Here is a 72,089-nt window from a genome sequence, read left to right on the forward strand (position 1 = left end):
TTAATGGCTCATGACTTGTACTATCGGTCCCTGGATTGTTGTATAAAAGTTCAGTTATTTCATTATTTATTTCTCATTATTCTCATTTAAATTGTGCTGATTGTTAGTTGACTTATTTAACAAGTTGGGTTAGGTTTGATCATGATTAGTAGATTTTAGGTCGTGGGCTTTTTGGAAATTGAAGGAAAGACAAAGGCTGGCAATGCCACGTCAATTTCTACATCTGCTTTTGCCCATGCTTCTTTATGCTTTCTTATACATCTATGATATTCAATACTCATATTACTAGTTTACTACTAAAAGAGTAGCATGATTTAAAATCAGATTTTATAGTATATACCAATATTCCACAACTATATTTCCTTTAGTTATTTTATCTTAAAATAATGATAACAAAAATAAGAATAATATCAATAGTAAAGAGGTTATGGAACTTTTTTTGGGTCCAAAAAGGTCATGGAACTATGCTAAAGCTAGTGGCTAATAAATAATAATACAGGTGTGAATGGCCAGCATCACCTTATTCACCTTGCTTCTATTGTCACACGTGATATGTCTAATCTTCCTTGAAAAAGAATTATTCTTTTGAGATTATTAAAACCATAATGACTCATCATGAGATTTTAATAGTTTTTGGATTGAGTTACTTAGCTTCCTACGTATTATGCATATAAAATATGATACAAATCTTTTATGTATTATCGTAGTCAAGATATTGTAGGTAAAATATAAGATATGATTAGATCTTGTGAAAATGTAACAGAGCAGAAATCAAGTGAGGGTAATCGTAGCAGCCAGCGACATGAGAGTTGGCTTCCATGCAGATAGCTCAATACAAAGAAATTATAATTCAAGTGTAGTATTACGAGTTTACACTTTTAGCCACTTTGATTTTTCTGTTTCTTGTTGATCATGAACGAAAATAATCTGAGTTAAGTAAGTTGGAAATTGATGTTTATTGTAAGATCATGTTAACTTATCTTCGTTAAGTGATAATATGAGATGATGATGTGTATATTAACCACAATTAAATGAAAAAAAATTATATATGAATATAAGTCATGTATTTATTGATTTATTGTAAATATCACAAACGATAAAATATTCTCAGTTGGGAGAGAAGGATCATCCTCCAAGGTTCTCTTGCCTTGTGTTAAGAACAAGAAAAGAAAAAAGAAAAAAAGATGATTGTTGTACGTTTCTCCATTTGCCTAAGAAAGTAAAATTCAACGAGAAATAGAACAAAAACTAGCTTATGAGCTAGGCATCACAAGAAACACCAGCTGAAAACTCTTCTTCTTCCCTCAATAATCTTTGTTGCCTGGCAATGAAATCCTCCACTGTTCGCCTGAAATCTTCACTACTCATCTCATCATCCACATTTCTCCGGCATACCACCGTCGCCGATCGCCTCAGTTCTCGTCTAGTCTCCTCATGCTGGGGGACACACAGCAAGTTTTCTGAACGGCTCTTTCGAATTTTCCTTCCAACTTCTCTCTCTCCAAGAATGCACTGTTTCACACTCTGTTCCCTGTAATTATTTATACTCTGTTTCCCCTGTTTCAGACTCTGTTCTCTGCAATTGCTTATGCTCTGTTCACTGTAATTGGTTATGTGTTTTGCACATTCTTTCATATACTCATCATGGAAATCGGTTATGGTGCTGGTTGATGAATTATCTTTAGCATATGACTCTCTAGATTTCAAGAACAAAACGATGACGATCACATTTCCAAGCACAAAGACGAACCCGGGACTAATGAGGGCGAGTGGGAGTTCCCTGAAATACTCAGCAAAAAGCTTGGAAACAAATGTCAACTGAGTAGAAAATCTTGAGATTATGACAAAAAATATGCAAATCTCCATGGCACGGAATAGGGTTGTGATCCTTTGAAGCCTTTTGTACCTAAGAATTGCGTTTGCCTTCTCTGCTTTGATGTTCTTGAAATTGAAAGACTCCATTTTTTTCAACTTTCTGATGGGAATTGGTTGGTTCAAGGCTAAGTGAACGATGAGAGGGATTGTGGCTAACAACTGAATTCGAGCAATAAGCAAATTCAACCTTAGCCAAGCCCGTTAAAAATTACATAAAAGAAAGCATCTCACACAAAGGGAAGAAGTGATTTTGGAGCAAAACCATAGTTCTGAAAAGGGCAGAATTATTTATAACAATGTTCATCTCGAAGAGGAAAGCAAATTAGAAGGAAGTGAAGATGAAGAAAATAGAGTAATAAAAAAGGAACAAGAGAGCTTTTGATTAGTGAGTCTTCTTTGTTGTTTTATGAACTTGGAATGGCAGGACCAGAAATGTAGTGGTATATATATAGGCTATAAAAATAGACGTTTCTTTTTTCTTTTTTAGATTTTAGTTTTATTTTTCTTTTAATTTTTGAAGTAGATTCTTCTTCTTTTTTTACTTTATCACTTTGCTTCGGAAATATTGTAACAATTCCTACATAAAATAATTACATGCCAACAACAACAACCCAGGGCTCGACATAATATGGGGCATAAGGCAAAAATAAAAAATGAGGCCTTAATTTTTTTTACTCTTATAATTGATCGAAATCTAAAAAAATTTTAATCAGTTTTAATTATTGTCAATGTCTAACCAATTTGTTTAATCTCTCTTGTGTTATCATGTTGAATTTTATTGATTTAGTTTTGAATTTTTTTTAACTGAGGTAGCTCATATAAAAATTATTTACGGTAATAGAATTAACACTTTTACCTGATTGAATTTGCTAATTAGAGTATTCTTCTACTTATACAGTTTCTCTTAGCACTTTTAATTCTAAATATAAGTTGAAACATTTAGTAGTTACTATGTTTCAAGAGTCATTTAATGCTAAGGAAGAATATTAATAGCTACTTATCAAAATAGCTTGAAAACTTTCTACAACGACACTCAATGAGTTAAGAAAAATTATTCTAAACTAATATTGTAATAAGATCGATTTAAATTGGGACAAACTAAAGACAATAAACAACTAATAACTACAATTTAAGATGTGTAAAACTTTTAGCTATAACTATTTTAATTAATTTAAAATTTCTACGAATAAGTGCATAATTATTAAATATTATATATATTATTTATAGATTTTGGGCCCTAATTATTTTGGGGGCCTAAGGCCATTGCCTTAGTGGCCTTAGGCTCTAGCCGGCCCTGCAACAACCCAGTAAAATTTAACAAGTGGGGTCTGGAGGGTAAAATATACACAGACCTTAGCCCTACCCCGAAGGAGTAGAAATGCTATTTCCGAGAGACCTTAAGCTCAAGAAAACGAAAATAGACCACAACATTCGTGACAACAACAAAAATCAAAGAAATAATATTAGCATCGTAAGAACAAAAAAATATATGAAAAAGTAATAACAACAACCAGTAATAATGCCACATTACTATGAAAAAATGGAAAAATCGTGTGGACACAACTTTCACCACTAGCAGTCCAAGACAAAACCCTAACAAACTAGTCCCACCCCCGTCACAAAGAAGAAAAGCGCTCGACTCCCTCCTAACCTTCAACCCTAATGCTCGACCTCCACACCGTCCTATCAGGAGCCATACCTCGAAAATCCAAAGTCGCTTCATGTCCCGCCTGATCACCTCACCCAAATACTTCTTAAGCCGCCCTCTACCTCTTTATTATACCCGCCAAAGCCAAGCGCTCACGCCTCCTAACCGAGGCATCTTGCCTCCACACGTGTCTGAACCATCTAAGCCTTGCTTCTCGTATTTTGTCGTTAATGGGAGCCACGCCCACCTTCTCCCGAATATCTTCATTCATAATATTATCCAGCCTAGTGTGCCCACACATCCATTTCAGCATCCACATCTCTGCTACTTTTATTTTCTGGATATGGAAATTCATGACTGGCCAACACTCATCCTTATATAATGTGAGCACGTGATTTTTGTTTTACGCAACAACCGCTCCAAAAGAAACAAATAATAGCAATTGGTCTTGCTGTACATTTGTTGGATTTTTACGTGGCATTTTTGTTGCTAGTTATTTGTGATTTTCCCACGATTGCTTTATTCAAACAAAAAAAACAAAAAAAAATATATATGTCTGTATGTCGTGTGAACCGTAATTCGTTTATTAAAAGAAAATATAATAAAATGTGTGCATCCTTCATTGTATTTTGCCATTAAGTGTTTAGTATAATTAAATGTCAATGCAAGTGATAATTGTTATTTTTGAGTATTAATTAATATTGGTATGATTTTTATTTTTTTTAGGAATTTTATTTTTTTTAAGTTGTAAAAAGGAAATATTGGATTTGGGCCATAATTTCGAATGAAGTCAGGCCCAAAACCAATACAAACGACCCAGTCCCACCAGGCCCTCTGCAAGACGCCTAAACGACGTCGTACAGGCACCATCTCTGTGAGCCGTTGATGGATTCAAAGGAACGGCCCAGATCTGGCCAATCCTTTACTTAAAACGACGCCGTATAAGGCCTTTTAATCATAGCCGTTAATCCATTCCTCATCCTACGGCCAAGATCACTTCCCCATTACCCATGATGAAACCGACCCATTTCCACCCGGACCAACCCAAACCCCGTTTAGATGAAACGACACCGTTTCTCCTAAGCCTTCAGATCCAAGTCGTTGATCTCGATTGATCCAACGGCTGAGATCAACCCACCCATTCCATATATAAGCCTCCTACCATACCCTGCCCCCCTATCCAAGACCCCGCCTTCGTCCTCATCCCCTTCCCCTCCAAACCCTAGCCGCCCCTGTATACCTTCACCATGAAAGCCGGCGGCATGGACGCCGGTGACCCCACCCTTAACACCATAGATGCTCCTCACCGTCCTAAACCCAAATCCACCAACCACACACTTTGAATCCCCTCCCACCTTCTCGAATCTTCATTTGAAGATTCGAGTCGGAACCTGATTTACACCAATCGACCTCAACTTCACACTAGACAGTCCCCAGACCCCCTCGTGACCAAACCATGCTTGGTTTGGTCCGAATCTGACCAGGGAAGCATGAATCCCAGATCTGATTTTTGGAACCCTAGGGTTCCTCGTCACTGGTCTGTATCCGTTCGAGCCAAGGTATTTAGGGTCTAATGGATTTTAGTCGAAGTGTTCTCAGTGAGAACACTTCGATTAAAGTCCTTTCAACCCCAAGAAGGGCCTGTTCGAATCCAAGCCAAGACTTTTGATTTTTCGGGATTTATGGTGAGTTTTTGTTTTCCTCTTTCCTTTATTTTTAGTCCATGTGCTGATTAAAGGTCTGTTCATGTTTTGTTTAATTTGTGTCCCTGAATTTTATCAACTGTGTCCTGTCCACTTTGCCTGAACCTACGTGTTTGATTAAGTCCCTCTTCTATTTACTGATAATGTGTATATGTGTGTGCTGTGCAATTAGTCGAACCTCAAATTTGACTGATCAACTGATTCCCCAGTACAATTCTGCTTGGTCAGTATGATTCGAGTTATGTGTTCGATACTGTTAAATGTCTGATTTTGGCTTCGATTATATGTGTTTTAACTAGTATAGTCGAATCGATATACGTCGTCAATTGGTTTCATGTTAGAATGGTAGCAATTTGACTCAGGCTTTTGTAATTTACTGAAGCATTGTTGAATCAGATTAGTGTTGTTGCCACTCGGTATTAATTTGTTTAGCCAAATCAGAAAGACATTTAAAGGATTGATTTATTAGCTAGGTTTCAGATTTTAATTTAGTTGAGAGCATTGTTTACTCATCTCTCAGCCTTGGGTAGCATGTGCATTACAAAGTAATGGATAGCATGTGCTGTCAGAACACACCCCTGTTGCCCATACTCTGCTTTAGTTTCAGAAATAATAAACCTTACTCAAAAGTAAGTCTGCCAGGGAATATCATGGGGTTTGTTTTTAAATAGCTAAGTGGAATCTGAAAAGAGGAGGGCACATGGGAGGTTGTCTGATTAGTTTAACAGGCTGTTAAAGGTTTGATTTTAAGGCTTATAAAGAAAAGATTAACAGACAGACAGGGGGAGTTTTTTTTTTATTTTGGGAGAGAGGGACAGATTTTTGAAAGGAAGAGAGAAATAGAAGGGAGATACAGATACACATTGAGAGAGACACACACAAAGGGAAGCTGAAACCAAACAGAATCAGTTTCTGAGTGAGAAAGAGAGTTTATTTTGGAAATCAGGAGGGGGAATTTAGAAAAGAAATTCTTGTTCGACTGGAAACACTACTTTTCCTCATCCTTTCGTGTTTGAAATCCAGCATCCAGTTTGGTTTGTTTCTATCAGATTTTAGGATCTTCCTTTGAGTTTTGAAAAGATCAACATTGAGTACTGTACCATTGGTTTACTGCTTTGGTCTGTTTGGTCTGGGATTGTCATTGCTGCTGTATTGCTTTTGTTGTTACTACCAATCTTGTGTTGCTGCTGCTGACTCTTCTGCTTCCACTTCTTCTTTGCATTTCAGTATCCAGGTACACATTTCAAGTCCCATATTGGTGTAACTGTAACAGTCTGAAAGCATGAAATGAAAAAGTTGGAGAAGTTTAAATGTCTGTTGTAATACTCATGGCATGATTGATTTCTTTCTATATAATTGATTAGTTTGTAATTTCAATAGCAGGAAAAGATCAGTTGATGCTTAACTGAGTTCTAGTCTCTTGCGTCTTAGTTTATAGTCGTTTGTTGTTACGAGGTATGTAATTGTACAGTACACAGAATGTATGGATAATTGACATAGCGACTGACCAGATTCCTATTAGCTATAATGATATGCATACGATAGAGTACTTCCATTTTTTTTGTTTTGTTCTATTTTTTAGTTTCCTTTATCAGGACCCGCTAGGCAGTATATGGAAGCGCGTTCGAATCCCTATTAGTAATAACGCCTAGTAGTTAATTCCCTTAATCTAGCCTAAATAAGTCTAGTTAAATTCAATTAAAGAAATGTTTGGATGCAAGTATAGCATTTCGTCAGCTCGCATGTAGTCTCTTTGTCAAATTAAAGCATTTTTCCATGAAGTATAATGTTTTCTCCACTTTGTAAACAATTAATCAGAAATTGATAAGAATCTGGATTAGGTCAAAGCATATAATTAAATTAGCATGTACCTTTTTTCTAGTTTTAAAGACAAACGCATTAGAAATGTAGCCACTTTAGGATATCCTTTCTAAAATAGAGACGAGCCTCGCCAAATAAAAAATGCAAAATTGCGGGGCCCTCAATAAATAACCATAATAAATATTTAGAATTCAGGATAGGCCGTTTAGTGAATTTCATGGCCTTCTCCAAAGATAATAACGCGTTAGACTCTTTAGGCGCTGCTTAATCAAAATTACATTCTTAAACTCGGGTGCACATTGATGTGACCCGAATCCAAATCTCAACAGAGTCGAAATGTATTGATAACTACGGGTGCATTGATTGTGACGAGGTTCGAGATGCATTTTCACGATGTTGTAATTCTATAAATGATAATAATAAAAGCGGTTTAAACTTAATAAAAGCACATAAGTCACAACATGTATTCAAATCAGATATTTAGCCATTATAACAATTTAAGCGACCGTGCTAGAACCACGGGATTCGAGGGTGCCTAACACCTTCCCTCGGGTCAACAGAATTCCTTACTTAGAATTTCTGGTTCGCAGACTTCATTTGGAAAAGTCGAAAATTTCCTCGATTTGGGATTCAAGATAAACCGGTGACTTGGGACACCAAAAGCCAAACCTTTCCCAAGTGGCGACTCTGAATTAAATAAATAATCCCATTTCGAATATTGTCACTTAAATTGGAAAAACTCCCTCGCGCATCTTACCCTTCGGGGGTGGGCGCGCAAAAAGGAGGTGTGACAGCTCTGGCGACTCTGCTGGGGAATGACCCAGAACTACTGGTTCAGGGTTCAAGAATTCGAGCTTAGAACAATTGTTATATTTGGCTTTATTATTGTTATATTTGGCATGTTTTGGGCATAACGCGCTAAAAATTGTCTTTTACCGCTTTGATATTATCTGAACTGTATATAAACTGTGCCGAAACCTTTCTCTTCTTACCTCCGGGGAGAAGCTCGCTGGTCGAGACTCCCTATTCTGTTAGTGTCAATACTGGAAATAAGAAAGAGGTCGGACAAGTTACAAAGCCGGACGATCTCGCGGGTCCCCGGTACGTAGCCCCCTTCTCGGCTCGAGTTGTCCGCTCGGGTGCACAGTCTAGAACAAATACCCAGGGTATAAACCTAGTATAACGAAACTTCATGTCGGATCCCTAGTAGGAACGTTTATTTGCATCATGTTGCATTTGACTTAGGGGGCTCAACACAGGGGTTGGGTCCGTCTAGGACAGGCAACCTGAAATGAAAAGACCACCCTGTTGCATCCTATTTGTTTTGCGCATTTATTTGCTTCGGTTCCGCATGCTGACCGGTTTCTAAAAAAAGAGGAAAAATAGCAGCGTAGGGAGATAATTACTTATTTTGAAAAATAAAACCAATGTCCAAGTAGTGTCACAACCTCGCCGGAATTTTTCTAAAAAAACAGAATAAAACCGACATTTGTCTTTTAGTTTGATTTATTAAAAAAAAAACATATAAAAATTTTTCTTTTCTTTTAAAAATCAAAAAGGGTATTTATTTAAAAGTAAAAAAAAATAAAAAAAAAATTGAAATTCATAATTCAAAAAAAAATGTGTTGTTTCTTTCGTAGCACCTCTTTTATAAATTCAGACTAATAGTCCAAATACTTCCTTAAAAAAAAAAAGGGCCCGAACTACGCAGGTTTGATTCTCACCGGATGTGAGATACGTAGGCAACCCTCGTCGGGTTCAACCCCATTTTTGCTAAAGTAGCCAAAATCAATAAATAAATAAATAAATTAAAAAAAATGCGTGTCAATTTTTTTTTTTTTAAAAAAAGGAGTCATAAATGAGTCGGGTGATGCTGTTTTGTCATAAATAGTCGAATGTTCCCGAAAGGGACGCCAGAAGGCTGACTTTGCATAAACAGCCACTTTTGGGTCTTGTTTAGTATTTTTGTCCAGTTGACCCACACGGCCTTAAAATCTTCGTCCCCGAAGTGCCTAAAGGCCGTGTTCAAAGCTTGGTCCCCTTTGAAAAAATATTATTGAGTCAAGTCATTTTGTTAAAATCACCTTAATAAATGTGCAGGATGAGCACGATGCAAAATGAACATTTTTCAATAATGACCAAAATCCCTGTCAAGTTACGGCTATGGTGGAATGATCTAGGCGCTGAAGGACAAAATGAGGTTAAGAAATATCTGAAAGGTCTCGTGGGTTTGTTGGAAATCCAGCCTCGGGGAGATATCATAAGAGCTTTGGTCACCTACTGGGACCCGGCGCACAATGTTTTCCATTTCTCTGATTTTGAACTCACCCCGACTTTGGAAGAAATGGTTGGGTACATCGGAAATGCCGAACTTCCGTTGAGGCAAAAATACTTGGTCGCCCCAAGAGCTGTCACGGTACATCGGTTCCTAGATTCACTGAAGATACCCAGAACAGTCCACAACCCGGATCTGGCTGCCGGTTTTTGCACTCCATGCTTCATATATGATAGATACAGTCATGAAGAGGGATTCAATAATCCAATCAACAAACTGTGCAGCAAAGGTATTCGTCAGAAGTGGGACAAACACAGACGGGTAGCCTTCATGATGATGTTCCTGGGCCTACTGGTATTTCCAAGGAAAGACGGAAACATTGATTTGAAGATATCCGGGATCGTCAGCACTTTACTCACGCAAAGTGACAGCACTCTTGCGCCTATGGTGGTATCTGACATTTTTCGAGCTCTCACAGCTTGTAAAGCTGGGGGAAATTGCTTCGAAGGTTGTAACTTGCTCCTACAAATGTGGATGACCGAGCACCTCTGCCATCGTTTCGAGATTTTGAGCCATGGTTCCCCGGAAAAGACTTGCATAGAAGAATTTTACACGAGAACCAAAGAGGTCAGTTTGCCCAAAGGAGTCCTGGCATGGACCTCGTTCTTTCAAGCTCTTACTGCCAGCCAAATACAATGGACGCTGGGATGGTTGCCTGTTGAGGAAGTCGTATATATGCCGGCAGCTAAAACTCATTTCTTACTGATAGGGCTTAAGAGCATTCAACCTTACGCACCCTGTCGAGTTTTGAGACAACTCGGAATATGCCAGACAGTACCTTATGAGGAAGATCTTAGCACTCAAGCAGTTGAGATAAGTCCTAACGGACAGTTTCCAGAAGCGAAAATTCGCCAAATCTGGAGTGAGTGTCAATATTTGAAATCAGATACTTACGTGCGGGATCGAGCCAAAGGGGAGACGGCGCCAGGTTACCTTGCATGGTATAGAAGGGAACTTGAGCATGAAAGACCGGCTAAAAGACCCCACATCTTGAATTTCGCCGAATCATCGCGAAAGCAGTGGGATTGGTTAGCGAAAGAAAGAGGCTATTGCGCCGAAATCAGCAGGTTGAAGCAACAAGTAGAAAGCTTGAAGTATGAGCACAACGTGCAAGTTGCTACCAATCTGGGAGAACGGAACAGGTTGATTCAGGAAAACGAAATGCTCAGAGCCTAGATCAAACAGATAAGGATGGATGCGGATAAACAGTCAAGGCGTCGATCAGATGAATAGTTGATAAAAAGGCTAAAAAGCAAAGTCAGGGAATGGCAAGAGGATTTAGAGAAATCTAAAAACATCATAGCAGAGCTCAGGGCACAGTGGGATACAAGAGCAGATAAGCATCGCCGACACTTGAATCAATTGGAAGGCGATCACGAGAAAACTGTCGCTAAAATGAAAAGAGAGATGGCTACACTTGAGATCAAAGCAGCTAATCAGGCCAAGGATTTCCAAATTGAGAGCAGATACTGGTACGATTTGTCGGCCCAGATGAAGTTAGAAGTACGGCAACTGAAGCATCAACATATACAGGATGCTCAGGTATTCAAGATATGTAGCGATCAGATAAAATGCCTACTCATAGAGAAGAAGCAAACCAGAGATAGGATCAAGGCCATTGCCCATGCCATCACCAGACGATGTCTACGATGTGAGAACATGACCAGTGTTACCGTCCTCTCGGCAGTGATGAGTTATGTCAAGCAGACCATGCATGAGCTGGAGCAACTTGAGAGAGATCTCGCACCTAGGACCGTGGCGAGGCCGAACGATGCCCCGCGGACACAAATTTTCAAAACCATAATGTACTCATAAGTCAAGTCTGTATCTTAGCATCTTCTGCCTGTTTTCCCATCAGGGTGATTTTTAGTCTATTTTGAGTCTAGGTTTATTTTCAAAGTTTGTTCTTTCTTTTGCAAAATGTAGTTTGTAATAGACCGTTTTCAACAATAAAAGGTTGTTTCTTTTACGCTCATTTGTGTTTTTGAACTACGTAATGATCTGATTCACGTGGCGTTGTGATACGTAGGCAATCCTCATCGGATCCGGTCGCATTTTTACCGCAAAAATAAAAAAAAACATAAAAGAAAAACAAAAAGAAAAAAAAATGATAAGAAAAGGGAAGCCTAAAAAAGAATGCCGGAATGATGCATGCTTTCGTCGCAAACATGTAGAATTCACTTAACTGTATAGGTGCATCATGCTCAACGTGAGGTTGCCTATCTGTTATTTTGTTTCAAATTAACCGTGCGTTTGTCGTTGAGTACCCTCAGGTTTTTGGAAAAGACGGTTGGTTTGGTGAAAGTATGGCCTCGCACTCATACTTCACGAGGTCAAGGAGAAGTGTTCAACTACCTGTTGTTAGAACCAGAAGCAGTACTCACACTTACTTCACCAGGTCAAAAGGAAGTGTGGAAATGTCTTCAGAAATTCCGTTGCAAACAATCCCTGTCTCCGAAGAGAGCTCGATCTCAGCCGTCCTCACACCTGAATCCGCAACTACGGAAGAAAATAGAATCTTACGACTCCGCATGTTGGAAATGCTGGACGACTGGAATAATGGGAAAGAGCCGCCAAGTGTCATCCCCGGATTCCCTAAGTTATTCTCCAGATCAAGCGGGACTTCTAATGTCCCCATAAATTATCCTGCTACTCCATTCGGGTACCCAGCCACCTCAGCCTTCTCTGCTGGATCGCCTTCTGAGCCTCATCCCCGAATGTCAGCCACCGATGCAAGCATGAACATCTTTACTGCACCGCCCTGCCCGATTACGGCACAGCCTGCTACGTACAAGCCAAGCTTTGACTCATCCTCTTTTACATTCCAAGCACCCTCGTTCTCAATGGAACCAACTAGGTTCACTACCAACACTAATCCTCCACCGCCTCAGTGCGAGCTTGCACCCGGGCAGGATCAGAACTCTAGAATTGCAGAACAAAATGAGATTGCCAAAAGAATGAGAAGCCTTGAACAAAGTTTGAAGAATATGCAAGGATTGAGCGAACAGAAGAGCGTCTCTTACGCCGACCTATGCATGTTCCCTCACGTGCACCTGCCAGTAGGTTTCAAGACCCCAAAGTTTGAGAAATACGATGGGCACGGTGACCCCATTGCACATCTTAAGAAATATTGCAACCAATTGCGGGGAGCCGGCGGAAAAGAAGAACTGCTAATGGCATATTTTGGGGAAAGTCTAGTAGGGATAGCTTCGGAATGGTATATGGACCAGGAAATGTCCCGATGGCATATATGGGATGATCTCGCCAGAGATTTTGTGAAACAATTCCAGTATAACATCGACATTGCACCAGACCGAAATTCTCTGTCGAATTTAAAGAAGAAACCTTCAGAAAGCTTCAGAGAATATGCTATTAAGTGGCGTGAGCAGGCGTCAAGGGTGAAGCCTCCCATGGATGAAGTGGAAATGGTCACTACCTTTCTCCAGGCTCAAGAGTCTGACTATTTCCAAAACATGATGTCAGCCATGGGAAAGCCATTCGCGGAAGCGATTAAGATTGGAGAGATGGTGGAAAATGGTCTGAAAACAGGTAGGATTCTGAGTCAAGCAGCCATAAGGGCGACCTCCCAAGCCGTCCAAAGCGGGTCCGGAGGAATGACAAGAGGGAAGAAGAAGGAAGAAACGACCATGGCAGCCTCGGAAGCAAGGGAGTATCGTCATCCCAGGCCCCGTTTTCCGGAAAGAACCCCACAACACTACTACCCCCACTCAAATCTGGCATATGCTCATCAACCCTATATGGTCATGAATGCCCAGCCTTATGCCCATCCGCCGCAACAAGCCAACTGAGGCCCAGCTCCACCTCCCAGAAATCAGCCTCCTTACCGCAACCACTATAACCCACAACCCCCGCAAAATAACTTCCGCCCTTAGGAGCCACCTCGAAGGCGGACTTTCACGCCCATCGGTGAACCATACTCTACTTTGTTCCCGAAGCTAGTCCAGTTGGGTTTCTTGCAACCAATCCCTCAAACAAGGCAAAACCCAACATCACCCTCTTACAAAGCTGGAGTCAGATGCGCCTATCATTCAGGGGCCGAAGGACACGATACAAATGACTGTTGGTCGTTGAAAAGAGTGGTCGAGAATTTGATAGAGCAAGGGAAAATAGTGCTACGGGACGAGGAGATCCCAAATGTGACTAACAATCCACTACCTGCACATAATAACGGGCCGTTAATCGGAATGATTTGCGAAGACAAAGAATTCGACCCTGCTTTGAAAGCTATAATCGCCATTATCGACACGGGTAAAAGGCCTGAGACAGACCAGAAACCAGAAAAGGGAGAAGAGGCCAGGGCTATAAAGAGCGAGCCTAAGAAGAAGGTGGAGAAGAAAGTGGTACCGGTAAAGGATGGAATTCTTTACATACCACGAGGTCGAGCTGAGAAGTCGCAGAACTTCGGGATCAAAAAGGCAAAACCTATGTACGTTCCAAAAGGGGCCTATGTGGTCCGGGGGACGATTCAACCACCTCAGCTGAGTGAGCCAGTGGTTATCGGACGCGTGCCACAAAAGCCAATGACCAACCCGTCCACAGTGCCGTGGAATTATCAAAAGACTTTGGTAATGTACAAAGGTAAAGAGGTCATGGGAGAACTTCCAGAAAATACTTTCATTGGAAGGTATTCAAATACCCAAGAGCTGAACAACGCCACACAAAAGAGCTTCCCACCAAAGAAGCCTGTGAGCGTTGAAGAAGCGGAAGTGTTCTTCCAATAAATGAAAATGCCGGATTACGAAGTGATAGATCAACTGCGCAAGTGCCTCGAGCAAGTGTCCATGCTGTCATTGTTGATGAGGTCGGCCGAACATCAAAAGATCTTACTGAAGACCTTGAATGAAGCATACGTGCCAGTTGAAACCTCGGTTGAACAACTAGAGCGGATGACAGAAAGATTCTTCGCCGTCAACCAAATCTCTTTCAGCAAGAATGATTTACCCCCGGAAGGAGCGACACACAACAAGGCCTTGCATCTAACAGTTAAATGCGAGGACTACTATGTCAAGCGGGTAATGTTGGATGGGGGATCAGGTGTTGACATTTGCCCGCTCTCCACGCTACAAAGAATGGAAATTGGGACCGGAAGAATCCGACCCAACAATGTCTGCGTAAGGGCTTTCGACGGCATCAAGAGAGATACCATGGGGGAAATAGACCTGTTGTTGGTCATAGGACCAGTCGAGTTTGAAGTAACCTTTCAGGTGCTCGACATGGATACATCCTACAATTTCCTCCTCGGCAGACCTTGGATCCATGCGGCAGGAGCTGTGCCTTCCACTCTTCACCAGATGGTGAAGTTCGAGTACGAAGACCGAGAGATCGTGGTCCATGGGGAAGACGAGCATGCTATCTATCGGGACCCATCCATCCCATATCTTGAACCGAGAGAAGGGAGCGAACATACGGTCTATCAAGCTTTCGAGATTGTACTGGCAGAGCAGCACGAAGAGGGAATACCCTGCCCCCAGCCTTTCTTGTCTAACGCCTCGGTTATGGTGGCCAAAGAGATGATCCGGCACGGATTTAGGCCAGGGAAAGGGCTTGGACGAACCCTTCAGGGAATAACAGAACCCATTACCTTGCCAGTCACCAAGAAACCTTTTGGACTAGGCTTCAAACCTACTCCAGCAGACGAAGAGTGGGCAAAGAAAAGGAGAAATGAGGATTAGAAGTTACCTCAACCATTGCCGGATTTATATGAAACTTTCATCAGGCCAAGGTACACGGAAGAAGAAGACGATGAGGTCTTCACGGCTGAGGAAATCGATGAGATATGCGGGGCAATGAGAGAGATGCTCTACGAGGTCCACACGGTTCAACCAGGTGAAGGCACAAGCACTGCTGAGATGCTGTACGTGGGGCCGAATGCCAAACTTCAAAACTGGGAGGCCACGCCATTCCCGACTAGACGGAAGTCCGGGTAGAACTGTCCTGCCACCTTCCCTGTGTCACAAGTTGTCTCCAGGACATAACTTGAACGTTTTCTTCCTTTCAATTGTTGTTTTGAATTCCTAAGTTGTAAACCTTGTTGTCTTCCAACTTTCCAAAGAAAATAGAAAAAAAAAATCATCATTGCTTTCCCATTCTTTCTTTTGTTCTGATTTTTGTTATTTTTCCTTTTATCTTTCCTTTCAGTTATAATAATGCGGCTTTAAATATGACATGCTTGCGGACTTCACGCTTAGATCACAACGAGCTATTTAACTGTGAATTAATGAACCCAGAACCAAAATATGATGAAGAAGAGGCTTTTAGGGAAATAAACCGAGAGTTGGAACATTTTGAGAATAAGCCTAAGCCAAATCTGAATGACACCGAACCAGTTAATTTAGGAACTCCTGAAGAAATCCGGGAGACCAAAATAAGCATTCACACGGACAAGAAAATGCGAGATGCGATAATTCAACTTCTTTTTGAATTTAAAGATGTGTTTGCTTGGTCATATGATGACATGCCGGGACTAGGTGTTAATCTAGTGGTTCATAAATTGCCGATTCATCCTGATTGTCCTCCAGTCCAACAAAAGCAACGAAAGTTCAAAACTGAGGTCAGTGACAAGATTAAAGAGGAGATCACCAAACAACTGAAAACGGGAGTGATTCGGGTAGTCCAGTATACGACGTGGTTGGCAAATGTGGTTCCAGTACCGAAAAAGGATGGGAAAACTCGGGTATGTGTAGATTACCGAGATCTGAATAGAGCAAGTCCCAGAGATAATTTCCCACTGCCCAACATCCACATCCTCGTTGATAATTGCGCCAAACACGAGATACAATCCTTCGTAGATTGTTACGCTGGGTATCATCAGGTATTGATGGATGAAGAGGATGCCGAGAAAACTGCCTTCACCACACCTTAAGGCACCTACTGTTATCGGGTCATGCCATTTGGTCTGAAGAATGCCGGGGATACTTACATGAGGGCCATGACTGCCATTTTTCATGACATGATGCATCAGGAAATAGAGGTGTACGTGGATGACGTGATAGTCAAGTCCAGGACGCAGGATAATCATATCCAAGACTTGAGGAAGTTCTTCGAGAGACTAAGGAAGTATGACTTGAAGTTGAACCCAGCCAAGTGTGCTTTCGGAGTTCCGTCGGGCAAACTTTTGGGCTTCATCGTAAGCAGGAGAGGTATCGAACTAGATCCAACTAAGATAAAATCTATCAGAGATCTACCTCCCCCAAGAACGAAGAAAGACGTGATGAGTTTGTTGGGCAGGTTGAACTACATCAGTCGGTTTATTGCCCAGCTGACAAGCACGTGTGAGCCCATATTCAAGCTATTAAGGAAAGATGCGGCGATCAAATGGACAACTGAGTGTCAAGAAGCCTTTGATAAAGTCAAAGAATACCTTTCGAATCCCCCAGTTTTGGTCCCTCCAGAGCCAGGGAGACCACTTTTCTTGTATCTGACAGTCTTGGAGAACTCTTTTGGTTGCATCCTCGGGCAACACGACATAACCGGAAAGAAGGAGCAAGCAATCTACTACTTGAGCAAGAAATTCACCGGCTACGAGGCCAAATACACTCTGCTGGAAAGGACATGTTGCGCTCTGACGTGGGTTGCTCAAAAGCTGAGACATTATCTCCAAGCCCACACTACTTTCCTCATAAGCAGGCTGGATCCTTTGAAGTATATATTTCAGAAACCGATGCCTACTGGGAGACTGGCCAAGTGGCAAATCCTGCTTACTGAATTCGACATAGTCTATGTCACTCGCACGGCAATGAAAGCCCAGGCGCTAGCAGATCATTTGGCCGAAAATCCGGTCGATGAGGAATACCAGCCATTGAGTACCTACTTTCCAGATGAAGAAGTAAACACCGTAGAGGTGGTCTCCGAGGACGCTCATGTTTGGAAGATGTTCTTTGATGGGGCCGTGAATGCCAAAGGTGTAGGGATTGGGGCAATTTTGATCTCGCCTTCTGGTCAGCATTATCCCGCCACAGCTAGACTGCGCTTCTTTTGCACAAATAATACAGCTGAGTATGAAGCCTGCATCATGGGCATGCATATGGCAATAGATCAGGACGTCGAAGACTTACTGATTATGAGAGATTCTGACCTAATTATTCGGCAAGCCCAAGGCGAGTGGGAAACTCGGGATGTCAAACTTATCCCTTACCGACAGCATGTGGAGGACCTCGGCAAGCGTTTTACATCAATAGAGTTCAGGTATATCCCGAGGTGTCACAATGAACTGGCGGACGCACTTGCTACTCTGGCTTCAATGCTACCCTACCCGAGCAATGCCCACGTCGATCCTTTGGAAATCCAAATCAAGGAAAGACACGGTTACTGCAATATAATCGAGTCGGGATCAAATACGCAGCCTTGGTACCATGACATCAAGAGGTTCTTGAAAACGCAAGAGTACCCCGAGCATGCTACTGGAGATCAAAAGAGAACCATTAGGTGACATGCAAGTGGTTTCTTTCTGAGCGGTGAATTGTTGTACAAGAGGACCCCGGACCTCAATCTCCTAACATGTGTCGACGCCGAGGAGGCAAGAAAGATCATGCACGAAGTACACGCAGGTGTGTGCGGACCTCACATGAACGGGTATGTCTTAGCGAAGAAAATCCTTCGAGCAGGTTATTACTGGATGACCATGGAAAAGGACTGCTTTAGCTTCGTTCGGAAGTGTCATCAGTGTCAGGTGCACGGTGATTTGATTCATGCACCTCCCACCGAGCTGCATCCCATGTCTGCACCTTGGCCATTTGTCGCCTGGGGCATGGATATCATTGGACCAATCAAACCAAAGGCTTCGAATGGACACAGGTTTATACTGGTTGCCATCGATTACTTCACAAAATGGGTAGAGGCTGTCACTCTCAAGTCGTTCACTAAAAAAGCTGTAGTGGATTTTGTACACTCAAATCTTATCTACTGTTTCGGTATTCCTGCGACTATCATTACAGATAACGCAGCAAACTTGAACAGTCACTTGATGGGAGATGTATGCGAGCAATTCAAGATAACACATAGGAATTCTACTCCTTATCGGCCAAAGGCCAATGGTGCTGTGGAAGCGGCAAACAAAAACATCAAGAAGATTTTGAGGAAAACGATCCAAAGTTCCCGACAATGGCATGAACAGTTACCATTTGCATTGTTGGGGTATCGCACTACGGTACGCACGTCAGTAGGAGCAACTCCTTATCTTTTGGTTTATGGGACAGAGGCAGTAATACCGGCGGAGGTAGAAATTCCTTCTCTTCGAACCATTGTCGAAGCAGAAATCGAAGACAGCGAGTGGGTCAAGACTCGATTAGAACAATTGACTTTGATCGATGAAAAGCGAATGGCCGCGGTTTGTCACGGACAGTTGTACCAACGAAGAATGGCCCGCGCTTACAACAAGAAAGTCCGACCCAGGAATTTCGAAGTAGGTCAGCTGGTACTGAGGCGTATTCTGCCACATCACGAGGAAGCGAAAGGGAAATTTGCTCCAAATTGGAAAGGCCCATACATCATAAGGAAGATATTGCCGAGAGGAGCATTGTATCTAGGTGATATCGAAGGAAATGACCCCGAAACAGCATTAAATGCAGATGCAGTCAAGAGATACTACGTCTGAATTATACTCCAGTGGTCCTGACACATTTGAAAATGACGAAGGTTTTATTCCCCACTACCCCCAAACACTACCAATTCTCTCTACAAGCCATTTGAGAATAATAAAAAAAATAAAAAAAAAATAAAAAAAATTGATTGAGGCCTGAACTACGTTTGACTTGATTCCGAAAGGATACGTAGGCAGCCTCTCCCTGAGGTTCAGTCACACCAACAATAAAATCCCATTCACCCTGAAATTGAAATTGGGGCACGTCAAGCGGCCTAGAAGTTAGTATCATCTGCCTCTCTTTGCCAAGCACAAGCTTTCAGATCAAATTACCAAAGATAGTGGGAAGCCAATAAGCGTCACGAATGGAGACCGGCACACTCTAAATTGAGAGATAAAAATGAGAGAGTCTCGTTGGTGAAAACCTTCGGGCACCACGAGGCGACGGGAGTAGAGAAACCAAAATGAGAGAGCTTGTTTAGTAAAAACTCATAAAGAGTGCTATCAAGCGATGATAGGAAGAGAAATGAGAGAGGTCAGTCAGCGAAAACCCGCAAAGGGCGCTATTGGCCGAAAGAATGACCCCACCCAAGGAGATCTCGGCAAAGTTCCACCGGTTTGGAATCACAGATCCGTTTTGGTTCAAGGAAACGCAAGTTCATTGAAGGTCAGGCGTCCAGTCCAAAGAGCATGTCATGTCCATTTAAATCCAGCATTGCCTTCCTCAGATAAGTCTTTCTCGTCCCAAAGGGGATACTCCTTTTTTGAAATTCGTTTTCTCTTTTCTTTGTTTTTCTTCAAATCTCTTTCATGTTTTAGCCTGAGTTCTAGATATACCGGGAAGGATAGGTGGCAGGCTTGTTTGCACGGAATTCCGTTTCATGAAGGAAAACACCTCGTTTCGTTGGTACGTCTGTCTAAACCTGAAGAATCATGATGTTCGGCGGCGTTCGAAGTAAAGAGAAAAGAGAGGAATTTCCCCAGCAAGACCGCTTCGGACAAATCCCCACAAAGTCTCCCTTTGTACAATCCCCCACAGAGTCTCCCCAATTTGAAAAAAAAATGGAACCTCCCCAGCACATCCCCAGCGAGTCCCTTTGTAAAAAAAAATTCCCCAACAAGCTTACCCCAACAAATCCTAGAAAGACCGCTTTGAAACAAATCCCCAGCATGCCCCGTTGTGTAAAAATCCACACAAAGAATCCACTTTGTAAATATTCCCCCACAGAGCTTCCTTTTGTACAAATCCCCACAGATTACCTCCAATAAAATCCCCGTCGAGAATCTCCAATCAAAACTGGACACAAAAAAAGAAGAGAAAAGAAAAAAAGAGGCCTTACGAGGCGAATCATCGCAGAATCTGGAAATACAAGCCTGAGCAGTCTAAAGGGTTTCGCCATTCGAATCAAATCAATGGCAGGACTTCGCGACAGAAATAAGGACGCACTGAAGCAACGGGAACGATCAAGGTCACCAAACCGACCGTCATTTCCGAACTAACAATTGTTCTTTATCTGGAAAGTTGAAACAGGTATAATCTAAGACAACCGTGCAAGAAGCAGGTGTCGCCCAAAGAAGAAGGTACATGGGTACAAGAAATATTATGGCAATAAGGAATTCACTCAAAAGGTAAGTTTTCTCGAGACTCCCTTTTATCTTCTACTAAAACAAGAAAATTCAAAAAGAAAGAGGTCAGTTGTTCTCGAATTTTGTCCCCAGCCAGTCAGCATTAGGGTTTTAAACCCTAAACTGAATTTTCTTTAATCAGCATTAGGGTTTTAAACCCTAAACTGAATTTTTCCTTTAGTCAGCATTAGGGTTTTAAACCCTAAACTGAATTTTTCCTTTAGCCAGCATTTAGGGTTTTAAACCCTAAACTGAGCTTTTCCTTTAGTCAGCATTAGGGTTTTAAACCCTAAACTGAATTTTTCCTTTAGCTAGCATTAGGGTTTTAAACCCTAAACTGAGTTTTTCCTTTAATCAGCATTAGGGTTTTAAACCCTAAACTGAACTTTTTCTATCCAGCCAGCATTAGGGTTTTAAACCCTAAACTGAACTTTTCCATTCAGTCAGCATTAGGGTTTTATACCCTAAACTGAACTTTTTTCCATTCAGCCAGCATTAGGGTTTTAAACCCTAAACTGAGCTTTTCCATGCAATCAGCATTAGGGTTTTAAACCCTAAACTGAATTTTTCCTTTAGTCAGCATTAGGGTTTTAAACCCTAAACTGAACTTTTTCCCATTCAGCCAGCATTAGGGTTTTAAACCCTAAACTGAACTTTTCCATTCAGTCAGCATTAGGGTTTTAAACCCTAAACTGACCTTTTTTCCTTTAATCAGCATTAGGGTTTTAAACCCTAACTGAACTTTTTCCATTCAGCCAGCATTAGGGTTTTAAACCCTAAACTGAGCTTTTCCATGCAATCAGCATTAGGGTTTTAAACCCTAAACTGAATTTTTCCTTTAGTCAACATTAGGGTTTTAAACCCTAAACTGAACCTTTTTCCATTCAGCCAGCATTAGGGTTTTAAAACCTAAACTGAGCTTTTCCATGCAATCAACATTAGGGTTTTAAACCCTAAACTGAATTTTTCCTTTAGTCAGCATTTGGGTTTTAAACCCTAAACTGAACTTTTTTCCATTCAGTCAGCATTAGGGTTTTAAACCCTAAACTGACTTTTTTTTCTTTAATCAGCATTAGGGTTTTAAACCCTAACTGAACTTTTTTCCATTCAGCCAGCATTAGGGTTTTAAACCCTAAACTGAGCTTTTCCATGCAATCAGCATTAGGGTTTTAAACCCTAAACTGAATTTTTCCTTTAGTCAGCATTAGGGTTTTAAACCCTAAACTGAATTTTTCCTTTAGTCAGCATTAGGGTTTTAAACCCTAAACTGAACTTTTTTCCATTCAGCCAGCATTAGGGTTTTAAAACCTAAACTGAGCTTTTCCATGCAATCAGCATTAGGGTTTTAAACCCTAAACTGAATTTTTCCTTTAGTCAGCATTAGGGTTTTAAACCCTAAACTGAACTTTTTTCCATTCAGTCAGCATTAGGGTTTTAAACCCTAAACTGACCTTTTTTCCTTTAATCAGCATTAGGGTTTTAAACCCTAACTGAACTTTTTTCCATTCAGCCAGCATTAGGGTTTTAAACCCTAAACTGAGCTTTTCCATGCAATTAGCATTAGGGTTTTAAACCCTAAACTGAATTTTTCCTTTAGTCAGCATTAGAGTTTTAAACCCTAAACTGAACTTTTTCCATTTAGCCAGCATTAGGATTTTAAACCCTAAACTGAGCTTTTCCATGCAGTCAGCATTAGGGTGTTAAACCCTAAACTGAATTTTTCCTTTAGTCAGCATTAGGATTTAAACCCTAAACTGAATTTTTTTCCATTCAGCCAGCATTAGGGTTTTAAAACCTAAACTGAGCTTTTCCATGCAATCAGCATTAGGGTTTTAAACCCTAAACTGAATTTTTCCTTTAGTCAGCATTAGGGTTTTAAACCCTAAACTGAACTTTTTTCCATTCAGCCAGCATTAGGGTTTTAAACCCTAAACTAAGCTTTTCCATGCAATCAGCATTAGGGTTTTAAACCCTAAACTGAATTTTTCCTTTAGTCAGCATTAGGGTTTTAAACCCTAAACTGAACTTTTTTCCATTCAGCCAGCATTAGGGTTTTAAACCCTAAACTGAATTTTTCCTTTAGTCAGCATTAGGGTTTTAAACCCTAAACTGAACTTTTTCCATTTAGCCAGCATTAGGATTTTAAACCCTAAACTGAGCTTTTCCATGCAGTCAGCATTAGGGTGTTAAACCCTAAACTGAATTTTTCCTTTAGTCAGCATTAGCGTTTTAAACCCTAAACTGAACTTTTTCCATTTAGCCAGCATTAGGGTTTTAAACCCTAAACTGAGCTTTTCCATTCAGTCAGCATTAGGGTTTTAAACCCTAAACTAAATTTTTCCTTTAGTCAGCATTAGGGTTTTAAACCCTAAACTGAACTTTTTCCATTTAGCCAGCATTAGGATTTTAAACCCTAAACTGAGCTTTTCCATGCAGTCAGCATTAGGGTTTTAAACCCTAAACTGAATTTTTCCTTTAGTCAGCATTAGGGTTTTAAACCCTAAACTGAACTCTTTCCATTTAGCCAGCATTAGGGTTTTAAACCCTAAACTGAGCTTTTCCATGCAGTCAGCATTAGGGTTTTAAACCCTAAACTGAATTTTTCCTTTAGTCAGCATTAGGGTTTTAAACCCTAAACTGAACTTTTTCCATTTAGCCAGCATTAGGGTTTTAAACCCTAAACTGAGCTTTTCCATGCAGTCAGCATTAGGGTTTTAAACCCTAAACTGAATTTTTCCTTTCAGTCAGCATTAGGGTTTTAAACCCTAAACTGAACTTTTTCCTTCAGCCAGCATTAGGGTTTTAAACCCTAAACTGAACTTTTCCTCTTAATCAGCATTAGGGTTTTAAACCCTAAACTGAACTTTCCCCCAGTTGGTCAGTATTAGAGTTTCAACTCTAAAACCGAACTTCTTCCCAGCTAGTCGGCATTAGGGCCCTAACCCTGAACTGAGCATGCATATCCTCTTTCATCAATTTTATGAACTTCCTGGCGAATAATTCACGAAATTTTCCTAGTGAAACTGGGGCAGAAAATTTTGTTCGTTTGTTTGTTTTCTCCCGCAGGTCTAACCTCGAGCCACACGGATCGGAATGACCCACGGGATGAGTCTCAACTCAGAATCAAAGAAGAAAAAGACAAAAAGAAGAAGTCCCGAGATATCGGAGTAAATGGAAGGCGGATCGACTCCAACATTTGATTAAGGTCTTGAACTCTGCCAGTCACGTCTCACTGAGTATCCCAGAGTGAGCAAGCACCTACAACTCGCAAACATCAAGATTCGGATCGAAGTCTACAAGCAAAATCAGCTGAGACCCAAGATCAAGTCGCAAAAGAATCATAGATAGGAATCTTGTAACTAGCAGTTGACATGCATATAAGTGTTTAGTTAAGTTTTAATTTTTCTATGGTTGTAATAAGGCGGTCAATAAAGCAGTGGTGACCACAGCAACAGCAGTAACAGCAAGCATTGCAGTCCCATGGTAGTCCCAGCTACCATAGAATTTCCCGAACTACATTGACCTGATTCCTGTTTAGCCCAGGATATGTAGGAAATCTTTGAAGCGAAGATTCGGTCAGATCTTTCAAAACATGCTTAACACGGAGTAGTCCATAGGCAAAAATCGCTCATATCCGCTCACTTTATCTTTGCACGAAAACCCTTCGTGTTTCCGAACAAAGAGGGGCAGCTATGAGCACGTGATTTTTGTTTTACGCAACAACCGCTCCAAAAGAAACAAATAATAGCAATTGGTCTTGTTGTACATTTGTTGGATTTTTACGTGGCATTTTTGTTGCTAGTTATTTGTGATTTTCCCACGATTGCTTTATTCAAACAAACAAAAAACAAAAAATATATATATATGTCTGTATGTCGTGTGAACCGTAATCCGTTTATTAAAAGAAAATATAATAAAATGTGTGCATCCTTCATTGTATTTTGCCATTAAGTGTTTAGTATAATTAAATGTCAATGCAAGTGATAATTGTTATTTTTGAGTATTAATTAATATTGGTATGATTTTTATTTTTTTTAGGAATTTTATTTTTTTTAAGTTGTAAAAAGGAAATATTGGATTTGGGCCATAATTTCGAATGAAATCAGGCCCAAAACCAATACAAACGACCCAGTCCCACCAGGCCCTCTGCAAGACGCCTAAGCGACGTCGCACAGGCACCATCTCTGTGAGCCGTTGATGGATTCAAAGGAACGGCCCAGATCTGGCCAATCCTTTACTTAAAACGACGCCGTATGAGGCCTTTTAATCATAGCCGTTAATCCATTCCTCATCCTACGGCCAAGATCACTTCCCCATAACCCATGATGAAACCGACCCATTTCCACCCGGACCAACCCAAACCCCGTTTAGATGAAACGACACCGTTTCTCCTAAGCCTTCAGATCCAAGCCGTTGATCTCGATTGATCCAACGGCTGAGATCAACCCACCCATTCCATATATAAGCCTCCTACCATACCCTGCCCCCTATCCAAGACCCCGCCTTCGTCCTCATCCCCTTCCCCTCCAAACCTTAACCGCCCCTGTATACCTTCACCATGAAAGCCGGCGGCATGGACGCCGGTGACCCCACCCTTAACACCATAGATGCTCCTCACCGTCCTAAACCCAAATCCACCAACCACACACTTCGAATCCCCTCCCACCTTCTCGAATCTTCATTTAAAGATTCGAGTCGGAACCTGATTTACACCAATCGACCTCAACTTCACACTAGACAGTCCCCAGACCCCCCTCGTGACCAAACCATGCTTGGTTTGGTCCGAATCTGACCAGGGAAGCATGAATCCCAGATCTGATTTTTGGAACCCTAGGGTTCCTCGTCACTGGTCTGTATCCGTTCGAGCCAAGGTATTTAGGGTCTAATGGATTTTAGTCGAAGTGTTCTCAGTGAGAACACTTCGATTAAAGTCCTTTCAACCCCAAGAAGGGCCTGTTCGAATCCAAGCCAAGACTTTTGATTTTTCGGGGTTTATGGTGAGTTTTTGTTTTCCTCTTTCCTTTATTGTTAGTCCATGTGCTGATTAAAGGTCTGTTCATGTTTTGTTTAATTTGTGTCCCTGAATTTTATCAGCTGTGTCCTGTCCACTTTGCCTGAACCTACGTGTTTGATTAAGTCCCTCTTCTATTTTTACTGATAATGTGTATATGTGTATGTGCTGTGCGAACAATTGAACTTCAAATTTTGACTGATCAACTGATTCCTCGAGTACAATTTTGCTTAGTCAGTACAATTCAAATCATGTGTTCGATACTGTTAAATGTCTGATTTTGGCTTCGATTGTATGTGTTTTAACTAGTATAGTCGAATCGATATACGTCGTCAATTGGTTTCATGTTAGAATGGTAGCAATTTGACTCAGGCTTTTGTAATTTACTGAAGCATTGTTGAATCAGATTAGTGTTGTTGCCACTCGGTATTAATTTGTTTTGCCAAATCAGAAAGACATTTAAAGGATTGATTTATTAGCTAGGTTTCAGATTTTAATTTAGTTGATAACATTGTTTACTCATCTCTCAGCCTTGGGCAGCATGTGCATTACAAAGTAATGGACAGCATGTGCTGTCAGAACACACCCCTGTTGCCCATACTCTGCTTTAGTTTCAGAAATAATAAACCTTACTCAAAAGTAAGTCTGCCAAGGAATATCATGGGGTTTGTTTTTAAATAGCTAAGTGGAATCTGAAAAGAGGAGGGCACATGGGAGGTTGTCTGATTAGTTTAACAGGCTGTTAAAGGTTTGATTTTAAGGCTTATAAAGAAAAGATTAACAGACAGACAGGGGGGAGTTTTTTTTGATTTTGGGAGAGAGGGACAGATTTTTGAAAGGAAGAGAGAAATAGAAGGGAGATACAGATACACATTGAGAGAGACACACACAAAGGGAAGCTGAAACCAAACAGAATCAGTTTCTGAGTGAGAAAGAGAGTTTATTTTGGAAATCAGGAGGGGGAATTTAGAAAAGAAATTCTTGTTCGACTGGAAACACTACTTTTCCTCATCCTTTCATGTTTGAAATCCAACATCCAATTTGGTTTGTTTCTATTAGATTTTAGGATCTTCCTTTGAGTTTTGAAAAGATCAACATTGAGTACTGTACCATTGGTTTACTGCTTTGGTCTGTTTGGTCTGGGATTGTCATTGCTGTTGTATTGCTTTTGTTGTTACTACCATTCTTGTGCTGCTGCTGCTGACTCTTCTGCTTCCACTTCTTCTTTGCATTTCAGTATCCAGGTACACATTTCAGGTACCATATTGGTGTAACTGTAACAGTCTGAAAGCATGAAATGAAAAAGTTGGAGAAGTTTAAATGTCTGTTGTAATACTCATGGCATGATTGATTTCTTTCTATATAATTGATTAGTTTGTAATTTCAATAGCAGGAAAAGATCAGTTGATGCTTAACTGAGTTCTAGTCTCTTGCGTCTTAGTTTATAGTCGTTTGTTGTTACGAGGTATGTAATTGTACAGTACACAGAATGTATGGATAATTGACATAGCGACTGACCAGATTCCTATTAGCTATAATGATATGCATACGATAGAGTACTTCCATTTTTTGATGTTCTGTTCTATTTTTTAGTTTCCTTTATCAGGACCCGCTAGGCAGTATATGGAAGCGCGTTCGAATCCCTATTAGTAATAACGCCTAGTAGTTAATTCCCTTAATCTAGCCTAAATAAGTCTAGTTAAATTCAATTAAAGAAATATTTGGATGCAAGTATAGCATTTCGTCAGCTCGTATGTAGTCTCTTTGTCAAATTAAAGCATTTTTCCATGAAGTATAATGTTTTCTCCACTTTGTAAACAATTAATCAGAAATTGATAAGAATCCGGATTAGGCCAAAGCATATAATTAAATTAGCATGTACCTTTCTTCTAGTTTTAAATACAAACGCATTAGAAATGTAGCCACTTTAGGATATCCTTTCTAAAATAGAGACGAGCCTCGCCAAATAAAAAATGCAAAATTGCGGGGCCCTCAATAAATAACCATAATAAATATTTAGAATTCAGGATAGGCCGTTTAGTGAATTTCATGGCCTTCTCCAAAGATAATAACGCGTTAGACTCTTTAGGCGCAGCTTAATCAAAATTACATTCTTAAACTCGGGTGCACATTGATGTGACCCGAATCCAAATCTCAACAGAGTCGAAATGTATTGATAACTACGGGTGCATAGATTGTGACGTGGTTCGAGACGCATTTTCACGACGTTGCAATTCTATAAAAATAAATGATAATGATAAAAGCGGTTTAAACTTAATAAAAGCACATAAGTCACAACATGTATTTAAATCAGATATTTAGCAATTATAACAATTTAAGCAACCGTGCTAGAACCAAGGGATTCGAGGGTGCCTAACACCTTCCCTCGGGTCAACAGAATTCCTTACTTAGAATTTCTGGTTCGCAGACTTCATTTGGAAAAGTCGAAAATTTCCTCGATTTGGGATTCAAGATAAACCGGTGACTTGGGACACCAAAAGCCAAACCTTTCCCAAGTGGCGACTCTGAATTAAATAAATAATCCCATTTCGAATATTGTCACTTAAATTCGAAAAACTCCCTCGCGCATCTTACCCTTCGGGGGCGGGCGCACAAAAAGGAGGTGTGACATATAATATGGCTAGTCTAACCACCGCTCTATAGAACTTTCCCTTAAGTTTCGGTAGCACATTCTTGTCACACAAGACTCTAGAAGCTAACCTCCATTTTATCCACACTAACCCTATATGGTATGTGACATCCTCGTTTATCTCCCTATCCCCCTAGATAATTGACCCAAGGTACTTGAAACTTCCTCTCTTGGGGATGACTTGTGAGTCAAGCCTCACGTCCAAGTCTGCTTCCCCTGTCACGTCACTCAACTTGCACTCCAGATATTCTGTCTTAGTCCTACTCAACTTGAAATCTTTAGACTCAAGGGCCTATCTTCAGACCTTCAATCTCTCGTTAACACCGCCTCGCGTCAATCTGAACTATATCATCAACGAACAAACATACACCATGACACTTCTCCTTGAATATGGTATGCGAGTGCATCCATCTTCAGGGCAAATAAGAACGGGCTGAGTGCAGATCCTTGGTGTAACCCCATAACAATTGAAAAATGCTCCGAGTCATCACTCGGGGTCCTAACCCGAGTCTCAACTCCATCATACATGTGCTTTATCACCCTGATGTAAGCTACCGACACACCTTTCACATCTAGGCATTTCCAAAATACCTCCCTAGGAACCTTGTCATACGCTTTCTCAAGGTCAATAAACACCATGTGTAAATCCTTCTTCTTATTCATGTACTGTTCCACCAACATCTTGATAAGATGGATAGCTTCTGTAGTCGAACGACCCGGAATGAACCCGAATTGATTGTCTGATATAGACACCGCCCTCCACACCCTTTCTTTCATCACTCTCTCCCAAACTTTCATGGTATGACTTAGTAACTTGATACCACTATAGTTGTTACAATTCTGGATATTACTTCTGTTCTTGTATAGCGGTGTCATCGTGCTCCACCTGCATTCATCTGACATCCTCTTCATCCTAAAATAATATTAAACAATGTAGTTAGCTATTCCAAACATGCTCTACCCACACACCTCCATAATTATACTGGAATCTCATTATGCCTGGTAGCTCTGCCCCTACTCATCTTGCACAGAGACCCACGACATCCTCAATTTTAATACGCCTACAGTACCTAAAGTCTTGGTGACTCTCGACGTGCCCCAATTCCCCTAACATAATGTCTTTGTCTCTCTCTTCATTCAGAAGTCTATGAAAGTAAGATTGCCATCTCCACTTAATCTGGGCATCTTCCGTCAGCACTCTGCCTTCCTCGCCTTTAATGCACCTCACTTGATCCAGGTCATGGGCCTTCCTCTCTCTCTCTCGCCTTAGCCAGCCGAAATAATGTCTTGTCCACTCCTTTGGCCCCCAAATCCTCGTACAGATGACCAGATGTTGCAGTCTTAGCCTCTGTGACCGTTAACTTCGCCTCCTTCCTAGCTTCCTTATATCTTCTCCTATTCGCTCTCCTCTCATCCTCGTATGTGCTCTCCACTAATATAAGGTATGCCACTTTCTTTACTTCCACTTTACTTTGGACCACGTCATTCCACTACCAGTCGCCTCTGTGCCTACCGGAGCAACCCTTCGAGACCCCTAACACCTCTCCCGCCTCCTCTCTTATACAGTCCGCCGTCGGCGTCCACATATCGCTAGCCTCCCCGCTACTCCTCCAAGCTCCCATATCTAGAAACCTCCCCTCCAACTCTTGAACTTTATCTATCGTCAAGGATCCCCACCTAATCCTCGATTGATCCTATACAAACCTCTTCTTCCTTTTCGTCATGATACCGGCGTTCATCACCAAGAGCCTATGTTGTGACGCAAGGTTCTCCCTTGGTATAATCTTGTAATCCTCGCATATCCCTTTATTACACCTTTTGAGGAGAAGATAATCAATTTGAGTTTTAGTCACTGTACTTTGAAAATTAACCAAATGCTCCTCCTCTGCGGAAGCATATCTTTAGATGTTCAGACTGTTAAGCATATCTTTAGTGTTTATTCACAATTGGTGAGAACTACTTAATACTTATGCTAATGCAGAGTAATGCGAAAGCACACAACAAAATGAAGAAAGAAAGGCAACTTTGAAATGACAATCTGATACTATAAGCTTACATATATGCAGGCAATAAGGAGTACAAATTACATTGGGCTTCCTGTTTTATTGATTTGGGACACAATGACTTGTTTAATAGTGCTGGGTTTCTTTTCATTATTATTATACTCATCTTATTTTAATTGATGTGGCATAGTTTAATTATTTACGGAGTTTTCAGAATGATTTTTTTAGAACTTGTGATCAACTCATTAGATTTATGTGGCTGTAAATGCATGCCATAAAGAATAAAATAAATGCTTTAAAGTTAAAATATTTTCTGTAGTGTCCTGTTTTTTTTTTTTTTTACTAGTTATCTACTAGTCATATTTTTTTTTTTCTGTGATAATGCCGTAGCGTATTACGTTCTTGTTGCCCTAAGCTAGACTCACAGGTGTTCAAAAAGTTATAAATACGTATAATACTGAAATCTCATACTTGGAAGGTAGTAAAGATGTTTAGAAGGGGAAAGAGGTGGTGCAGAACATATTGAAAATATTTTAGGGGGGAAGATTATAGTTGCACAAGACCCAACTTCAAATGATCATATTTTCCAGCTCATAATTAATTGAGCTGTCAGCGATACATCAAATGATATCTCTTTGGGTCTAATTTTTAATGCTTAAAACCATTTGTCATTTGTATATTCCTACAAGAAGTTATGACTTTTTTATTAGTGGCAATCCGGTCCAACACGCGACGTAACGCGACAGACAAAGTTTTGGCGTGTGTGATCCTATCACTACTAAAAATTGAGTTTTTTGGCTGCTATAACTGCTGGAGAGTAGCCAAAAATTGGTAAATTCTGATGGTTTTAGCATAATCAATAAATTAAAGGTAAAACAAGAACTTTCTACTACTGCAGTCAGAAAGTTCCAACCACCATACTCGGAGGGTTTAACTATTGATGCAACTAGAGATTGATCGATTATTTCGACTACTACAATCAAGAATTTAAATAATTAGTTATTTATTTGTTTAAATATTTTCGACTATAATAATTGAATAATTTAAATAAATAATTATTTATTAAATTTTTCGATTATAGTGGTTGAAATATTTAAATAAAAATATAAAAAATTATTTAACTTTTCGATTACGGTAATTGGAAATAGTCAATTTTCTGGAAAAATATGTTAAAAGTCGACTGCAGTAATTGAAAATAATCATATTTCTGGGGAAAATATGGATTTTTGCTACTACTTTAGTCGAAAATCTATGTATTTTTTGATAGCATTTATCTATTTTATTAGCTATACCACCTGCCAAATCAAAACCAACAACCAGAAACTAAAAATTCACCCAAACATCAATCCTGAGTCCTGACCATTTCAAACCTCATAGAATTCAAACAACTAAAACATTAAATATTCAAACCTCATTCAATCAAGTCTAAAAATTCTTCCACCAAAAAAAAAAGTCTAAAAATTCAAACACCATTCAAATCAAGTCTAAGTATTCAACTATCATTCAAAACAAGTCTAAATGACTACCACAACTAAATCTAAACTTCACAATAAAGTTAAACATCTTAACATTAACAAACAACCACAAAACTACACCTCATCAGACTCAGTCTCATCATCTTCATTAGATTTTGTCATATGCTTCATCATGAAGTTCTGCATTTTAACTTGGTTGCTTTCCATCATTGCATAAGCTCTGCATTCTGTTCTCGCATCGGATTCATGTCATCCTAATTTTATGATGTTGAATGTAGTGACCTGATCAGTCATTTTGTATATTTGAGCTTCAGTCTCCTGTTTGATGCTTCCCGTATGTTGGTTTTGTAATTTGTGAGGATGATTGGTTTGGTTTCGAAAGTTTTGGAAGTGAATTCGAATACTTAGTTCCATTTTTGAAAGCTTAAGTTGCTAGAAATGACTAAAGTTTGACTTTTGAATAAATATCGGAATTGAATTTTTGTAAGCAACAAACAACATAAAACTTGACAATTTACAAAAAGAATTCTGCCAAGTATAAAATTTACTGAATAGTGAGAACTTATGTAATCGGCCTTCGACACTTTAAAATTAAAGTGTAGTAATTATTATTATTTTGGTAAGAGGGAAACTCGCAATCGTTATAACCTCTGCTACAGTCTCTGTCCTTCGAGTGAGCACTCTGTGTGCACTGGGTAAACCTCCCCCTGTATAATAGCTTGCAAACCATATAGGGGATGTAAACCGCACTAGGCAAGCTCTGCGCGACAGGCTCAACCCAGGAGACATTGAGGAGGGATTCAATCCCAGGTCATCCGTATTGATGACCACCCTCCAAACCAACTGAGCAACCCCGAAGGGTTAAAGTGTAGTAATTATTGTTGTTGTAATATTTAAGAAAATTCAAAATTGAAAAAAAATATGTTTATTAGTTAATGACTCCACATGGGGAAAATAAAAAAGTTAAAAGGATTCTACGTGGGAAACTTCCATCCTTATTATTGGACTCTCCATCTCCTTCCTTACTAAGATATTCTCGCATGACCATTGGCCTCTCCTTTATTTTGTCTGGTAAACTTTCACTTCTCAGTCTCACTCACAAAGAAAAAGCAATACCACTTTCAATTACGGTGTGCTCAAATCTCACCATGGTCGGAATTTTTTACGTATGAAATGAGAATTCAAATAAGGATTGTTTTGTTTTTGGTTTGGGGAAAGTTCCTCCAAGCAACTTTTTTCATGTTATAGTAGTCAATTTATCTTATTTTCAAATTTATAAAGTTACATATATGTAGGATGTTCTAATAGTTTAAAAGTTTTTTTGATATTATGGGCATTATAATTTAAGCTGTACTCTTCATAATAGCAGCACCCTTTCTCAATAAATGCAATAAAAAGTGATATAAACTTATCATATTTCACGAATACATAAAATTAAATTGATATATTATGGTTAATTAAGTGATAAATTATATATAATTAATTATAATTGAACAACTGATAAACTATCATAACCTTCAAGGTGTGGTTTATTTTCGGACCCTACATGAATGTGAAATATCTTATGTATTAAACTATTATTTTTTATAGTTAAACAATATTAGTGAATATATAAAAGATGATATCATGTATTTATTAGTGCAACAGCAACATAAACGACGATGGATATAACGAAAATCAAATAGTTAGTACATTTTTTGGTATAGAGAAAAAGGAAGGACCCCACATACTTTAGACCTTTAAATTCCACCACTACATGAGTTGAATCATGGAGCTTGGACCCCATTTCTTCTTTTCTCTTTTTTCAATAGACACAATTAGTTGACCTTTTGCTTTGTCGTGTGACTTGATTTGCATAAACAATAATCCAAGTGTGAAAGTAAAGCATTAACATCGGTACCAGTAACTATTACTATCAAACTAAGAAGGTATACACTATCTCGCTACAAGTATTCTTCATAAAATTGCTACTCTTGAATTTGAAAATTTTGTAAAGATAAACTGCAATGACTTTGGTTACACTACAACATTTTAGACCTACAACCACCCCTGAGAAGTGTGGCCTAAGATGCCAAGAAGTGTAGCGTTTGGGCAAAGGCAACACTTTACAACTTTAGGCAACGCTTTTTGGGGTGGCCTAAAGTACCGTAACCTTTAACTATTGGCCACGCTTTGTAGGTGTTGCCTTAGAAGCCACGCTTTAAAAGTGTGATCGATACGGTACAAAGGCCACACTTATATTGTCTCATATAGCCACACTTTTATGACATAAGGCTACACTTATGAAGCGTGATCTTTGTCACGTTAAAGGCTACACTTACAAAGTGTGGCTTCTAGAGCAATATTTATTAGTAACAACGCCAGATTGACAATCCTTATGGCCATACTTTTTAAGCGTGGCGATTTTATCTACTCTACAAAATTATTTTTCAAATACTTATATTAGCCACAATTTTGTGGTTAAAAAACTATATTTGTTTGCATCAAATTCTGTTCACACACACACACACACACACACACACATATATATATATATATATATATATATATATATATATATCAAGTATTAAATTAGATAATAAGTACTAGAATAAAAATAATCCAAATGCATATACTTAAAATAAATTTCAACAAAGAAACATACTTTGTGTACTGTTTATAGTAATAAAGCACTGTTGGTTCAAGAGTTCACTAGCAAAGACCTCTACAAAACCAAATGTATTCATATTTATAGAATCAATAAAAATAAACATCCCAATTGTTCAAAAGGTCTTCACCATTCACTTTAATAAATCAAATTGATTTGTGACCACCATATCCAATTGCATCACCCGTATTTTCCTACACAATCAAAATAAAATTTAAAATTAGGAAGAAACATATATATAGTATACACTGGTTAGAAAGCATGATTTTGTAAGTTAAGATTGAGGTAGTTTTTGGAACTGGGAAATATAAGTACCTTTTCAAGACTTGGGGCGTGAGTTGAGCCAGAAGAATGTGGTAGATTTTGGCCTCTCATAGCTCATGCACTACTTGCATCAACTGGTGAAGGAATATTAGATCCAACACACCCTTGTATACCATGAAAATCTAGTCCAGGGTTGTTTTTCACAAATTGACAAAAAAAACATCGCATTTCTTCTCTCATCATTTCCTTTATTTCTTCCTTGAGAGAAGTTATTTCATTGGCATGCTTTTGTTTAAGCTTGTTGATTTCTTCATCTTTTTTCAGAGAGCTTGTCGTCACCGATCTACCATAGCATCTAACCCGACCAGGCTGCTCCTTTCCAAATACAGCCCTAAATGCATCATCTGTTGTTTCTCCGAAAATTTGACGATTCTGAAGTTCAGACTGTCAAAAAAATATTATTGCACATCACTTACAAGTCAAGATAGAACGAACACTAAAATAACTTTCAACAAGTCAAGTTAGATAAAAAAAAAGTTTAGCATACCTCAAAATTTAGCCAAGAATGTCAATAGAGTTTTCAGCGACAAGGATCGTAACCAATTTAATATGAAGTTTCAAACAAACATAACTGATTTGTGCATGTCAATCCTAAGTCTTCTGGGATTACACATAATGTTGCAGGCCAAGCTGATGATGGTACAAGGGGAGCTGTTCCTACTGTTGCATCAGGTCGTGAAAATGATATAGCAGGGAGCAGAGGAGTCTTGAGGTGCAGCTAGTTGAGAAAACTAAGGGTGAAAAATCAGCTAATATTCCTAGTGCTACAAAAGGTGCTACAGTTGTGTCAAGTTTTGGAGTTGCAGCTGCTACTGATGTGCACAAATCTGTTGTGCATGAGAATGAGGCCACGCATCTGTTAGAATCAGGTTCTCAAGCTGTGAATCAATTAAATGATCAAGAGTGGATAGAGGTAACTCGATCTCATCCATCACATAACAAAAAGAAAAATCCAGACCATGAAAATCAAATTATCGCAGAAATCTTTACAGGTGCACTATGAGAGGATTCAAGGAAAATCAACTGCTCAAACACCTTTGATGCTTTGAATATAGAGCATGATTATGCTTTAGGGAGTTTTCAGCTTAAGGACATAAGTGCAAGCTCAAGAAATAAGCAAGGGAACTAACAATCATTTCTCTTCCTTCTAAAAGAGTGTAACGGTTGCAACACTAAATAATAGTAATTGCAGTACTTTGAAAGGACACCTCCCTAGGTTATAGGAAACTTGCAACAATGAACAAATGCAAGAGAAAAAAGACTTGGAACAAATGCAATACAAAAACGAAAGAAGAAGAGAAAGAAAGGTGAGAAATTAAAAGGATCATGTTATTGATGCCTAAGTCAAAATGTCATCTCCTCTAACATCTTATTCTTTCTGTGTCTTTTCCAGCCACATGATATTTAAGCAAGGTTGAACCCTTTATTCCCAATAGAGGATATCTTAGTAGAAGTTGTTGCCGTATCTTAATCACTGTAAGATATGAATTATATATTATGCACTTCTGCTTATAAGAATTTTGTGATAATTCCAGTTATTTGCTTTTAGTCATGCTTAAAAAGGAGATTTGTCTATGTTGTCACAAAGATTTTCACTCCAACCTCATGTCATACTCATTGTAGATTTTAAAGAATTCTCCTTTCACTTCATTAAAGTAATTGAAGACAATGCTCAGTACCCTCTCACTTTTAATTCCTTGTGTAAGAGGAAAAAAGGTATATATGCATGGAAATTTTGTTTGTTGGAAGATGTGTTCAACAAGAGGATGGTTAGCCCACTGCTGTTCTATTATGTAATAACAACATCATTTTGGATTTGACGGTGATGAAGCAAGAGTAAAAAGGACTCCTTCAATTTGTGTGGATCATGTGTTATGCCTTCTTCTATTTGACGCAAAAGTTTGTAAATCAAATGGCCAAGCAAAAATAGAAGACACCTAATGTTGAACTCTTACATATCGTAGGAGACACATAATGACTCTACTTATTCTTATACGACTACAAAAACTTAGTTTTCTGTGAGATTGTGGTGTTACTTTAAAAGTTTTAGTATTAAACTTAGCAAATTCCCTAGTACAATAATAAGGCTTAAATTGCAGTATGACTTACTATTGCAACTTGAGTATCTGTATGAACTTCCTTCCCTTTCTTTGTACGAGTTGTAATAAACATTTCACACTTTGATGGTTCCTCGTTGTTCTCTTTGGTTGCGCGCTACAAATTACATCAAAGAAGATATAAAAAGATATCACTTTGTTCCGACAAAGTACAAAAAAAAAATAAAAGTAAGATTACAATGTGTCGACTAAATATTACCAATGCCACACGCACTCTTGCAAATTAATAGGTCCCATTCGATGCCTCCACTTTTGTTTTTTCCTATTTTCAGAATTCAATTGGCACATAGCCTAACAACAAAAGAAGAATATTAATTAATAAATCAAAAAGGGAAAAAATATATACTGCAACAATAGGTAGAAAATGTAGAAATGCACGGTTTAATATTACTTGGACATCTTCGTCATCCCAATACTCAATCAATTGACGGAAATGAACTTCAGGTATCTCAATGGGACGATTTTGTAGTATTTGTTCAACAGTAGCATTTTTATCAAAATATTTCTTCTTAATATTCCTCTTCTGTGGCTTCCAAGCATCACGAAGACCAATCATTATCCACTTCTCTCCTTCAGTTGGAATTAAGAACTTGAACTGTACAAAACAACACACACACACACTAATGTTGTATTGTGGTCCGGGCTCGGGCCAAACGAGCCAAAACGGGCCGGGCCAAACGGGCCTAGGCTTGAGGCGGGCCGGGCTGAGGCGGTCCCGGGCCAAACGGTCCCAATGTGTGGAACCGGCCCACGACGGTCCTAAGCCCACATGGTCCTGGACTAAATGGGCCGGGCCCGCGGGCCTAACGGGCTTTTTCCGTTTCGGGCTATTTTTTAATTTTTTTTTTTATCTAAGGCACTTTCTTGTAAACTATATATGTATATACTAGTATTATGTGTAAACTATATATGTATATACTAGTATAAATTTCTTATATATAGCTATATAAATATATATAGTTTATATGTATTAGAGATATATATAGTGCCTTATATATATGTGTATGTATATATATATATATATATATATATATACACATACACACACACACACATATATATATATATATAGGCTATTTTTTTTAATTTTTTTTTATGTAAGGCACTTTCTTGTAAACTATATATGTATATACTAGTATAAATTGCTTATATATAGCTATATAAATATATATAGTATATATAGTATGTATAGCATGTATATATAAGGGTGTATTATGTGTATATATAATATATATATATATATATATATATATATATATATATATATATATATATATATATATATATATATATATATATATATATATATATATATATATATATATATATATATATATATATATATATATATATATATATATATATATATATATATATATATATATATATATATATATATATATATATATATATATATATATATATATATATATATATATATATATATATATATATATATATATATATATATATATATATATATATATATATATATATATATATATATATATATATATATATATATATATATATATATATATATATATATATATATATATATATATATATATATATATATATATATATATATATATATATATATATATATATATATATATATATATATATATATATATATATATATATATATATATATATATATATATATATATATATAGTTTATATGTATTAGATATATAATATATATACTATATCAAATTTAAACACAAAATAAATTGCAAAGAAATATTCAAGGGAATGTCTTATATATTTTACTATTACGACATTAACAAAGAATGACAATATCTTTCTTAGTCTTCCTCCCCCTAATGGAATGAGCACAACAAGGTACTAATACCACCATTAAAAGGAAAAAAACTAAGGAAGATGTGCCAAAATACAAGTTACATGTTCGTCTATGTATTATCTCTAATAAATCTCATAAATCCTTGAAGGTCCGGAGGAATTTGCATTGGTAGTGGTGGAAATGAAGCTTGTTCATCACCGCTTTCGGGCGAAGCAGCATCCTGCGCAAGTTCTGCTAGCATTTCTTCATAATCTTCATCTATCTCCGATTGTGATTCTGCAAGTCCAAAATTTCTTCTTTCCGAACGGATCCAATCTCTGAAAAGTACTGATTTTTCCAAGCTCTCCCTCATAGACGCTCTATGATCACCGATTTGAAGCCTCGTTTGACTGAATGCGCTCTCCGATGCCACTGTTGAAGCTTGAACACCTAAAATATCTCGAGCCATCCTTGAAAGAATCGGATAGTGTTTTTGTTTGTCCTTCCACCATTCCAAAACATCGAAGGAGCCGTCGGGATTCTCTGATTCAAGTCCATGCGACAAATAAACTTGAAGCTAATTTAGTTGTGAACTATCACCAAAATTATCACCTTGAGAACCCCTGAACTCCGTCCAAGAACTAAGGGCTTTTAGGCCCGCAGTTCTTTTAGATTCTTGCGAACTAGACGAAGTAGGAGTTGGAACATTTGGTCTAGCTTGATCTAAGACAAGTTGATAAGCATTATAAATAGTTTGAGCATTTATTTTAATTGAGGCTTTTGCATCTCCAAGTGTAGCAAATTCCTCAGCTGAAAGTGATAAAGCGTTATAAATTTTTGAATACCAAAAGTGAGGACCTCCTAATTTCATTGTAGGATTTAACAATGCAGCAACACCAAAAATAGGGGGAATAAGAGAAAAAATATTTTTTAAACTTAGCTTTCATAGAATTAATAGCTTCTTGATAAATTACTCCACCCTCTGAAAATTGAGTAAATAAATCTACAAGTGTTGCAATATAAACTAAACAGTTAGAAATAGTAGGATAATATTGGCCAGATAATTCATTTGTAGCAATATGAAATTGTTCTAAAAAGTCTACAAGCATTTTAACATTACTCCAATCTTGATTTGTAAGGTGCTCATCATCATCATCATCATCACCATCACCTACACGAGCATTATACGTTGCGCTTATTGGGTTTCTATATTCATATGCAACAACTAAACTTTCATACATGTAATTCCATCTAGTCGAACAAGGTTTAGGAACATTTCTTTCTCTAAGGCCAAATTCATCACATTTTTTAAAATAGTCTCTAAGTCTACTTCCACGGTTTGAATAAAAAAGCCAATTAAGAGCCATTTTAACCTTTTCAATTTTTACATTTAAAACTTTCATATCAGCACCGACGATTAAATGGTAAATATGACAAATACATCTAACATGAAAAATATTACTAAATGCAGGATTTAGTGTAGTTGTAAGCAAGCCTATAGCATTAGTTTTACTAGAAGCATTATCCATTGAAACCGACATAATTTTATCTCTAATGCAAAAATGTCTACAAATATCTGCAACTGTGTTAACAATAAACTCACCTGTGTGGCGTGAATTAATTATTCTATAAGCAATAATGCGTTTTTGCATTATCCACTCCTCATATATCCAATGACTTGTAACAGTTAGATAATCACAGTCATTACCACTTCTACCAATATCAGTAGTAATAGCAATGCGACAATCTATATGAGTAAATAAATAGCGCAAATATTGTTCATATTCATGTTTATATTTATAAATATCGCTCTTTACGGTTGCGCGAGGCCATCCTTTATAAGTAGGATTAAAAACTCTTCTAATATAATGCACAAAATGAGGGTTAGAAGGAAAACTATAGGGTAAGCACATAACAGTAACCATTTTTGCCAATTCTTCACGATCTTTATTTGGATCATAATATAAAATGCCACCGGTAACAGTGTTAATTCCCGGTTGAACTAGATTTGAACCTGTACTAGGGTTAACCGTACTATCTACACTTGTCCCCTCTTGCGCAGCTTTCATTTGTAAAAATCCAGCTTTATCTCTAGGGTGTTTCAATATGTGTCTAGTCAAACTGCCCGTACCGCTACGATCTCCAGTAAATTTATGAACTAGTTGAGACCCACAAGTGTTACACTTAGCCTTATTTTTTTCTCTTAGTTGAGTAAAAAATGCCAAACAAGAGATGTTTCGGGCCGTTTAGAAGGTTGTCAATTAAAAGTAGGGGTTGCTATAGGAGGGTCAGGCGGGGCATCAGTTGGGTTATTAACAGGACTAGTAGGTGTATCATCTAAATCAGGTTGCGTTTCATCTAAATCATCATTTTCAAAGATAGTTTCATTAGGATAAAGAGCATTCATAACTTCTTCATTTAATTGTTGACCCGGTGCAACATCATGGCAAAATTGGCTATCGGAAAATTGAAAACAAGGGTTATAACTATCAAGAATAATAGGTGGAGGATGATGGGTAACCGGTCTGGGTCGGGGAGCCGGGGGAAGAGTAGTAGCTTGGCTACTAGATTCACCAATTTTAGATTTTTCCTTACCCTTACCACCAAAAATATTTTTCAAAGAAAAATCATATTAATTATAATTGTACTAAATAAAACTAACAAAACTATAATATTAAAACTTAAGAGTTGGAACGCGTTTACCGAATTGACGAACAACTTCTTGAAAATTGAATATCGTTGAAGACTTAAAGACTTGAATACTTCAATTCACCAACTTCACAATTTTTCACGAAATTGCAATAATAAAGCAAGCAATTATAGAAGAAAATTAGAGAGAGATTGATGATTTTGTGAGTAAAAATGAAAGAATGGGGGGGGGGGGGTATTTAAAGTGTAATTATAAAACGTTTGGGGTTAAAGCAAAGTTTGGGGGCCAAATGGCTATTTTTTAAAGTGGCCAACGGATAAATTTTGAAGGCCAACAGCTAGATTTTAAAAATCTGACCGTTGGTCTTTTGTTTTTAAAAAATTAGCCGTTGGAGCCCGTTAGGCCCGGTTGAACCGGCCCAGGCCCGCCAGCCAGTCCCGGGCTCACGGGCTAAATGTCTTGAACCGGCCCACCACGGGCTTTTACACCACTAGAGCCCAGGCCCGGTTGAACCGGCCCGTTAGGCCCGCGGTCCTAGGCCGGTCTCGGGCCAGGCCCGGGCCACAATACAGCCTTAACACACACACACACACACATATATATATATCTTTTCTTAGTAGGAAAAATACAAAAAATATATCAATGAAAAATGTATTATTCTTACATTGACATATTCCCACATTCGTTGCTTAATATCCTTTGACACAACATGCCAACTAGTATGCACCAAGGGGATAAATCTTGAATTCCTTGCAATTGTTCCTAAAAAGTTGGTCAAATCAGACACTCTCTTGTCAGTTGGTCCAACTGCTTGTCCTTTATCAAATGTCACCTCCTCTCTTTCTTCAAAACTTCTTGCATGAATATTCTTGCATGTTGTTTTTCCTCGAACTCTTTTCTTCTCTGATGTCCTTAGATTGATAGAACAAACACGACATAAGAAGAAAAAAATCAAAATATGTAAAATAATTATAAGGTTTAAGACATACAACCTGCAGCACCATCGATGTTCATATCCTCATCTCCAATAAATTCATCGTCACCAACTTCATCTTGTGCAGCAAAATTATCCAATTCTATTTCACGCTCATCAATAATAGGAGAGGACATAAATTTGACTTCATTTTTTGGGTGATTATCAGGATGTTTTTCACCACCGACTTGTATCCCATAGTTTTTTAGAAACTGATTAACACTCGTTGACGGTAGGACTGAGTTTGTCTTTACCTTTTTGCAATTTTGTAGCTCTTGAATATCAAGTTATTTCTCTTCTTCACCTTGTGTTCTTCTAATCATATGTAAAGTGTTAGGATCTACCTTTGCAGATGATTGGATCATGGATGTGGGCATAGGTAATTTACTCATTCCTTGCTTTTGAATGGGCTCCTCCAATTGCATTGACCTTTGTTTAATTTGTCCTTTACTTGCAATATTATGTGAAGTGTTCAGATCTTCCCTTGAAGACGATTGGATTGGTTTGTACACCGGTAATCTATTCCTTACTAACTTTTGAACTGACACATTCGATTGAGTTAACCTCTGTCTACTTTGTCCTTCTAATGTTGCAGGCATATAATTCTTCCTTTTAACTCCAAGTAATGCCTGCTCTTTAGCAACTTTATCGTTGCAATCACTTGCAAGCTTTTCTCTCTTAATCTGAAATTTTTTGGCTAGTTCGGCACTTGATCGGTATTGGAAATCGAAACCTATATTCTTCATTGGACTTTGAGCTTTGTTTGGATTCAGAACTTTTCTCTTAAGAGCTGCCGCTTGATTCATCCTACATACAAAAAAATTAAATTACTTTAGCCTAACAACTAGTAAGAATATATAACAATATGCGAGAAAGTAAATATTTAAGAAATTAGACATATTTAAGAACTTTGACAACCATCGAATCAAGCTGCATAAATTGTTGGATGTAGAGCTCCACTAAGACCAGTTTCACCACAACAAGAGATAAACCAAACCAAGAAAACACATGCACGCAAACAATCTACTAATCCAGCCTTAATTCAACCACAACCAACACCACAACATCCTCACACAATAATAGACATATCACCTCAACATCATCACCGCAACTTAACCCCACTGTTTCACCACAATAGAAGCTACAAAAGTCACCAAGAATCCCAACTTTTACCCTCCCCCCCACCACATGCTCACACACCACACTCCCATGCTGTAGAAACCACAAGAACCTGAAAGCAAGTGCTCAATCACACACCTTCAGCAACATCTGCATTACTACTAACTGTTGTTTCTTTTTTACAAGTGCATCTCAGCACTACTAACTGATGTCTTTATGATTTTTAACATAAACCAGATTAAGCAAGACATATTATCAAGATTCATTGAGCTAGGAAAAGACCCTGAGAACAATATGACTAATAAAAGCCTGGGGACATTGTCCTGAATTTTAACATAGAGGGTCGTGATACAACTGCAACAACTCTATCTTGGGCTATATACATGATAATGACTCATGAGCATGTAGCGGAGAAGCTATATGCAGAACTGATCGTTGGAAGATGTCCGATCAAAAGAAGATAATGTGTTATTGCATCAGTATGACGCAGAGGATCCTAAATCAGTTAATCGGAGAGCAATCCAATTTGTAGGGCTTCTTAATTATGATTCATTGGGAAAATTATACTACTTGCATGCTGTCATTACCGAAACTATTCAATTGTACCCTGCAGTTCCTCACGTTAGTATACCTGATTTTTGTTGCATAAAACAGAGGATATATAAAGATATGTAGATAAACAATTCCAGAGCATATATAAATAAAGAAAGTTACAAAGATACTTGTTCAATATCTCTTGGTTCCTTAAAATTTGTTAGTCCAATATCTTCTTTAGTTGCATGTGCACCACCTGATAATAATAAAAAACAAATATGTTTATACTTTAAAACTTGCTCCAATACTCCAGGTAATAGTGCAATACAAATTCCGAAGCATAATTTCTACTTACTCACGTTCACTTCTCTATTCAAAACTAGAGGACAAATTCTCAATCCACATATAATACAATATGGTTCCTTAGAAGAGACATATTAAATAACCAATCAAGTAATTTCTAGTGATACCAAAAGGGACACATTGAAAATACATGAGCAGAAAATATATGTGCACATCAAAAAAATCGATCAGCAAGAAAATATTTAATATTGAACTTGACGAAACAGACAACATCAATTTAAATCTAAAGCAACAGTCTTTAATGTGTTTCTAGCTATTAATAAATAAATGGCTAAGCTATTTTCTATTTGAATTAGAATAAAACTCATGATGTGTCTTCAAAATCAAACTCTTCATCTGATTCAATTTCAAGTTGTTGTGCTAGAAATCCTTCTGGAGGTACATCAAGAATGGTTGCTGGAACATCACTCCTTACTAAGACAACTTCACCATTATCCTCCGGTATAGATGGGCCAACCAAATATTCAGATGGCTCATTTTCATAATAGTGTGGGGGAATTAGATTCAAGTTCATCACTTATGCTAAACAAGTCTCTCGGCACAGTCTTCATGACATAATATCTATCTTGATCATATGGATCTTGCACATAGAAGCATTGGTGTACTTGATATGCTAGGACAAAAGGCTCATTCTGATAACATTTCTTGTTGAAGTAGACATAAGTAAGGCCATAAATATCTTCTTCAACCTCATACCAATCACACTTAAATAAGACAACCTTAAAATGGCCATAATAGTCTAACTCAAATATATCAACTATTCTACCATAATATGTCATGTTTGCGTCAACCGGATTTTTATCTTTTGAGCTTGCAAAACTTGTAGTTAGGGCGACTAATGTAACACCACTATTTTGTATTTTACGTCTTGCATCACGCTGCCTCGTATGGAATCTATATCCATTAATGAGATACCCAAAATATCTTTTAGCAATTGAATTTGGTCCAATGGACAATTGCTTAATAAGATCGGGCACATCCTCTTTCAAAGAACGAATTTCAAACCATTGAGAGAAGTTTTGACTGTGATTCTTGGCCTTGCTCCATTTAGATCCTCGTCTCTGATTACTAACCTCAACTTCATATTCTCTACACAACAAGTAATTTTTTTTGTTAGTAAAATGATAAATAAAGTAATTTAATAACAACCTACATAAATAAATGCTATAAGTGATTATATTACCTTATATATTCTTGAACTTCGTCACAATTGTTCAATAAGTATATATGTGCCTGATTTAGTGACATGTCATCTAAAACAATTGGATCACTCTTTTTTGCTCCTAAAGGACAACCTGTATTAGGGAACAAACTAGAAGCTTGTGCATTAATTGAATCATATTCATCATTATTTCGGGGTCTTCGATTAAATCGAGTCTTTACACCTCCATATAAGTGCCTAGAGCATAAAGTCAAACACTCTTCAACCAATATGCCTCAGCAATAGATCCTTCTGGATAATTTCTGTTGCGAACATATGATTTTAATGTACACTTATATCTTTCAGGAGGATACATCCATCGATTTTGGACCTCCCAACCTTACCTCATTCGCCAAATGAATAGGCAAATGAATCATTATATCAAAAAAAGTTAGAGGAAAAATTCTTTCCAATTGATTCGTAGTTTCTCTAATCTCTACTTCCAAGCAATCTAGCTCTTCCATTGTGATAACTTTTTGACATAAATAGAGAAATAAAGAACTTAGATGAATCAAAGGGATAGCAACATGATCAGGAAGTTTGCTTTTAACTAGTATTGGCAACAAGTAATGTAACATGAAGTGGGCATCATGGGTTTTATAACCGGATAATTTTCTTTCATCTAGCTGCACACACCTGGATATATTGGAAGCACTACCATCAGGTAGCTTTGCTGTCTTTAAAACACCACAAAAAACTGATTTTTCACCATTGGTCATTGAGAAGCATGCTTTTGCAAACTTTGTTCTCTTGTCATCCTTTGTATCCTTTGGCTGAAGGTTCTTCCTAATGCCCATCTCTTTAAGATCATAACGAGCATTTGCATGATCCTTTGTATTTCCAAGAATGTCCAAAAGAGTTCCAATTACATTATCCACAATATTTTTCTCTATATACATTACGTCAAGGTTATGACGTAACGAGTTGTGCTGCCAATAAGGTAATTCGAAAAAAATTGACCTTTTTTCCAAGGGCCATCATTTGTTCTCTTTCGCTTATTCCCAAACACATTGTTAAAATTCTTTAAGCTATTAAGCACATCAGTTCCCTTCAACAAAGACGAAGGAGGCCTAAATTCTATTTTTCCATTGAAAGACCTTTATTAGATCTCCACGGATGATCCATAGGCAGAAAAACTCAATGATCTATATAACACATTTTTCGACTATGTTTAAGATAACGAGAATTAGTGCCATAATTACAACAAGGGCAAGCCAATTTCCCTTTGTACTCCAACCAGATAACATAGCATATGCAGGAAAGTCACTGATTGTCCATAAAAGAGCTGCTCGCATTTGAAAGGTTTGATCTCTTGAAGCATCATATGTTTCTACCCCGGACTCCCACAACACATTTAACTCTTCTATTAATGATTGTAAATAAACGTCAATGTCATTTCCAGGTGATCGTGGCCCAGGTATAAGCAAAGAAAGCATACAGTATTCTGGCTTCATGCACATCCAAGGAGGCAAATTATACACCATTAAAATAACTGGCCATGTGCTATGAGATATGTTCATGGTCCGAAATGGATTGAACCCGTCACTTGCTAAGCCAAGTCTCAAATTGCGAGAATCCCTTGCAAATTCTGAATGCAAGCTATCAAAGTCTTTCCATGTTTGCCCATCAGCAGGATGCCTTAACTTTCCATCTTTAGAACGCTCCTCGTCATGCCACCTCAATGTATATGCTTGTCTTTGAACACATAAATAGCTTTTTGAGTCTAAGAATTAATGGAAAGTATCTCAAAATTTTTGCTGGAACACGATAACCTTTTTTGGAAGTCTCAAGCTCGCTATCTACTTCATCACTATCTAGTTCAGGATATTTAATATATCGAGAAGCTCCACGGACATGACAATATTCATCATCCTTATGGTCATTCCTAAATTGCATGCAATCATTGGGACATGCATCAATATTTTCATAATCAAGACCGAGATCCTTTACCATATATTTGGCTTTATTGTAGGATATAGGAATATTCAACTCAGGCATCGCCCCTTTTAATAGCTCTAAAAGAGAAGCGAAAGACGCATTGCTCCATCCATGTAGACACTTCAACAAATACAGACGGATTGTGAAAGATAATCTAGAGAATCCTTTACAACTAGGATATAGTTCTTGGCTTGCCTCGTCAACTAAGTTAGAGAATTTATTGGCATATTCATTTGGACCTTCATACACTCCTTCGGAATGTGCAACATCTCTAAATTGATCATTCAACAACCCATCAATATCATCGTACGAGGAAACATTATCATCCATGTCACAATTAACATTCATCTAAATTTTCCATTCCCCATGATTAATCCATCTTGTATAACCTTGAACAAATCCATAGCATATTAGATGATCATACATTGCATTCTTTTGAGTCCATAGGATATTACAACATTTTGTACATGGGCATTGAATTTCTTTGCCTTGAGGATCTCCATAAGAGTAAGCAAAATTTAAGAAAGATTGAACACCCTCGACATACTCTTTGCTATATCTTGGTAAATCCATCCATTCCTTGGATGGAACATTTGAATTCCTAAAAATTAAATTTATTAGATATTCAAATATATAATCATTTAAGCATTGACTATATTGTAAAACTAAATCCTAAACGTCAAGAATAAATTTGTAAAATCACGTGTTGTAAAACAATAAGACTTTCTTACCTCGTCATGACACTTAAGCTAAGACAAATCCAACTTCAAGTCCACCACAAATCTTCCCGAGCGTGACTTATCTTCAAGAATAAAAAAGTAAAATTAGTAGGATCCACCATAATAAGATTCTTATTTGTCAATTCTCTTTATTTTGCTAATTTACATTCTTATATGATGCTTGCCCGTGTTAAGGTAATTACTAACTTGAAAGCTCTAGATTATGTGCACAGTAGAATTATTTTGAACAGAATGTACAATCATTAAAAATAGTGGGCGAAAGAGATTTAATATTCTAGCAATTATCTGTATGTATTAAATAGAGATAAGATGGTGAAGGTCCATCCCTTTGTGAATAGGGCTGAGTGCAAATGACATACAAGATTGGAACAGAACGGCAACTAAGTTTATGAAAAAGAGAACCAAACAAAATAGCTGCATTTGAATGAGAAGTGTTTTGAGGCACTGTTCACAGGGAGAAGAAGCGAGAAGAAAAGAATCTCAGAAACTCCAGCTGCAAGGAACAAAGGGATTAACTGATATAGCACACACAACTTGATCAGACTCACAAACAAAGAAAGTCTTGATCGATAATTTTATTGTTTCTGGATCTTAAGAACTATTACTCAAATATATTCCTTTTAACATAAAGGAACAACAATTCTTATACAAACACAGAATTAAGTTCTTATATTTATCAATATAAAAGAGAAGCAGCCAAGCATTTACACCAATGATCATAAACATTTTCCTAAGAAATAATTTTGATCAATGAATATATTTTTCACCAATATGGACAAAGGACTTCGTGACTCATGGAGCAAAGTCATCTTCCTATACATTTTTGTTAACTTTTAATGAAGTATTGAATATTATCAAAGCTATCCTGATGTTCTATCTTTCCCCTGGTATGATTTACTATAACTCACTTGCCCATGCAAATATCAAGATCTTCCATCTATGGGGCATATGCAATAATTGATCAATTAAACACGTTGTATAGTTAGAGTAGCTCTACAACTCAGTTGCCATAGATCTTACTATGGAATTCCAGATTTGGTTATTGAGCATTGGGCTGTTTTTCTCATCTTGGAATATTCTTTTCAAATTGTATCATGAAGATTTGTGACTATAATGATTATTGATTTATTGGCATTGATATATATGCAAGAATGAAAAGAGTAAAAAAGTAAAAATGAGATACTCCATATTACCATAATTTACTGAGAGTAATATCAAATCATGATCTTAATATATCAATATTTCATGTATACTATATTTACTAAGTGTAAGATCAAGTCATAATCTTAAAATATCAAATTTTCATGTTTCGATTTATCATAAAGAATCTAGTGAAAATTTATGTAAAACAACAAGTACAAGAAGCAACAGGTGTTATATCTACTGGTGAGGTTTTAAAATATGGTGCACAAGAATGTGGTGATGCTTTGGATAATACAGAAACTACAAGTGCAAAGGCAGTGAATAAAGAGGATAAGTGCCCTCAAATCCTGTAAATGTTCAGGCCAATGCTGGGGTACAAACAACTTTTCTGAATGCTGCAACTAATAATTTAGAAGGACATGAACATGCTTCAACTTCCTCCAATGAAGATGGACTTAATAAGAACACAATTGGGAATGATTGGACTGTGGTAAGGGAAGCTTTTACCAAGCAGAACACACCTACATGTGCGAAGACACACCAACAAAAGACGAGGGGTTCAGGTGATCGACGAAATGCTCTACAAACTGTTGCCAGTCCAAATGGATTTGAAATCTTAGCATATGAGGAGGGTGTTGATATAAGCTCATCAACTCTAAATGATCCTAAACTGTTGCAACAAATAATTGCAGCTACTACCTGTGACAATACAACCACAAGCGAGGCAGTGTGTTTTCTTCTAAGGAATTGAGTGTTCGACGTAATGCTTCGGAGAACAATTTAGTTGGGATTTCAAGCCTAAACTAAAACCCTACAAACAATTAACAGAAAATACAAATGAAACGGACAAAATAAAGGTCCAAAAAAGTACTTAAATATCTACAAATCTAAAGGAAAAAACTCGCCGTCAATAAAAAGTCTATCTTAAAGAACCCACAAACAATTAATCACAAGAAAACCAACGAAATACACAAAGTAAGCAAACAAATTAGTCTATTTTACCAACGAAATACACAAAGTAAGCAAACAAATTAGTCTAATTTCGTTTACCCAGAACCCAAATTAATCTATTTAACCCAAGAAAAAAACACAAAGTAAGCAAACAAATAAAGGTCCAAAACAGTACATATCAATAAATCTATAGTTACCTAGAAGCGAAATTAGTGTAAACGAAAACCCAAATTAACGAAGCATACCCAAAATTAAACAAAACAAAATTACTTCTTTTTAGCACAAGAATATGAAATTATAAAAAGTTCAAAGCTTCGAGTATAAAAGAAAGATTGTACAGAGGTACCCAAATATTGTACACAATAAAAGATTATTTTTTTATCCCCATTACTAAGAAACTAGAAAAATTAAATCTTAAAGTATAAGAACAAAACTAAAAATTGAAAAAAATAGAAAAGTTTTGAGCAAAGAAATACTTACCAATAGAGAAAGGGATGGAGATTTGCAATATATGGGTGAGAGTAATCTGAAGATATATGCAACAAAGAATTGAAAGGAATAAATTAGGTTAAGGAGGCAATTAAGGTGAAGCTGCAGTGAGATAAAAAATTGGGGAAAGATCGATGATATTGTACTTGGGGGAAATATTTTCATTAATTCTAATATCTGGGGGGAAATTTTGAGTGAAATTTTATATAAGAAATTTTTAGACTTTTGCCTATAGTTCCTAACTGAACGTCATCGATCTTTAGCCTTATTAGAATTGGGGCAAATATTTTATAAAGTGAAATTTTGGTGGGAAATTTTTGGGGAAATATTTTATAAGAATTTTTATGCTACGCTTGTAAAGTGTTGTATTTAATATGACAATATAACAACTCTTTAAAAACGTAGCAATACACCTAAGAAGTGTGGCCAAAAATTTTAGATTTAGGCAACACTTAAAAAATATTGTCTTTATATTAAAAGGAACGCTTTATAAGTGTTACCTTAAAAGCTGTGGCCAAAGAATATACTCAAAGGCCACGCCTAAAAAGTGTTCCTACAGATACTTTTGACAACACTTTTTAAGCATCGCCTAAATTAGTGTGGCTGTAGGCATAAAATGTTGTAGTGTTAATTAAACATTTTAAATTGGGATCACTTAGGTTAACGACCAAAAATATTATCAGGTAGGGAGCTTTAACTAAGGACAAAGCTCAAGAATTGAGGAAGAATTTGCTGGCTATGAGGGCCTGGAGAAGCAGTGGGACGCGAGCGGTATGTAGACCATGATAGTGACTATATTAAAGAAGCTACGAAAGAGGTGTCAGGGGTCTCAAAGAGTTACTCTAACAGCCACAAAGGGAATTGGTGGTGGAGTGTAGAGGTTCAAGGAAAAGTAAAAGCTAAGAAAGCGGTGCATTTAAAGCTAGCTAGTGGAGAGCATAGACGGGGGGAGGGGGGAAGAGGATGAACATGGATTAGTATAGGAAGGCTAAGAAGGAGGCGAAAATAGCGGTTATTGCGGCTAAGATTGCAGCATTTGGACGTTTGTATGAAGAACTTGGGGTCAAAGACAAGGACAAAAAGATGTACAAGCTAAACAAGGTGAGAGAAAAGAAGGCCCATGATTTGGATCAAGTGAGGTGCATCAAAGACGAGGAGGCAGAGTTTTGATGGAAGAGACACAAATTAGACGAAGATGGCAGATATACTTCCATAAAATCTTGAATGAAGAGGGGATAAAATCTTTGTGTTGGGTGATTTGAAGCACTTCGAGAGTTGTCGAGATTTAGGGTATTGTAGGCACATAAAAGCTGAGGAGGTCGAGGGGGCTATGCGTAAGATAAACAGGAGCACAACGATTGGGCCAGACAAAATTCTGATGGAATTCTGGAAGAACGCGGGTATGAAGGCTTAGAGTGGCTCACCAGATTGTTTAATGTCATTTTAGGACGACGAAGATGCCTGAAGAATGGAGGTAGAATACGATAATTTTGTTGTACAAGAACAATGGTAATATCTAAAATTGCAACAACTATAGGGGTATTAAGATGCTAAGCCATACTTTGAAAGTTTGTAAGAGGGTGATAGAAGTAAAGGTAAGGAGGAGTGTGTCTATCATCGAGAACCAGTTAAGATTTATACTGCGTCGTTCGACTATGAAAGTTATTCATCTTATAAGGAGATTGGTAGAACAATATAGGAAGAGGAAGAAGGATTTGAATATGGTGTTCATTGACCATGAGAAAGCATAAGATAAAGTCGAGAGAGGTTCTATAGAGATATTTTGAGGCTAGAGGTGTGCCTATAGCCTATATTAGGGTGATTAATGACATGCATGATGGGGTTGCACCAGAGATCAGCTCTTAGCCCACTTTTTTTTCCTTGGTAATGGACGCACTGACATTATATTCAAGGGAAGGTGTCATAGCATATGTTTTTTTATAGATGATATAGTTTTGACTGATAAGATGCAAGGTGGTGTTAACGACTTGTTGGAAGTTTAGAGACAGACCCTAGAGTATAAAGTTTCAATTTGAGCGGGACCAAAATAGAATACTTAGAGTGTAAGTTCAACGATGTGACCTAGAAAGTGGATATGGATTTGAAGTTTGATATGCAAGTCATTACTAAAAGAAAGTTTCAAGTATCTTAGGTCAGTAATCCAAGAAAATATGAAGATTGATGAGGATGTCCCACATCGTATTGGAGCGGAATGGATGAAATAAAGGCTCGCATCCGGTATCTTGTGTGTTGGGGTGGCAATTTGAGCCCAAACTCATCCAACCCGCCCAGAGATTAATGGGTTGGGCTACAAACATATTAGTTCATGGGTCAATTTGGGCTGACCCAAGTTAACCCATTACTTTTTATGGCCCATTCTGACCCATTAAGCAGCTCAAATATAACTCATGAAACTCACCCAAAACAAAGGGATCTCAACCCAACTTATCTAGAAATTTACTTAGTTGCCCCGATTTTACTTTTTTTTTTGTATTTTCAATTTTCTGTTCTTTTATTTTTCTGCACCACCCACCCTACCCTTACCCCCTACCCCGCCGCACGAACCCCCTCAAAACTATTTTTTTTTTACTTTTTTTATTCATATTTTCTATTTTCTATTTTTTTTACTTTTATATTATCGGTACTGAGTTTGGTAAAGAGCAGCTATTATAGGCAAAAGTTATGTTATAGGCATATGAGCGATGGGGTTCATCGTGTGGTCACATGTTGGAAGTATACTTATGGTTTTATATAGCTTGTTGAGATTGATACAGTGTGTATGTGTGTGTATGAGAATCAAAACTTAGATGGAGTTCCGAAAGTTGGGATTTGGTTCTAAGAATTGTAAGCTAAGGTTAAATAAAGAATCTTCAGTTAGGATTGTATTTACAGGCTTATACAGATTTAGGTGATGTGAGATCACCCGGGGCGAGGTGCATGATACGTCTATAGAATGATTGTATGACTTTGGAATGATTCTTGGCACGTTCAAGGTGGAACGTATGTTTAAGTGGGAGATAATGTAACAACATGATCAGTTATTTTGAGTTCTAGCATTTCTTCTGAGATTTGAGACTTCGAATGGCTTTATATAGTGTACTAAAACTTGCATTATAGTTGGTTTAGGTTTTCGAACCGTTTAGGATTAATTTGATAGAGTGATTCTCAATTTGAAAGTTGTAAGTTTAAAAAGATGATCAGGCTTGACTTTTGAGCAAACGACTTGAGAATCGAGATTTGATGATTTCAATAGGTTTGTATGGTGATATTGGACTTGGGCGTGTGTTCAGATTTGGATTTGGATGTTCCTAGAAGGTTTTGACTCTATGATTGAAAATTGACAATTTGAAGAATTGAAGAGTTCATAAGTTTGACCGGGAATTGACTTTGGTGTTATCGGGCTCCTATTGTGGTTTAGAAACTTTGTATATGATCATTTAGTTGACTGGAGCTTGTGTGCAAAGTTTGGTTGTAATACAGAATGTTTAAGTGTGGTTCAGACGCATTCGACGAAGTTGGAATATTTGAAAGTTAAGAGAATAATTTGATCTTCGACTCTTGGTTTTAATATTATTTGTAGAGTTTTGAGCCGTTGGATAAGTTTGGATAATTTATTTAGACTTGCGGTTATGATTGGGCGGGGTCTCAAGGGGCTTGGGCGTGATTGGGGGTGGTTTTAGACCATTTTGGTGATGTTTGGAGTTGCTGTTTTTAGCAGGTATGAGTGTGCTTCGCGTTTGCGGTCGGAGCGATGCATTCACGAATGTGTTTTTGGTACCTCGTCTGTTTCTCTTCGCATTCACAAGAGAAGAGTCGCGTTCGTGTAGTATTGGTTCCATGGGTATTGGTTCGCTAGTGGCTGATGTGCTTGCGTAGGGTTAGAGTTGGCAGGGGAGGATTTAACCTTCACGTTCGCGAAGGTTTTGCTCGCGTTAGCAAAAGAGAGGACTATTGGCTAATGCGATCACGAGGATAAGGTCGCGATCCCGATGTGTATTTGGTCAATGTATTTGGTTAGTGCTTCGCGATCGTGGAGTAGGGGTCGTGTTCACCAAGGGTACTGTTGGGTTGAGTGTATAAGTTGTCATTTCAAAATTTGACTTGTTCTTTCATAATTTGAAACTTAGACTTGGAGAGGGGCGACTTTGCTTGAAGATTTTCATACAAGATTATGGGGTAAGTGATTTCTACTCGTTTTTTTTTTGTATTATTTCAAGAATCTATATGAATTATTAATACCAAAAACATGGAGTTTTAAGACGAAATTTAGAGTTTTGCCTAAACTTTAAGAGAGTGTATTTTGAAGATTTGAGTACCAATTTGGACTCAATTTTAGAATCTAATCACATTTTTGGACTCGGTTGTTTATGAGCCATCGGATTTTGATATTTGGTTGACTTTTGTTGACTTTGTGGGAATTCTTCAAAGATCGAAGCTTTATGGATTGAGATTGTTTCCTATAGGATTGATTGACTTTTTTGGTTGATATTTGGATAGATTTGAACTGGTTAGAGGTGATTTCTCAAGGAAATGCGATTTGGACTAGCTCGAATGAGATAAGTGTCTTGCCTAACTTTGCTTGATAGAATTTTTCCTATTAGTTGATGTTGTTTGATACATGCGGGGTGATGTATATACATGAGGTGACGAGCTTATATACATATGCCGTGGTTATTCATGTTCGAAGTAGATTTTAGAATACTTTATGCCTTGTTTGGTTGCGTGTTATACTTGATTCTATATTTTACTCAATTAATTGACTATGTGAGCATGGTAAATCTTTCTAGATTTAATGTTGAGGCTAATGGTACCTTATTTATAATCAATTACCATGTGTAAAATCTAACTATTTTTTAATTTCACCCCATATTTCTGAATCTTAATGGGAATGTTTGCGTCTATAAGGCTTTTAGCATAGAGATAAGGATACTATCAACTAACAAAAGCCTAGTTGGTTTATCAAATCAACCTCGTAAACATTAACTAGTTTTCAACATATGATCCAAAACAAGATAAGTTTTTTTCTTCTTTTTCTTACCTCCTTTTGTTATATATATATATATATATATATATATATATATATATTTTTCATTCAAGCTTTTCCGCACGCTTGAATGATTGGGCAACACGAAGATACAGATTCTCTGTGTTTCTTTGTCAAAGTATAGACTAACATTAAGAAATTAACTACTTTATTTTATATAAATATTAACGTCTATAGATTGATTTTTTCCACTATAAGATCATTTAAAAGGTAATTTAAGTGGGCCTATAATAAAACTAAAAAATAACTTGTTATAATAAATTAATTACACTGATGGAATACGATTTTTAACCGACTGTTTAGATAAGTTAAAATAATTATTTTATTAGAATTAAATATTTATGTATGACATAATAATGTGACGTAAGTAATTTGCTTTTGATTCTAGATAACATTCATGCGGCATAACGCGGTGGATTGGAGCATTTTGAGTCGGACACCACTTCTACATATCTCCTCTTTTTTCTTCTTCATATATTTTTATATTCAATTAGATCGACAAAAGAAACTGCAACTTAATCCTAAGCCAGTCATGCTCAGTTATAAGTATTATTTAAAAGAACTGACTATAATTTTTGACAAAAAATTAGTTGATGATCAATTTATTACAATCTTTGATCTCTTTGGCTTTGACTTGAACCTAAAATACTCTATGACATGTACGAAGTTTATTATGCTTTTCTTGGATCATTAACATATAGAAAGCATCTCCTCTTGATACTTAAGCACTATGTTTTTTTGTTAGGTTTTAGGAATATAATTTGGGTATATAAGAAGATATGGATAAGCACGCTTGGACAACAAAATAAATGTAAAAACAAAGACGAAAGATGGAATAAGACATGCATCCATTGCATGGATTTAATTTATAATTCTATAAATAATACAGCAAGATTTTAAATTAAAGTTTCTTTTAAGTGTTCCCCACCATTTTGTAAGTTTGTGAACAGAAATCAAACAGAAGGAATCTTGATATAGGACTTTCTATAGAAAAAAACAGCTTCTTGAGGTTGTGATGCTCAAGGCTTTATCCACATGGATCATGCTCAGCTAGAACTATAAATGTTTAAAGTGATTAAATCAAAACAGTCTTGGTCGAATAAATAGATATTTGAAAGGAAACAGTTATTTTTTAATATAAAATCTTTAGTTAATTTATCTAAGTATTAGTCGTAAGTTACTTGAAAAGTTTTTACTAAACTAGTTTAAAGATATACGTACTGCGCGTGTATCATGTATCAATAAGTATAAACTTTATAAGAGTCACGTTATAGGTATTATTTTAAAAAGTGACTGAATTTTAAATAAAAGTAGAAAGATTTTGAGTTCCTGAAAATAATGAATTAATATCGATCATATATATATCTAAAGCCTTAAAATTGAGTGTTTTTACCACGGGCGTAGGCATCTTATCTCAAGCGGTGTTATGTGACACCACTTTGTCAAAAAAATTTGTAAATATGTATGTATAGATTATAAGAAAAATAAAAATATTCGGTATAAATATTAAAAATGACACCACTTATTATTATAATAATTTATTTATTTCTTCACCTTTTCAAATATTGACACTGCATACAAAATTTCTTGACGCCACATTTGATTATTACATTGATGTAGTAGTTGAATGCAAAAAGAAAGATATCTTTTGAACTTGTAAAGATGAGGAATTTAGTTTAGTTACTTCCTTCGTACAAATTTCTAATTTTTCAAAGCCAAAGAGAGTTTGTTACGATGCTTATTTACAGAACACAAAAGAATTTCACTTACCTTCAAAGTATAAATTTACCATAACAAAAATTAAAAGAAAGCTCCCAACTACCATAATAACTAATATTTCTCAATTCAGTCAAATCTACAAATTAATAAGAAAAGCAGAGCCTAATCTCACCCTTTACTTGTTTCAATTCCACATCAAAGTAAGGTACATCTTAATAAAAAAACTTCTCTCTCTATCATGAACCCTATTCCATATGGTTCTACATTTCCAATACCTCCTAAACCACCGGACATCTACTGCACCACCATGAATTCCACTTCCTTCTCCTCTCCAACTTCACTACCCAACTCGCAAACCAACACTGAGGGTAATATGAATATCGACTCGAAAGAACCTCCATAAACTCCTTTTCAGTTTGTTAAGCAACCTTATCTAAACACCCTCCTATCTCATAATACAACCTCTTTACAGACGAATACAAATGGTTCACTCAACTTTACCTTAGATATTACTGATGAAACGGAGGCACCTACTGACCCCTCCATCTTTATCCCACTATCCATTGGAGAAATGTAAACATGTGATTTTTGACCCTCCCCAAGATTTTATATATTTTAGCACTTAAATACTTAGTTTAGGCCTAATATAGTTATTTCAACTAATTTTGACTCTTTTACATTATTTTTTTATCACATAAATGAAAATTACAAAAAAAATAGTTTCATTAAGGTTTTGTAGTCATTTTTAATCTTGAAAAAAATACCAAAAAATAGGTTTGTTTTAAACGGTTAGTATTATTTTAATAGTTATTTTCTTAAGTAAGATTAAGTCGTATTTTTAATAGTTATCTTGTTTGCTATATTATTTTTATATACAAAAAGGAGGAGAGAATAGAATTAGTTTTTGGACCAATTTAGTCTTGCTTGTAGCCCAATTAAACCAAGGAATTTTTACACCCTATAGAAAACCTTAGTACCCTATTTATTTTAAATAAATAATATTTTAAAATATTACATCATATAGATACCTTTTATACTTTATAGCCAAATATCTAATTATAGTTACATCCTACATTTAAGGCACCATATATGCTAAATAATATTTTTCTCTCTCCTTTTTAGTCTTTTCTCTCACATAATCACAGTAAAATTGACTAACCACGTTCTCTCTCTTTTTGCATACACTTTACTCTTTCTCCCTCAACCCACGATTCATACCTCTCCTCCCACCCAAATTCTCTAGTTCTCCTCCATTATCACTCCATTACAATCGCCTAGGGTAAGTTTAATTCGTTGATTTTGATAGACGAAGAGCAATTGGTTCAACTGTAGCGGCTCGATTCTGCTTGGCAGTGGTCGTTGAAGTAAGGTTCACAGCTTTTGCGTAATTCATGGCTTCGTTTGTGGGATTTGAGGGCTGGGGATTGTTTGTAGTTGCTGTAGGAGGTTGGGCAGATGTGTTAAGGGGCTGACCAGCCGGAATTAATGGCTGGTTGCCGGCCGGCGAAGCCATCAGGCTGCTTCTCTCTCTAGATCGCCCAAATCGCCTATTTGTATTCAGTTGTATTCGAATGTATATTTTAGCTGTATTCACATGTATTCAGTAGCATTAATTTATATATTTTAGATGTATTAAAAAGTTATGCGTATTCTCTTGTATTCAGTTTTAATCAGTTGTATTTAACTATTTTATTCAGCAGAAGTTAGTTGTATTTTGTTGCATTAAAGAGTTTTATTCAGCTGTATTCAGTTGTATTTTGTTGTATTCAAGTGTTTTATTCAGATGAATTAAGTTGTATTTTGTTGTATTCAACTGTATACAGTTCTACTCAACTGTATTATTCATATGTATTTCTCTTTATTCAGCTATAATCTTTATTATGTATCTTTCAAATACAGACTAATGAGGGATCGTTTTAGTTCGTTGAGTTAAATTAGGAGAATATCATGTGATTTGATTTCCTTAGTTCGTGGAGTTAAATTAGGAGAATATCATGTGATTTGATTTCCTTCCGTTTTTAACCAGTTTAACCTTCTGTATTTAACGTTAATGTCGCTTGATTATAGCTAAATACATGTCAAACTTAGCTGGAATTTCAGTTTTTACGCCTATTTTTTTGGTTGTATTAATGAATACAACAACTTAAATACATAAAATACATTGTATAAAAATATAAAAGGTATCTATAACACATAATATAGCAAAGGGTATCTATAAATGGCTAATTAGACTTAAAAGATGGTGCTTTATAAAAAATTCTCTTAAACCAATCTCTTAGCCCGTTAACTCAAAAGCCCAAACCTAGACACTCATTTAAGATAATATACAAAAAAAAACCTAGACCTAGACATTTTTAAGGGACCGAGGGCTGAACTCCAAAAAACGACCTCCCCTGTCCTTCATCTTCTTCAGGGACAACAACCTTAACCTACTACACTAAAAACAACCCTAGAACCCCTAGACCACAAGAGGAGCACGCCCAACACCAGCAGCGAACCTCGCCGCCGCCCAGCCAGCCGCCGCCGTCGTCCAGCGACCACCCTTCCACCTCCAATCGCCTCTCACTCGCGACTACCACAAAGAACCGCCGTCGTCACCACCACCCTAGCGCCATTTCTCATTCACAAGAACCATCGCCGGCCAGATCTCCTTTCTCCACCAATCTACAGCCGCACACCCTACCAAAAGCTGACACCCTTGACACATACACATAAAAAAGGAAACGGAAAAGGGTGAACATTATTCAAAGGAGAAGCTGAAATTAGAAATATCAGTTTTCAAGCTTCGACTCTGACATTGCTCACTCGCTGCATTCAAGTCGTCACCGTTTAAGGCTAATAATGTTGTTAGTTTTGGTATCAAAGTGATAAAGAAATAGGCTAAAGAAGCTCAGTTTACTTCCAATTTAATTCCTAAGGACAAAAACGAAAGGGACAAAGCAACTAGCCAAACTCTTTCTTCCATTGCTATCTAAATCCGTCAAATTTTGTTTATAAAAATGGAGGTCAACCGAGATTGCATTTGATTCTAGGTTTCCGGTGTCAATTCCCGCCCGCGGTCCCGGTGTAAATTTGAAGTACATTATCGGATTGCACAATATTGTTGCTTGAAGGGATCTTTTATCAATTCAATTTTGATGCCGTTTGGGTTCCACTTGGGGTCAACTCTTTGCTTTGCTCTTTAATCTCTCGTGTGTGCTATTTATGATTGCTTGAGTTTCATGCTTTAATTGCTAATTTGTGACTGACTTTCCATATTTTGTTTCAAGTCTTTTTGAGTTGAATTTTTACGTAAATATTGTTGAATTCTTATAGCATTTGATAGAAGGGTTCGGGCTTAAACGCAAATGACAATTTGCATTGGAAATATTTTCTTATTTTTATTTATTGCTTATCGCTAGGAGCATGCTTAGGTCGACCACAATTGGGCAGACATACTTTAGGATTTTCGTTCGTTTGAGGTGAAATGTCGTTCCCGTAGTTAAATTTATCCGGGGAATGCCCCGAAGTATTTGTATATATTTTAAACAGGGGAATGCCCCGAAGTAAATGTAAATGGAGGTCGTGGCAACATCAATGGAGGTGTAGTATAGGCTAGCAAGACTTATTTCATTTTGTTTTATTTTTCTTTTATTAAGTGGGGATGACCTCGAGCCTCATGTGTATTTACTTTGCTTTTCTGTGATTTTACCTCAATTTGAATATTTTAAAAGCCAACTAGATTGAGTACGCAATCGTGATTTTTACGAGACTTGGGGAACGCCTAACACCTTCTCCTCGAGTCAAATGAACCCCCTTATCCGAATCTCTGGTGTAGACTTAGTTTTAGAGTCTAGAGTGTTTTGAAAGGAAAAGAGTTATTTTTAGAAAAAAACGGTGACCTGACATACCGAAATCAAATGTCAGGTGGCGACTCTGAGTTAATCCTTTTGAACACACAACTTTGTCACTTTTCGAATTGAAAACCCTTTTCATGTTTTACTAAATCTTTTTATTATTTTAAGAGGGTTTAGTGAGAGTTTTGGTTAAAAAAGGGGTGTGACATTTCTGGCGACTCCACTGGGGAGTTGCAGGTTTGAGCTAGTACCTGATCTTGTTGGCTTTTTAGGATGTTCGGTTGAGGTTTTTATGTGTTTTGTTTGCTTTATTTGATTGTTGTTTATTTCGTTTTATTATTTTCTAGTTGCTTATTTGTTTATAGTTTTTTCCTTTATGTGTTACTGCTTCATAAACTGTCATCATTTGCATAACCCCGAGTCTTCTTTCTGCAACAAATCGTCCGGAGTACGTTTGAGCGTACACGGCCTTTTTGTGAGTCACCTGTGTCTTTAGGAGGGTGGCGTGAGAGCGTGGAGTGGGCGGACAGCTAGAGCAGCCGCCATTGACCACGTGTCACCCCGAATTGCCTTGTCCAGTTAACCCCAACCTTAGGTCAGCCTTTAGGTCGTGTTTATTTGCATCATATCATTTAAACTTAGCAGGGTTCGGTACCAGGCACTGTGTCCCGTTGTAGGAGGCCTATCCAAATTATGCCAAAGTGGGCTTATGGCCCCAAAAGACATTTAATCATCCTTATGTACTACATGCTTCATTTCTTTAGGAGTAAAAGGGTTATTTGGCGGACCAATGATATTTGAGGGTGAAATATAAAATGAAGCAAGTAGGACCTACTTGCATTTTTTCTTTCATTTTCAAAAATTCAAAAAAAATGAAAAAGAAAATCCAAAAAGATTTTACACTTTTCCATCATTTTCCAAAAAAAAAAGAGAAAAAGAAAATCCAAAAAGATTTTACATCTTTTATCATTTTCCAAAAAATTCAAAAAAAAAAGAGAAAAAGAAAATCCAAAAGATTTTACATTTTCCGTCATTTCTCAAAAAGACAAAAAAATGGTTTTTCCAAATTAGTTGCATTTTTTTAAAAGGCTTTCTCCCATGTCCGATCTTCCCGAACTACGCGAACCTGATTCTCATCTTTCGAGACGTGATACGTAGGTAACCCACATAGGGTCTGGTCTTCCTAGTAAGTCTTAGGTTCTTGGCTTTGCGGGGTCTTAGCCATATCTTGCATGTTTAGCCACTTTCAGCCACATCGGCCATTCTTGCAAAATGGGGTCATTTTCGCAAAAGTGGTTCAATAACCCGTGTCTTAGAATCTTGAGTCCACAACTAGGTGTCATATTATTTTAAGGTCCGTCCTTTTCAAATTTGCATCTTTAGCCACTTCTGGCCATATCGGTTATTTTTGCAAAACGGGTCACTTCTGCAAATTAATTTTGGGCCATAATGTTCGGAGTTTGAATCCATAAAAGCCTTAGTGAGGCATTTTCCTTTTCCATGAGGTCAATCTTGTTGAGTTTGCATTAATAGCCACTCTTGGCCATGTAGGTTAATTTTCAAAAATAGCCCAACCTTGTCTTGTGTGTGTCTAATAGGAGGGGTGGTCTCACATAATGTCTCGAGTCATTTAATCTGTTTGGTCTTATTTTTCTCATTCAGGTATGGATTAATTTGCTAGAGTTTGAGCACGACAAATTCTCCAGGACCATTTTAGTCAAAACCATTGCATGCACGAGTTGCTTGAGGAAACTTTTTATTTTTTTAGTCTATCTTAGGTTGTCTTTTAATTTTTAGTCTTGTACCGTAGTATCGAGTCTGTCAGTCTAGTTAAGATTGTCAAGTCTTTTGTTATAGTACTTCCTGTTTTATATTTGAAAATCCAAAAAAAATTATAAATGAAAAATCCCAAAAAGATTTTTGTTTCTTAGTTTATTTTGTCCATTACTTTTTCAGAACTACGCTTGATCTGATTCATGAGGGACATGATATGTAGGCAACCTACATAGGGTTCGATCGAATTATTTTTGTAAAAAAAAAAAAGCGAGAATGAAATTGCGGGACATGAGAAATGAGAAAAAAGAGCGATAATCAGAAAGAAAAGAGGGGGAAAGAAATGAAAAACCAAACAGTGTTAGAAAGGAAGATGAAGAAGGAAATGGGGCAAAAAGAGTAAAATTGGGATGATGCCATATGACCTTCGTACCCTCGAAGTCATTCTAGAACCGTTAACTGTGACCAGGGGGCATTACATGCAATGTGATATTTCTATCTGATAAATGCTCTAACGCTAACATGTTGGCTTTGTTTTGCTCCTCTTTGTTACTTTCAATGTTATCATAACAGAGGGTGGTTAGTTTGTGGCACTTTGGCGATTCGTCTATACAACAAGGTCAAAGAGCAAGTGGTCATGGCTAGCAAAGAAAGAGACACTAGGGTTGTAGACCCACCAAGGGAGTTTGTGGAGTCGGAGTCTGAATTGAAAGTGGAGGTCCAAAGGTTGAAACAACAGATGGTGGAAATGTATCAGGCCTGGATTAAGGGACATCCTCCACTTCATTCCCTACCAAATATACAGAAAACCATGCCTCCATTCCACCGCTGTCCCAAGCCTAGATTCCCAATACCATTGATCTTTCTCTTCAACACGCCCCGTGCTTCACCCCTTATAACTCCTACCCCGACACTTCGTCCCAAATTTTCCATACTCCACCAGCCAAAACAACCTCATACCTTGCTCCGACATCTGCTCCTATTTTGTAGCTCCTCCACCAGCTACTCTTCCTCGATCCTCTAGCGAGACTGTGTTCAAAGTCTTCGATGCCCAAGGAAAGAGACCCAAGGAACGTTTTAGGGCGTTTTGGTTCAGATGGAACGAACAAGTTGCTCGGGTTAGTTCTCTGATTGATAGAAAAGATGTTGCTGGGCCCCGCCAATGACAGGATCCAGTAGGAAACCCTTCTAAATGCTTTTAGCCTTAATACCGACCTCATGAATATCCCCGAGCCCCACAAAATCCACCTCAGTATTATCATCCGAACAATGTCCGACCATCTGTCCAACCATTGGGTCACTCCTTGGGGCGAGCATCAGCATCCCAAAATACTCTTTCACCTTCACAACTTTTTCGGGCACCTAACAACCCACATCCAAGATAGGGGTATAGAGGTAAACAAAGGTTGAAAGATAATTTTACACCGATAGGAGAGTCCTATGCAAGCTTGTTTGAGAAATTAAAGCATTATGACTTGATTGCACCTATTCCTCCGAATCATGTGGACCCGCGTGCAAGAAGCTTTGACCCTTCTAAAAGGTGTGAATACCATTCCAATGCCCAGGGGCACAATGTCGAAAGTTGTTGGGATTTGAAAAGGGAGATAGAAAGAATGATTCAAGAAGGGATAATTGTGGTCCACGACAGTGACACCTAAAACATTGCACAGAATTCTTTACCTGCACGTGATGATGCACACTTTGTGGGGAAGATGCGTGGTGACTCTTGAAAACTTGTTGACTAAAGTTAATGATATTGAAATTGGAGAAGGTCCCAATAATCTTGATGTGCAACCAAGTGGTTAAGATGTCGAGCTTGGTAATTAAAAAGACACTCCTTTCTTGGCTACCCAGGGAGGAGTTTTGGTGGTTTATTTTGTTATCATTTCTGTTTGTCCGGGTTATTTCAGGGTTGTGATCCGGACATTGTATTGTGGATCAAACTCTTCTTCTTCTTTTGCCTAGTTCGCTTTATTGTAGTAACTCGTCTAGTGTTATTTAGGATTGTTCCAAGGTTGTAACCCATGTCTATTTTGCTTATCTTGTTCAAACCCTTTTCACCATCTGTCTAATGCAATCTCCTATTTCTGTTAATTCTAGTCAGTTTTGTTTAGGTTACTTTTCCTCTTATAGTTCTTTTCATGCCGACCCTAGTGACGTAACATGCACACATAATTCTCATCCTGATCTTGAAAGTTAGTCTAATCATGAAGCAATGACACAATTTTGAATATGATAAAAGGATGCGTTTGAGGAAACAATTAAGGATTCACACATTTTAAGATGACCTGAACTTTGAATTGAGTGAGACTGAGGCAGCAAGTCTGGGAAATTAAGAGGTTGATAAGAGCATACAATAAGGAAATGTCTCTCAAACAGTTTGAGGTAAATCAGTTAGTGCTGAAATGCATTCTTCCACATCAAGATAAGGTTGAGCCAAGTCTGCTTCGAACTGGCAAGGGTCATTCATTGGGACAAAGGTATTGCCCATTGACACTTTTTGTTTGTGTTGATGCCATCGATAGATACTATGTGTGATTTGTTTGTTTATCTTCAATTGCATGTTATACTTGGAATTTTTAAGTTTGGTATGACAAAGGCATTTTATTCTGCTACCCAAATACTTTTATCCTTTGCTACCCATTTTGAGGCCTAATGTTTTGTTTCATACCCCTCTCTTGGAATCAGAAATAGAGTTAGGAAGTAGAAAAAGAAAAGAAAAAGACAAAAAGAAGAAAAAAAAGGAAAAAAGAAAAAGAAAAAAAAAGAAAAAAAAAGAGAAAAGAAAAAAAAACAACTTTGTCTTTTGAACTACGTTTGACCTGATTCTTATCATCACAAGATACGTAGGCAGCCTTACGGTTCGGTCACACAAAATAAAATATGTCATAATTCCCCAAAGTCAAGAGTGGGACATATTTTCTTAGAAGTCCCCTCAAAATAAAAATCCAAAAAAAGAAAGAAAGAAAATCCCCAAACTCCAGAAACTGGGGCAGATGTTTTAATTTTGCCAAAAGATATGATTCCAAAAGTTGTAATTTTGAACCCTTTCATCTTAAATTATTTTGAGCCTTCATGCCACCTTTTCTTTCCTATCCTGTCCAAAAGCCTACATTACGGTCCAAAGAAAGACTTTCCAACCAATATTTGAGGATGCCAAATCAAGTGTGTGGCAAAAGTATGATCTTCCTGCATAATGGGTAATACCTTGTTCTCATTGCAAAAGAGAGAAAATGATAAATGAGAGAGTCTTATCGGTGAAAACCCTCATGGGCATCGTAAGGCGACGTGAGTTGAGAAAAAGAGCAAAATGAGAGAGGTTTGATGGTGAAAGCCCTTCAGGGCACTACAAGTCGACTGAGGATTGTGGATCACATGGGACAATTGAAGCGCTGAAGCCCAGTTTCACGGCTCAGAGGTACAACAAGAGTTGAACATTAGACTTGCTCGAGAGATTAGGCCACTTAATCCAAAGGTGCATGTCATGGTCATTAGAGTTGGTATCCACAGTTGATAAGTTTCTACTTCGTCATTTTCTTGTTAGGTATCATCTCTTTCCCTTGTCCCTTATTTTGTTCCTCTCGTTTTGTTTGAGTCCCTTCTTGAGCCTGTTTGATCAGAACAAGTGAGAAATGACTTCAAAATTTACTACCAGCTTTCCAATCGCACAAAACAAATTTGTCTAGCACATCAAAGTGGCATAAGTCAGGGAAAAGTGGTATGTGCATTGAGTTGGTAATAATCAACATGCTTTGGGATTCATGTGAAATGCAAGGGTTTGGTAAATGTCAATTCATGAACAAAATGCAACAGATAGAGGATATTGGGATCGAATGGAGCAGAGGTGTTTTCTGTGATAAGGGTTGAAAGAAAATGGGCAGTCGATAACAGTCGAGGTCGTCCAGGTTGAAATCAAAATTATCTTGGCAGTGGCAAAGGCAGACACTCAGCAATGATGCCACAAACTAACCACCACGTTTTCAAACTAACAAAATTTTATTCGTCTAAAACAGGGGCAAGAAAATTTGTTAATCCACACGGACCCTCCCATGAAGAAGGCATGGCTCAAAGGCAAGAAATTCGGTTCAGAATCCTCCAAGAAGAGAGCATGGCTCAAGTAAGTTCATTCTCGTATTTTCAAGACATTCCTGGATAATGAGATTTAGTTTTAAATTTTCAGGACCCTCCTGGATAATGGGATTTAGTTTTAAGTTTTCAGGACCCTCCTGGATAATGAGATTTAATTTTAAGTTTTCAAGACCCTCATGGATAATGGGATCTAGTTAAATTTCAAGATCTTTATAGATAACAAGATTTAGCGTAAGTTTTACCATTAGGAAATATAATTTAGATTTAAAGTTGTCACTCTTAAGATGAGATTTAATTGAAAATTTTCAGGGCCTTCCTGGATAATAGGATTTAGCTTTTAAATTCTTAGAGCTCTTTAGGTAACATGATTCGATTAACACTCATAGATGTGCCCAGATTCCATACTGAGGCAGAAAATTTCTTTTGTTTTGTCTGTTTTGTTGTGATGGCAGGCGCCCACCTGGACAACGAGGGAATAAATTTCAAATTTTGGTAATCAGGCTCCCACCTGGATAAAGAGAGAATACAATTCAAGTTTTTGGTAATCAGGCACCCACCTGGATAACGAGGGATACAATTCATGTTTTGGAAATCAGGCAACCACCTGGATAACGAGGGAATACAATTCAAGTTTTGGAAATCAGGCGCTCACCTGGATAACGAGGGAATAAAATTCAAGTTTTGGTAATCAGGCGCCCACCTGGATAACGAGGGAATACAATTCAAGTTTTTGGTAATCAGGCGCCCACCTGGATAACGAGGGAATACTATTCAAGTTTTGGAAATCAGGCGCCCACCTGGATAACGAGGGAATACAATTCAAGTTTTGATAATCAAGCGCCCATCTGGATAACGAGGGAATACAAATCAAGTTTTGGTAATTAGGCGTCCACCTAGATAACGAGGGAATACGATTCAAGTTTTGGTAGTCAGGCACCCACTTGGATAACGAGAGAATACGATTCAAGTTTTGGTAATCAGGCGTCCACCTAGATAACGAGGGAATACAATTCAAGTTGTTGGTAATCAGGCACCCACCTGGATAACGAAGGAATACAATTCAAGTTTTGGTAATCAGACACCCACCTAGATAACGAGAGAATACAATTCAAGTTTTGGTAATCAGGTACCCACCTGGATAACGAGGGAATACAATTCCATTTTTGGTAATCAGGCACCCACCTGGATAATGAGGGAATACAATTCAAGTTTTTGGTAATCAGGCGCCCACCTGGATAACGAGAGAATACAATTCAAGTTTTAGTAATCAGGCACCCACCTGGATAACGAGGGAATACAATTCAAGTTGTTGGTAATCAGGCGCCCACCTGGATAACGAGAGAATACAATTCAAGTTTTTGTAATCAGGCACCCACCTGAATAACGAGGGAATACAATTTATGTTTTGGTAATCAGGTGTCCACCTGGATAACGAGGGAATACGATTCAAGTTTTTGATAATTAGGTGCCCACCTGGATAACAAGGGAATACGATTCAAGTTTTGATAATCAGACGCCCACCTGGATAACGAGGGAATACTGTTCAAGTTTTTGGCAATCAAGCACCCACCTGGAGAACGAGGGAATTCATTTCAAGTTAAGTCATCGGCAGGTGCCCACCTAGAGAATGAGGGAATTCATTTCAGAGTTACTTTCAATTCGCAAATTCAAGAAGCATCAGGAGCCCGCCTGAAGAACATGGTCCATTTTTCAGTCTCATGTTGAAGATCAAGTAGAGATTCAAGACAAGAAGTAGATAGGATCTTGTATTTTTCTTTTACTTTGATGTAATTTTTCCTTTTATTTTTGATGTGACGGCAGGAACCGCGGACTGGAACCTCGACGACACTTCACTCGACTCTCCACATTGGTGCTCCATCGTCCTTCTCACTTATGAACTACACGTGACCTGATTCCTTTGTAGCCAAGGATATGTAGCCAGCTCAGATACCAGAGCTCGATCACATTTTCTTCCTTTCTCTTAGTTTTTGGTCTTTCTAAATGAGGGTCGGGTCAAAAAAAACCTGTCTAGTAGTTCTTTGTCTGAAAATACTTCTTATTTCCAGTCAAAGGGGGGCAGCTGTAGACATGTGATTTTTGACCCTCCCCAAGATTTTACATATTTTAGCACTTAAATACTTAGTTTAGGCCTAATATAGTTATTTCAACTAATTTTGACTCTTTTACATTATTTTTTATCACATAAATAAAAATTACAAAAAATAGTTTCATTAAGGTTTTGTAGTTATTTTTAATCTTGAAAAAATACCAAAAAATAGGTTTGTTTTAAACGGTTAGTATTATTTTAATAGTTATTTTTCTTAAGTAAGATTAAGTCGTATTTTTAATAGTTATCTTGTTTGCTATATTATTTTTATATACAAAAAGGAGGAGAGAATATAATTAGTTTTTGGACCAATTTAGTCTTGCTTGTAGCCCAATTAAACCAATCCGTTAGCCTATTAACTCAAAAGCCCAAACCTAGACACCCATTTAAGATAATATACAAGAAAAAATAAAAAAAAAAACCTAGACCTAGACATTTTTGAGGGTCCGGGGGCTGAACTCCAAAAAACGACCTCCCGTGTCCTTCATCTTCTTCAGGGACAACAACCTTAACCTACTACACTAAAAACAACCCTAGAACCCCTAGACCACAAGAGGAGCACGCCCAACACCAGTAGGGAACCTCGCCGCCGCCCAGCCAGCCGCCGCCGTTGTCCAACGACCACCCTTCCACCTCCAATCGCCTCTTACTCACGACTACCACAAAGAACCGCCGTCGTCCCCACCACCCTAGCGCCATTTCTCATTCAGAAGAACCACCGCCGGCTAGATCTCCTTTCTCCACCACTCTACAGCCGCACACCCTACCAAAAGCTGACACCCTTGACACATACACATAAAAAAGGAAACGGAAAAGGATGAACATTATTCAAAGGAGAAGCTGAAATTAGAAATATCAGTTTTCAAGCTTCGACTCTGACATTGCTCACTAGCTGCATTCAAGTCGTCACGCTCCAAATTTTCAAGGCTAATAATGTTGTTAGTTTTGGTATCAAAGTGATAAAGAAATAGGCTAAAGAAGCTCAGTTTACTTCCAATTAAATTCCCAAGGACAAAAACGAAAGGGACAAAGCAACTAGCCAAACTCTTTCTTCTATTGCTATTGCAATCCGTCAAATTTTGTTTATAAAAATGGAGGTCAACCAAGATTGCATTTGATTCGAGGTTTCCGGTGTCAATTCCCATCCGCGGTCCCGATGTAAATTTGAAGTACATTATCGGATTGCACAATATTGTTGCTTGAAGGGGATCTTTTATCAATTCAATTTTGATCACCGTTTGGGTTCCACTTGAGGTCAACTCTTTACTTTACTCTTTAATCTCTCGTGTGTGCTATTTATAATTGCTTGAGTTTCATGATTTAATTGCTAATTTGTGACTGAATTTTCATATTTTGTTTCAAGTCTGTTTGAGTTGAATTTTTACATAAATATTGTTGAATTCTTATAGCATTTGATAGAAGGGTTCGGGCTTAAACACAAATGACAATTTGAATTGGAAATATTTTCTTATTTTTATTTATCGCTTATCGCTAGGAGCATGCTTAGACCGACCACACTTGGGCAGAAAAACTTTAGGATTTTCGTTCGTTTGAGGTGAAAGGTCGTTCCCGTAGTTAAATTTATTCGGGGAATGCCCCAAAGTATTTGTATATATTTTAAACAGGGGAATGTTCCGAAGTAAATGTAAATGGAGGCCGTGGCAACATCAATGGAGGTGTAGTATAGGCTAGCAAGACTTATTTCATTTTGTTTTATTTTTATTTTATTAAGTGGGGATGACCTCGAGCCTTATGTGTGTTTACTTTGCTTTTTTGTGATTTTACCTCAATTTGAATATTTGAAAAGCCAACTAGATCGAGTACGCAATCGTGATTTTTACGGGACTTGGGGAGTGCCTAACACCTTCTCCCTGAGTCAAATGAACCCCCTTATCCGAATCTTTGGTGTCGACTTAGTTTTAGAGTCTAGAGTGTTTTGAAAGGAAAAGAATTATTTTTAGAAAAAACGGTGACCTGACACACCGAAATCAAATGTCAGGTGGCGACTCTGAGTTAATCCTTTTGAACACACAACTTTGTCACTTTTCGAATTGAAAACCCTTTTCAAGTTTTACTAAATCTTTTTATTATTTTTAGAGGGTTTAGTGAGAGTTTTGGTTAAAAAAGGGGTGTGACAAGAAAAAACCAGAATTTACTCACCATGGCAACATGCAGTTATTGTCAAGGTATATGGTCGAAAAATTAGCCATCAAATACTTAGGCAAAATTTTTATTCCTTATGGCAGCCAACGGAAAATCTACCACTTATTGACCTAGGTTCAGATTTCTTCCTCATCAAATTTCAAAAAGAGGAAAATATGATTCATGCTTTGCATGATGGACCTTGGTTTATTTTAAATCACTTCCTCTCCGTTCACCAATGGGAACCCAAGTTTATGGCATCAGAAACAAAAATCAAATACTCTGCCATTTGGTTGCGACTACCAAAATTACCTACGGAATTTTATGACTTTCAAATTCTTCAGAAATTGAGTAATAAAATTGGAAAATTACTTACTGTTGATACTTGCACTTCCTCCACTACAAGATGAAGATATGCAAGGTTATCTGTTGAGGTTCCATTAGATCAACCATTAAGAACTCATATTTTTATTGGTAATCATAAGCAACATATCCTTTATGAAGGATTAAACTTGCTATGTATTAAGTGTGGTAGATTGTGCCATAATTAACGTAATTGTACCTCCCCAGCACTAAACACAAATACTTTAGAGTCATATTCTTTGAACCCTTTGACCACTACAAACCCTATACCTTCTACCCTTGCCTCTCCATTGGTT

The 72,089-nt window shown here is 37.6% G+C and overlaps 2 protein-coding genes and 2 long non-coding RNA genes across 11 annotated transcripts in view; 1 reads left to right on the forward strand and 3 right to left on the reverse strand.

Annotated features, from left to right (window-relative positions):
* Nucleotides 1-1,260: 1,260 nt before the first annotated feature.
* On the reverse strand, nucleotides 1,261-1,962 carry LOC107785472 (uncharacterized). The gene has a single exon (XM_016606789.1). The coding sequence runs from the start codon at nucleotides 1,960-1,962 to the stop codon at nucleotides 1,261-1,263; it is 702 nt and encodes a 233-aa protein (XP_016462275.1).
* A 32,482-nt stretch (nucleotides 1,963-34,444) lies between these two features.
* Nucleotides 34,445-36,662, reverse strand: LOC107795214 (uncharacterized). Its single transcript, XR_001650057.2, has 3 exons — nucleotides 35,204-36,662; nucleotides 34,708-35,100; nucleotides 34,445-34,586 (listed from the first exon to the last, which is right to left on the reverse strand). It is a non-coding gene; the product is annotated as an uncharacterized LOC107795214 (long non-coding RNA).
* Nucleotides 36,663-41,873: 5,211 nt separating this feature from the next.
* Nucleotides 41,874-51,021, reverse strand: LOC107800756 (uncharacterized). Of its 5 annotated transcripts, none has more exons than XR_001651478.2 (5): nucleotides 50,712-51,021; nucleotides 48,129-48,199; nucleotides 45,442-47,998; nucleotides 44,084-45,347; nucleotides 41,874-43,049 (listed from the first exon to the last, which is right to left on the reverse strand). XR_001651478.2 is itself a non-coding variant. In XM_075254726.1 (5 exons), the coding sequence occupies exons 3-5, from the start codon at nucleotides 46,356-46,358 to the stop codon at nucleotides 43,026-43,028; spliced, it is 357 nt and encodes a 118-aa protein (XP_075110827.1). In that variant the 5' UTR covers nucleotides 46,359-47,998; nucleotides 48,129-48,199; nucleotides 50,712-51,021; the 3' UTR covers nucleotides 41,874-43,025. The 5 variants fall into 5 exon arrangements, 2 of the variants coding, with proteins under 2 accessions (XP_075110827.1, XP_016479469.1); XM_075254726.1 differs by having other exon boundaries at nucleotides 44,084-44,151; nucleotides 46,094-47,998; XR_001651481.2 differs by lacking the exons at nucleotides 44,084-45,347; nucleotides 45,442-47,998 and having other exon boundaries at nucleotides 41,874-42,172; nucleotides 42,262-43,049.
* An 18,678-nt stretch (nucleotides 51,022-69,699) lies between these two features.
* LOC107800755 (uncharacterized) overlaps nucleotides 69,700-72,089 on the forward strand; it is an 8,311-nt gene continuing 5,921 nt past the window's right edge. For 2 of the 4 annotated variants that reach the window (XR_012710342.1, XR_012710344.1), the window contains exon 1: nucleotides 69,700-70,542. This is a non-coding gene — a long non-coding RNA (uncharacterized LOC107800755). The remainder of the gene's footprint in view (nucleotides 70,543-72,089) is intronic. The other 2 variants (XR_001651474.2, XR_012710343.1) reach the window with 1 other exon arrangement.

Source organism: Nicotiana tabacum, chromosome 6 (assembly GCF_000715075.1).
Source record: "Nicotiana tabacum cultivar K326 chromosome 6, ASM71507v2, whole genome shotgun sequence".
NCBI lineage: Eukaryota > Viridiplantae > Streptophyta > Magnoliopsida > Solanales > Solanaceae > Nicotiana > Nicotiana tabacum.

Bases quoted from the DNA above. Each gene is read 5' to 3' on its own strand.
- LOC107785472 (XM_016606789.1), bottom strand. From the start codon at position 1,962: ATGGAGTCTTTCAATTTCAAGAACATCAAAGCAGAGAAGGCAAACGCA.